At 48.1% G+C, this 72089-nt stretch overlaps 2 protein-coding genes across 2 annotated transcripts; both read right to left on the bottom strand.

Annotated features, from left to right (window-relative positions):
• Nucleotides 1-14975: 14975 nt before the first annotated feature.
• LOC119968019 (probable G-protein coupled receptor 139) lies at nucleotides 14976-15857 on the bottom strand. Its single transcript, XM_038801121.1, has one exon. The coding sequence runs from the start codon at nucleotides 15855-15857 to the stop codon at nucleotides 14976-14978; it is 882 nt and encodes a 293-aa protein (XP_038657049.1).
• Nucleotides 15858-45032: 29175 nt separating this feature from the next.
• On the bottom strand, nucleotides 45033-45914 carry LOC119968018 (probable G-protein coupled receptor 139). The gene has a single exon (XM_038801120.1). The coding sequence runs from the start codon at nucleotides 45912-45914 to the stop codon at nucleotides 45033-45035; it is 882 nt and encodes a 293-aa protein (XP_038657048.1).
• Nucleotides 45915-72089: the final 26175 nt, after the last annotated feature.

Raw genomic sequence — 72089 nt, 5'->3', positions numbered from 1 at the left:
CAGAACCCCGCGCAGGGTGAGGTGGAATTTACCCAACAGAGGGCCTCATTCCACACAACCTGATCTCAGATGGTCCCAGCACCTTTTCCCATTTCACCATCTCCTGATCAAGCCACGAAGATTCCAGTGAGTAGGCCCGCTAAGACATGTTCAAAATCTTCCCCACACCCACCCAGTATTTGCTAAGGTAAGATTTCCCCCAAAAGGGAAGGGTGTGACTACGAACTAAATTGTGCAATTGAAAATATTGAACTAGGTGTGACCTTGATAGTTGGAATATTGCCGAGAACTCCTCCCAACTGGCAAACCATCCATCTATAAACAGGCCTGTGAAGCATGTTAACGTCTTCCTAGGCCTTAAAAGTCGGATCCAAACACGATGGCGGAAACAAAGGAGCCGACAGTGACATGACACTGGGATTGTAATGTTGTCTGAGCTGTCTCCATATCTTCAAAGTGGAGATAAGCACTGGGTTTGAGGTATATCCCGTTATACAGAGTGACAGTGTTGCCGTTACTGGGGCAGAAAGGCTCGACCTTCTACATGAACTTGCCTCTAACCTCCCACACATGATGTCCGACTCTCTGTCCCACCCGAACACCTTCTCCGCCTTGGCCACCCAGTAATATATGAGGAAATTACGTAGTGTTACGCCACCCCACTGCAGGCCCCTCTGGAAGTACACCCTGTGAATTCTTTGCACTCTGCCAGCCCATATAAAGGCATTCACTAAGTTGTTCACTCCATCAAAGAGCGATTTAACAATAAAAATTGGGAACACAAATAGTAACCTCGGCAGAAGGTTCATTTTAAACTCTGCCCATCAGGGACAACAGAAGTCCACTCCATCTCTGTAAATCAAGTCTCACCTTATCACACAAACTTAGAAAGTTTAACTGATGAAACCTATGTTAATAATATGAAACCTGCATGCCCAGACACTGGAAACTACCTCTGCTCAGGCGGATGTGCAATGCCCCCAGATTAGCCGCCCTTCTGGGTGCCTAACAAGGAAGTACTCACTTTTCCCAGATTAATTTATCTCCCGAAAAGAAGCAAAAGTCTCAGCAGCCTCATCAACCCTTCTAGAGAGCAGACCGGATCCGTGACATAAGGAGCAAGTCATCATCATAAAGCTGATCAATCCCCCTCCATCCCTCAGAATCCCTCAGTGCCAGAGGTTCTATCGGCAGAGCCAAACGGAGCACTGACAATGGACATAACTGTCTTGTACCCCTGCTCAGAGGAAAGTGTCCCAATCTTGTTGCCTTGGTGTGAACGTTCACCACGAGATTTGTGTCTAGTAGTTACACACCTTTCTGCCCGAATCCAACCCCCCCCATCCCCCACCCTATGTCCCTGAATGAGGTGCTTCCACTCAACTCTGTCGAATGCTTTCTCTGCATTCATAGCTTTAATCACATACTGCTTGGGAGCCAAAGAAGGCAAGAGGACAGCATTCAGGACCCGGTGTATATTAGAGGAGAGCTGCCGAACCTTCACAAACCCCGGCAAGTCTCCTAAAGCTATATCTGGGACACATGGCTCCAACCGCAAAGGAAGTAACTTAGCCAGTATGTTGGCATCCACATTTAGCTGTGAAATGGGCCCGTAAAAACAAAGAAAAGTACAGCACAGGAACAGGCCCTTCGGCCCTCCAAGCCTGCGCTGACAATGCTGCCCGTCTAAACTAAAATCTTCTACACTTCCGGGGTCCGTATCCCTCTGTTCCCATCCTATTCATGTATTTGGCAAGATGCCCCTTAAACATCACTATCGTCCCTGCTTCCACCACCTCCTCCGGCAGTGGGTGCCAGGCACCCACTGCCCTCTGCATAAAAAATATGCCTCGTACATCTCTTCTAAACCTTGCCCCTCGCACTCTAAACCTGTGCCCCCCAAGTAATTGACCCCTCTACCCTGGGGAAAAGTATCCACTCTGTCTATACCCCTCATAATTTTGTAGACCTCTATCAGGTCGCCCCTCAACCTCCGTCATTCCAGTGAGAACAAACCAAGATTATTCAACCGCTCCTCACAGCTAATGCCCTCCATACCAGGCAAAATCCTGGTAAATCTCTTCTGCAAACTCTCTCCAGCCTCCACATCTTTCTGGTAGTGTGGCGACCAGAATTGAACACTGTACTCCAAGTGTAGCCTAACTGAGGTTATATACCGCTACAACATGACTTGTCAAATTTTACACTCAATGCCCCAGCCAATGAAGGCAAGAATGCCATATGCCTTCTTGACTACCTTCTCCACCCGTGTTGGCATCTGCATGTAGCTATGAAATTGGCCTGTAAGAACCACACTCCGTTGTGTCCTGATCGTTCTCTAAAATAAGGGAGAGGGAGGCGTGTATCAGCATATCTGACAGGTAACCTCGAGCTACAGCATCATTGGACATATCTACCGTTGCTGGTCCTAGCTGGAGATGTAATTACCTGTAAAATTCACCCGGATACCCATCAGTGCCCTGGGCTTTATTCTTCTGCATCAATCCAATCACCCTCATCACCTCATCTGGGGCTAGCGGGGCTGCCAGCTACTCCCAACCCTCCTCCTCTACTCGCGGGGAGCAACCTATCCAGAAACTCCATCAGATCTCACACTCTGTCCAGTGGCTCTGACCTGTCCAGATCCTGGCGAAGGCCTCAAAAGCCACATTGGCCTCTCGGTGTTGTCACTAAACCACCCTTCCTGTTCTCGACCTGCGTTAGGTCCCGGGAGACCGCCTGTTGCCTCAGCTGGGGCACCAACTGACGACACGCCTTCTCCCGGTGATCATACCCCACGCCCCTCGGGCCGGTGCTGCTGCTCGGCCCTTCCAGTGGATAGCAAGTCAAACTGCACCTGGAGCCACTTCCTGGAAGCAAACAGCTCCGGAGGAGGAGCCTCTTGATAGCGGCCGTCTGTTTCCAGGATCTCTCCCACTAATCGCTCCCTCACTGTCGTATGTAAGTATGCTTTATATAAGATCTCCTCTCCTCTAATCGCCGGCTTAAGCGCCTCCCACAGTGTAGAGGAAGAGACAGATCCATTGTTGGTAAACCTGATGTACTCCTCAATGGCCCCGGCCAAGCGATCGCAGAACCCCTTCTCAGCCAAAAGTGCCACATCTAGTATCAATGGGGCCTGTCTCCAGCTCCATGTCTACTAAATGTGGAGCGTGATCAGAGATCACTATCCCCAAATATCCTACTTCTTTCACTCCCAGGACCAGAGACTTACCAAACAAAACAGAGATTGTCTTGTGTACATGTGAGAAATACGAGACGTCCCAATCATGTGGACGTAGGAATCTCCCCTTGTCCCCTCCCTCCCACCTGCTTCATGAAAGTTTGAAGCACTGTTGCAATCGTCGATAGAGCCAGATATTTCTGGGTTGCAAAACACAGTGAAAGGCCCCTTCCAAGATCAGTCGATGTGGAACCAGTTACTAAGTTTCAGCTCACTCCTTCTCCTCTCCCAACTCAAACCCTAAGCACGCCAAACCTATTAGTCCTGGTTTTACATTGCCGCTCCCCAGTACCTCTCTCCTGTTTGCCTACATTATGCGTTGCTCGCAAATTAGTTCCCATCAGGACAATAAAAGCCACAAGAGCAAGGCCAAAATGCGAATTAACTGTGTCTGGAAAGGGAAACGATTCAGATCCATCAACTGTACAACATGTAATTATTCCTTCAACTCGGAAGAAAAAACACTTCAACAACCGATTATCAAGAACCATATATAGTGAAACCCAGCACCCCTTCAGCCCGCAGCGTTGACAAGAAACTGCAAATAAAGATATCCACACCACAACACCTCGCGTTTAATTGGACCTCAGTCCATCTTTGTTGATAAAGTCCTCAACCTCTTCAGGTGTCTCAAAAAGAAGTCTTTGTCTTGGCCCGGAGCCTCGCCAGGTAAACCGCTCTGAAACAAATGCCCTCCTTGTGGTATACCAAGTTTATGTTGCGTTATGGGCCAGCGTTTAGAAAACACCAAAGTACATGATGAAGTTCACCAGACACATAACTGTTTAATGATTTTGGCTAGGATAAGCACAAGAGCCTGTATTTCAGGTGTTGTGCAACAGAGTTCTTAGGCAATTTTAATCAAAAAAACACACTTTATTCTATGAACTTAGTTGACATTTGTATAAACGCCCACTGTAAGGCTATTTATCAACCAAAAACATGAAGACCCCAGACTGCTACAGTAATCGATGTATAATCCTTAATGAATTCCCCATTAACTGTTCCAATTCAATAACAATATCCTATAAACCAAAAAACGGGTTTTACCAAACAGCAGGTAACCTTAATCATCGGATTTCTTTCTTTGAGTAGCTCATTATAATTGAAAATAGAGAAACAGGCCAAAATACTTCTCTGTCTGAGTCCACAGCAGCCAAGTCTGATAAACTAAAGTAAAAACTCTCAGAGCAACATCCCAGCTCCACCCACAAAATGACATCACTGAAGCCATGTGATAAGACAAAAACCTTTCTTAAAGGATCCTCCCATGACACCTCCCCCCAAGAAAAAAAAACCCATCAACTTCAAAGATGTTTTCATTTTTCACCTTTTCACTTGCATTAATACAATTGACAATAACATATATGTGTTAAACAAAAACGAAACAGGCAACATTGATAATAGTACAGTTTATTTCAGTTATTTGCTTTCCTGCAGCTGGAATGCCTCTTGATTAACCGTCTCTGTGGACAAGAAGGTCTCCGAGCAAGCCATCCATTTCTCCACGCTTCAGCATCTTCCATTAAGGTCAGATACTTTCATTCAATGCGATCACAAAGCGTCTTGTAATTCTCCAACACAGGAGCAGTGTTTAGCATTGACTTCCCACGCCTTTTCACATGCCTGTTGAAACTCCGCTGTACACTGAAATTTGCTGCGCTTCTTCAGCAAGTCCATCAGTGGAGCAACCACGCTGCTAAAATTTGGCACAAATTTATGGTAAAATCCTCTCATGCCACGAAATCGCATTATTTCCCTTTGTGTCGAGGGTATTGTAAACTCCTCAATAACTTTTGTTTTCACACCCCGTGGGATCATTTGTCTCGATCCAATTGTGTGACCAAGGAATATGATTTGCAGATGCTGTCTGTGAGTCGCCATTGAAACCTTCTGCTGGATGTTTAATGACTCGTTCGCCCTCCAGACAGCAATGTGGAAAGTGTGGCGATCGCTGGAATCAACGTGGTCATTTGTGGTGGATAGGGCAAATAACTGGTCTTCGCTAACTTTCATATATCTTGAAAATGTTCCCCTTCAGTTAAAATGTACTCCTGCATTTGGAATGTCAATTGGGGCAGCGGGGAAAGAATTCATTAAGAACTAGGAGCCCATATGGCCCTCAATTGAGCAGGATCATGGCTAATCCTTCTGCACTTTCTCACACTACCTTCTGCTGTTCTGAAGATAACTGTCCTTTTTCTGGCTGGTCAAGGAGATGTGAGTAGCTGCAAGTATTTTTTTGCTGCTCAGGATTGTTCTGTTCTATCTGCAATGGCTTCCAGTCACCTCCCTGCTACATTTCCATCTGTCAAACTGAGCCTCCAAGTGACTTCCTGGAAGAGTTGTGGATCTGCACAATGTCATCAGAAACTGTGATAAAAAAATGCTCCAGAGGAGGAAGGGGGAATTTCACCCATCTGGCCAGGTGTGGTGAAAAGGAATCTATTTTTCCCCAAATCCAGTAGATTTGCGTATGTTGGACCTTCAAATATTCAATCCATTTCAGTTTGGAATTTAGCGAGTGAATTCATTGCCATTGCCTTGTCAGGCAGCACATTCCAGATCACAGCAACTCACCGCGTGGAGCCAAGTTTCCTCATGTCGCCTCTGGTCAGCTTAAATCTGTTTCCTCGTGTTACAGACCCTGTTGTCACTGGAAACAGTCCCTCCTTATTCACTCTGTCAACACTCTTCCTGATTTTGAACACCTCTCTTACATCTTCCCTTCACATTCGGTGCCTGGAGGACAATCCCAGCTTCTCTGCTCTCACCACATTAACCAAAGTCCCTCCCCCACTGTTACCAGTCTGGTTGGTCATTTTCCTCTTCTCTCCTGTCCAAAACCTGGCATTTCTCCGGCCGCTCATGGCCCAGATCTCCAAGCTGCGTGAATATTAGAGACCAGGTGGAGTGAAGTAAAGATTATTCACAATTCAGGAGGGTTAGAGAAACGTACCGAGCCCGCATGTGCCCTCGCAATCTTTTCTGAAATAGATGGTGTTCTGATTTTTAAAAATTCGCTGAGGGGAGCTTGTTTTTTTTCTCTGAGGTTCCTCAACTATCTGCTCACCAGCTGGGTAGGTCACCATTCTGACTAACTGTAATCTGACAATGTGTGTGTGGTAATTCAATAAACAAAGATTAATTACAAAAATTAAAGCAGTGTCAAATTGTTTCCTCAGAAAATGTCACTTTGTTCAACACCAGCCATGCGTCTCTGACACACACGCACTCACACACAAAAACACACTCACGCAAAGAGAGGCAGGTGATGGACTGGGCGGTGTTCACGACTCTCTGAAGTTTCTTGCGGTCCTGGGCCGAGCAGTTGCTATTCCAGGCTGTGATGCAGCCAAATAGGATGCTTTCTATGGTGCATCTGGTTCTTGTTGGTAAGGGTTCATGTGGACATGCCGAATTTCCTTAGTTTCCTGAGGAAGTATAGGCGCTGTTGTGCTTTATTGGTGGTTGCGTCGACGTGGATGGACCAGGACAGATTTTTGGAGATGTGCACCACTAGGAATTTGAAACTGCTAACCATCTCCACCTCTGCCCCGTTGATGCTGACAGGGGTGCGTACAGTACTTTGCTTTCTGAAGTCAATGACCAGCTCTTTAGTTTTGCTGGTATTGAGGGAGAGATTGTTGTCGCTTCACCACTCCACTAGATTCTCAATTTCCTTCCGTATTCTGACTCGTCATTATTCGAGATCCGGCCCACTATCGTATCGTCAGCAAACTTGTAGATGGAGTTGGAACAAAATTTTCCATGCAGTCGTGTGTGTAGTGTCATAATATACACCAGTATATCATGGTGCAAACACACACTGATTGACACACACAGGGACTAATCAACATGTACAAACACCGCAGCCAATCAGCAGTTAGAATACACACACTACAAAGGCAGAGGGCACCACGGATCCCGCTCATTCTCGGTGCTGCCTCTGAGTGTAACAATAACTCATCCAGCCCAGCACAGCCTTACAACACGTACTGAATCAACTGTTTCGGACAAGGCTTAGGTCTCCAGTTTAAGTTAGCATCATTTTGACCCACAGTCATTGTGTGTTAGTTAGTTAGAAGGAGCTAATAAAATTGAGTTGAACCTTCATCAGTGTTGGAAGTGTTTGTTCACCTCTCAAGTCTACACTAGCTAACACTTCATGGTACCAGAAGTTGTGGGATGCTCGCACTTCTGAGACCTACCTTTCAGTGATCTGCCTTCCACCAGTCTCGAGCCATCCGACAGAATGGACTCCATTCGCCGGCCGCTGCCTCCCGCATTGCAGGGAATCTGGGCTAGAACTGGAAACTTTTCAAACAGCGCTTCCAGCTGTACCTCTAAGTCAGGGATCTGGAAGTTGCCTCGGACGCACGGAAGATTGCTCTCTTCCTCTTCACAGGCGGTGACCACGCTCTGCACATTTACAACTCGCTCACCTTCGCTGAGGGGGGAGGACAAATCGAAGTTCAAGACCATAATTCTGAAGTTCGACAGCCACTCTGCGGTTGAGGTCAACGAGAGCCTCAAGATACATGTTTCAGCAGCAAATTCAGGGTAAGGACTAACCTTTCCAGTCCTTTATCACCCACCTCCACGTCCTTGCGCAGTCTTGTAGCTACGGGTCCACCTCCGACTCCATCCTCCATGACCAGATTGTTTTTGGTGTCCAATCTGAGCCCCTGCGCCAGCAGCTACTAAAAGTAAAGCAGCTCACTCTCTTCACGGCCATTGAGACCTGTGTGCTTCATGAACATGCCACCATGCGCTACTCCTGTATCCAGGCTGCTTAAACTGCGCGGCTAGCGACTTACGAGGTAGAACGGGTCCAAATTATTAAATCTTTTAATGCTCTGGATCTGAAATAGAGTAGAGGGGCTAAATACGCAGCCTTGCGGTGCCCCGGTAGTAAGGACTATTGTGGAGGAGGTGTTGTTGTTCATTCTTACTGATTGTGGTCTGTTGGTCAGAAAATCGAGGATCCAGTTGCAGAGTGGAGAGCCAAGTCCTAGGTTTTGGAGCTTTGAGATGCGCTTGGCTGGGATCATGGTGTTGTAACACATACAAACACACATGCACTCAAAGATACAAACACAGACATAAAAACACACTTCATTCACTTGAGGAAGGAGCAGTGCTCCGAAAGCAAGTGACTTGAAACAAACCTGTTGGACTTTAACCTGGTGTTGTAAGACTTCTTACAGGGAAAATTTACAGCACAGGAACAGGCCCTTGGGCCCTCCAAGCCTCGCCGACCATGCTGCCCTTCTAAAACCTTCTACACTTCCGGGCTCCGTATCCCTCTATTCCCATCCTATTCATGTATTTGTCAACACGACCCTAAAACATCACTATCATACCTGCTTTCAACACCTCCTCCGGCAGCGAGTTCCAGGCACCCACCACCCGCTGTGTAAAAAAACTTCCCTTTCACATCTCCTCTAAACTTTCCCCTTGCACCTTAAACCGATGTCCCCGAGTAATTCACTCTTCCATCCTGTGAAAAAGCTTTTGACTATCCACTCTGTCCATGCCCATCATAATTTTCTTTCAGGTCATCACTCAACCTCCATTGTTCCAGTCAGAACAGACCGAGTTTATCTAAGCTCTCCAAATAGCTAATGCTCTCCATACCATCCTGGTAAACCTTTTCTGTGCCCTCTCCAAAGTCTCCACATCCTGGTAGTGTGGCGATCATAATTGAACACTATATGCCGAGTGTGGCCTAACTAAGGTTCTTTACAGCTGCAACATGATTTGCCAATTTTTATACTCAATGCCCTGACCAATGAGGGTAAGTATGCCGCGTGCCTTCTTGACTACCTTCTCCACCCACGTTGCCACTTTTAGTGACCTGTGAACCTGGACATCCAGATCTCTCTGCCTATCAATGCTCTTAAGGGTTCTGCCATTTACTGTTTATTTTCCACCTGTATTAGACCTTCCAAAATGCATTACCTCACATTTGTCTGGAGGAAACTCCATCTGCCACCTCTCCGCCCAAGTCTCTAACCGATCGATAGCCTGCCGTATCCACTGACAGCCCCATTGCTATCCGCAATTCCACCAACCTTTGCATCATCCAAAAATTTACTATTCAGTCCAGTTACATTTTTCTCCAAATCGTTTATAGATATTGCAAACAGCAGCCCTCCATTCACAAACGTACCCTTCCACTGCCACCCTCAGTCTTCTATGATCGAGTCAGTTCGGTGTCCATCTTGCCAGCTCACCTCTGATCGCATTTGACTTCACCTTCTGTACCAGTCTGCCATGGGGTACCTTGTCAAAGGCTTTATTGAAGTCCATGTGGATAATATCCACTGCCCAATCAAAGACTTGCGAATCTTCTGTATTCTAGACACGGGGAGTTCTGTGGATTCTCACTGATTATATTGATGGGAGATTTCCCGCGGTTCTGTGAGCACAAAGGGAAAAAAGGACAGTTCAGGAAGGTACAATTAATATGAACATATTGAATGTTGAAGCATTCCATCCAGTAGATGTTCCTGCTCCTCCTATTTGTGATATCCCTGCAGACCCTCAGGAGAGCAATACACAGGATTTTACCGAGCTGGGAGTGGAAAGTGCAGCTTCCCAAGCAGCATTCTGCATTTTAATGGCTTCGTTAGTACAGTTTACATGTTTGTTTCTATTTGCCTGGAGCACAGGCGAACAGTGAGTGGATTTATCAAAGTCACGAGTGTTTTTAAATAAAGGTTAAATGTGTCAAATCTCTTTGGCTCCCCAGGCTAAATGAGCGACACAGCGGTCAGCACTGCTGCCTCTCAGCTCCAGGGGTACCACGTTCAATTCCGGCCTCGGGTGACTGTCTGCGTGGAGTCTGCAAGTTCTCCCTGTGTCTGCGTTTCCTCCGGGTGCTCCGGTTTCCTCCCACAGCCCAAAGATGTGCAGGTTAGGTGGATTAGGAAAGATCGGCGACCTGAACGGCGGAGAAGAGCAGGCAGCAACACAGGAGTAACGTTTTGAAGAAGGAACTGACCGCTATGAAGGAAGCGAACATGACGGAGTTCCAGGTGGTGATGAAGAAGATGGTGACGGAAGCGATAGCCACCCTTCAGCAGAAGATAGAGGACCTGGGACGGAAGGTGGTGGCCCAGGAGAACACGCTCCTGGACCAGAGGAAGGCATCAACGGACCACAGCGACAGGATGGTGGCTTTGGAGACCGAGATGAAGAAGATGGCTCCTTTGCCAGAGGAGTTTGAGTGGAGGGACCCGACTGGGCAATCTAATTGGGAGGGAAGGCTTTCCAAATCCCCCAGAGAGGGACAGGGCACACAGGTCGCTCCGACCTAACCCCAATACTGGGGAGCAACCAAGGGCGATAATTGCAAAGATGCGCCGATTCCAGGACTGGGGAAAAATGGGGACGGAGCGGAAAAAAAGATTGTAACATGGATGATGTTTTTGCGCGGTACTGCTGACTCGTTTTCCTGTTCGTCCCCTTTCTCAGTTTGCAGATGGGAAACAGGAAAGGGGAGCGAGAATAGGGGAAGCAGGCAAGTGGGAGGGATAGGGGGTGGAGAGGGGTAGGTAAAACAGGGCCAGGTCGAGACCAGCACTGCGAGGGGAGCCACCTGACTAGCGAGGAGGGTTTGCACGGGAAGGCAGGCAGTAAGGGAAGCCGCGGGCATCTCTCAGGGGAGAGGGAGCGCCTGACCAAAGGGGGGGTGGAGAGGACAGAAGGGAAAAGAACACTGTGGGGGGGGGGGGGGGGGTGGCAGAGTGATGGGGGCCGGGGGGGGTAAGGAAGGGGGGAACAAAGACGGGGGGATGCACAGAGCAGAAAGGGAACAAAAAGACAGATAAGGGTCGGCAACGGGACAGACACAGGACTCGACGGGCATGGAGCAGAGCGAGGAACCAAGATGGCGTTGCAAGCTGCCACCAGGGTGGGCCCCTGGGCAATGGGAGACCTCGGAGTGCACGGGCACACCCACGTGGCAGACACGTAACTAGAGGCCGTGTTGGGTACCCCCTGGGCAACGGGAGACCCCGGAATGCAGGGACACGTCCACCAGGTAAGTACGTTTGATCCTGCAGGATCCCCCCCCCCCCAACAGGGTTGTTATCTGGAAGGTAATGGGACTTAATGTCCCGGAGAAAAGATCCACAGTCTTCGCCCACCTGAGAAGCCTGAAGGCCGACATAATCTACCTACAGGAGGCACACATGAGGGAGAAGGACCGACTGCTGGTAAGGAAGGGCTGGGTGGGACAGATGTACCATTCGTGCTACGGGAGGTGGGCTAGGGGAGTAGCCGTACTGGTCTGCAAGAGGGCGATGTATATGGAGACCAAGATGGTTACGTACCCATTGGGATGGTACATCATGGTCAGCGGTATCCTGGCAGGAGACCGGTGGTACTGGTAAATGTGTACACTCCCAACTGCGACAACACAGAATTTATAAAAAAGACCATGGCGGAAATCCCCAACAACGACACACACCGACTGATTATGGGGGGGTGGGGGGGGGGCGGGGGGGGGGTGGGGGGGGGGGGGGGCGTCATTAACTATACAGGACCCACTGGCGAATCGATCAAACACCAGAACGGGGAGAAAGACAGGCATGGCTAGGAAGTTGGGAATATTCATGGAGCAGATGGGTTCGGTGGACTTATGGAGGTTCCAACACTCGTTCTTTTCGCAGGTACACAAGATATATACCCGCATCGACTCATTTGCAGTTGGAAACTCGGTGCTTCAAGTAATTAAAGGAGCGATATACTCCGCGATCGTCATCTCCGACCACGCTCCACATTACATGGATGTGCCCAGCGCCCCACATAGAGGCTGGACACGGACCTCCTGGCCGACAATGCCTTCTGCCAGAAAACATCGCGGGCCATGGGCAATTATGTTATTAACAACCAGAACGGGGAGGCCTCACCATCCACATTCTGGGAGGCACTAAGCGTCGTAATTAGAGGAGAGATAATAGCCTACCATGGCAAGCAGAGATAGGGAAGAGAGGGCGGCCAGGCAACAGCTGGTCGACTCCATCTTCGAGGTCGACAGAAAGTACTCCGAGGCCCCGACCATAGAGCTGCTGCAGGAGATGAAAAGGCGACAAATGGACTTTAACCTTCTATCCACCGGGAAAGCAGTGCACCAACTCCGTCTAACACGGGGGACCGTCAGGTGAATAGAGGAAGGAGCAGTGCTCCGAAAGCTCGTGTTTGAAACAAACCTGTTGGACTTTATCCTGGTTTTGTAAGACTTCTTACTGTGCTCACCCCAGTCCAACGCCGGCATCTCCACAAAAAGGATAAAGACAGGACGGAATGAGGATCATATAGACCCATTACATTGCTAAATGTAGACGTGACAATACTCGTCAAGACATTGGCCAAAAGGCTGGAAAGCTGCGTACCAGAGATGGGCGCAGAGGACCAAACGGGCTTTGTCAAGGGAAAGCAACTCACTGCGAACCTGAGGCGGCTGTAGAACGTAATAATGATGCCCCACCTACCTCTTCAGGGAGAGAACACCAGGGGCGATCGGTTCTCTGGATGCAGAGAAGGCCTTCGACAGAGTCGAATGGAAGTAACTCCTCGCGGTACTGGAACGGTTTAGGCTACTGGGTTTCACCACCTCGGTGAGACCCTTATACAACGTTCGAACCAACACCACAAGCTCTGAATACTTCCAGCTACAAAGAGGCACAAGGCAGGAATGTCCGTTGTCCCCGTTCTTGTTCGCGCTAGCAATCGAATCCCTGGCGATAGCCTTGTGGGATGCGGAAAGCTGGAAAGGCATCCAAAGGGGAGTCAGACAGCATAGGGTTTCACCCTAAGCGGATGACCTGCTCCTGTACGTCTCAAAGCCACAGGAGGGACTGAAAGCAGCCATGCAGATCCAGAAAGAGTTCGGAACCTTCTCAGGGTACAAACTCAACCTGGGCAAAAGTGAGGCATTCCCAGTGAGCTGAAATGGGGGAGGGACTGAGCTGTATGTGCTCCCCTTCAAAACAGCACAGAACAGATTCCGATAGCTGGATATCCAGGTAGCCAGAGATTGGAACCTGACCAGCCTGGTGGAGGAAATCATAAAGTACCTACAGAGGTGGTACCCACTCCCAATCTCCCTGGCGGGGAGAGTGCAGACCATCAAGACCAACGTGCTGCCGAGGTTCCTCTTCCTGTTTTGATCCACACCATGATTCATCCCCAAGGCTTGTTTCCAAACTTAGACAGTTTAATCTTGGCGCCTATGTGTGTATGTGGGGGGGGGGGGGGGTGATCCCGAGAGTTCCCAAACCGGCACTGCAAAGCGGAAAATAGCATGTGGCTTGGCATTACCAAACCTGCAGGGCCACCACTGGGCAGCAACAGCGGAACCACTGAGGGGATGGGTAAACGAACTCAACTCATAGTGGGTGTGGATGGAGGAAGCCTCCTGCAAGGGGATGATCCTCCGGGCTTTGGGCACTCCCATTACCCTAAAAACAGATCAAGCCCAGTGGTGGCGACCACACTGAAAACGTGGGCCCAATGAAGGTAGCACATCATGCTGACAAGGATGTCCACACGGCACCAATCTGCGGAAATCACATCCCCCTCCCCTCCGCCGGCCATGCTAGACACCTCCTTCAGGAAATGGAGATAGGACGGCGGCACATTGACAGTTTGGGACTATTATGTAGGGCACAGACTAGTGGCACTGGACGAACTGACGGAGGAGTGGGAATTGCTGACTGAACAGGAAATGAAACATCTACAAAGAAAGCACTTCCTCCGCAAAGGGCCAGTTGGATACCCCGGGGTCCCAGAGACGAGATTACGAGGGGACCTGATGAATACACACAGTAAAGAAAGGAGACTCTGTTGGAAAATGTATGGAAAGGTTCTGGACAGAGCCCAAACACCACTGGACTGTACCGGACGGAAATGGGAGGACGAACAGGGGACAGAAGCGGGGTGGGACTCTGAAGCGAAGGGACAACGCCAACCCCATCCTGCACAAGAATCAGCCTAATGCAGCGCAAAGTGGTGCGAACAGAGCACAGCTGACCAGAACCAGAATGAGCAGGTTCTTCCCGGAGGGGGAGGACAAATGTGAGCAGTGCATTGCAGTGGGGATGAGAAAAATGGCAGCCATGATTGAATGGCGGAGCGGACTCGCTGTGCCGAGTTGCCTAATTCAGCTCCTAAGTCTTTTGGTCTTATGGTCTGAAAATAAGTAGTCAGTGAGCTGAGGTAATGATTGGTGAATTCGACTCAAGATGAGGTAAGTCATAGATTTTGCTGATGGCGAGTTTACGGAGGGTAGAACGTGGGAGCGCGGACAGAATTCCATTGGCATCCTCGTGTCTGGAGAAAACAATGGAATGGACGAGGGTTTGTGAAGCTGCTGGGCTGACACAGGAAGGGTATCAGGTGACGTTACGGAGGTGAATAAAAGCTCAATGTCCACTTGCTGACCAATCAGAACTCTCCTCTCTTAAAATAACGTGGCATTCAACTTCACCTGGTAATCTTGTGAAATCTGACCACAGCGAACGGGATTCTTCAAAATTTCTCTTTTTTCACCAATATGCATTACTAAATGTGTAAAATGTATCTATAAATATATCGATGGGCCATCTCCCTGCCTGTGTTATTAGCTGTTTGAGGTTTTGAATCCTCCAGGCCCTTTCTTTTTCTTCCTCCGGTGGTCCCCTCCTGCTCTGTAGATTGGATCATTCAGCTGCTTTCAATATTATCGTTTATTAATCAAATTAATAATTGATGTTACTGGATATTTCACCGCGCTTTTCAACTGGTCTCTGAATTGGGACTGAGTCACCACATAAATAAATGTGTTTGTGCAGCAACTTAAATTCCGCAGCGTATTTCCAATTCTTCCGAAGGTATAATAAGAATCATCATCTAACCCATCTGCAGCACCAAAAAAACATAAAAGGTACACCGACCACAGAAGTATGAAGCTGCCGGATATACTGAAGAGTAGAACAATAGACTTCCTTCTGCTCTCCATCTCTGGGTCACTCTGATTCTCTCCCTTGCTCTGGCCCCTCAGTGCCTTACGGACTCGACTGGTCACTAAAATGTGTCTGACTGTCAGAGCGTTAAACAACAGAATTAACCCGAATGGTATAAGTGGGGATAAAGCCTTTTCAAACATTCTGAATCCAATCCATCTCGGGTCAGTAAAATAGCTTGGCTTATTGACACAGCGCATTGGTACATTGTCAATGATCTTCGCAGGTTCAAATCGAAAGTACATTGGAATGCTTTTTAAACAGAGCAAACTACCAGTTGTTGCTAGAACCACCTCCGCAGTTTTCTTGGTACAATATTTACATTTCAGCTTCTGCCAACAAATGGCAACAAATCGATCAAATGTGAAAGCGACGGTGAACCAGACAGAACAGTCTAGGGCTGCACGGTTAAGAACATATTGAACCTTGCACACAGAGGTGATCCACAGGAAAGTTAACTGGAAATAACTAACATTGATTCGCCTGGTAATAACCTCAGTTATAATGACCAGGAGATCCGCCGTTGCCATTGCCACCAGGTATTGAGTGGTGCAGGTGGAGAGGCCACTGTTTCCGCGGGACAGGATTACGATTGCCATTCCGTTAACTGAAGGATGAAGAAGACAGAATAGAATAGAAATTATTGACAGTAATTCTCCCTTTCTGAGCATAGGCTGCATGGAATTTAACATCAATATATTGTGGTAAGAGGCTATTCAAACTCAACCATTACCTTCCAAAACGCGGATTACCACTTTACCCCCGCCAAGCAAAAATTAACAACCAAATGATTCTCAGGAACAGCCTTGGGAAAGGAGATTAATCACAGCCATAAAGTGCTGTCATTACTTGGAGTAAGATTAAGATGATTCCCCACATTGAATACAATTCTAGAGTGACAGAATGTTTAAGAACCGCATATCTCTGCAGTTGAGTGTTGACTCCAGTTAACAACCCACACTTGGTGCAATTTTATATTGACAAATACTAATGCATGGTCGCTAGGGTCAGGTCTTCTGCTCCAGTTAGACAGTCACATTCTGCATAATGTACGTCAATGGTCAAACTTGGTAAGATGAAGTTTCCAGGTTTGAGGTTTGATTCAACAGGATACCACATTGTGCTGACTGAAATCACTTTAGAACACAGAGAGCCTTTGAGCTCGAAAATGTATGCAGTATATAATTGCAGAAATTATTCAGGAAACCATAGAGATATACCTTACTGTAACGGCGAGTGTATGACAATAATAATTTGATCAAATTGAACACGATCATTCACACGATAATACCACAAACAAGCTCATGCATAGATTTATTGTGCATTATGGGCTTTAATCACTTACCAGGAACACCAACTATGGCAAGAATCATATAGAATATTTTCATGATCCAATCAGTTGGTTGATGCATTTTATGTGTGAAGTGAATCCGTTCCTTGATCCAGCAGACAGTGCCTCTGAAGTAAGATGCGAGGTGGTACTTTCCCAAAACACTAACTTTATACATTTGTGTATCTCCAAGGAGATAGTGACGTTTCAATATTGTTCAAATCGTTTTTTTTTCAACTTTAGACTAATTACAACACCTGCGTTAATTCCCAGTTGTGAATAGGCGAGGCTCTAAGACTTAATTAAACAACAACCTACCTCATAAACTGCTCAAGTATGATTACATTAAATCATAAATTATAATTGGAAGCTGTGTTAAACAGGGGTAGAAATGTTCCTTGATCTCATATCGTTTCAGAGATGACATTCACTCTGACTGACCATTCACAAATTAAATAATTAATGTCAGAGTGTTCCTTCAGATACTCTGTACTCTGGAATATGGCTGTTCTATTTAGCTGGGGCAATTCGATTCAATAATTAATTGAACGAAAATATCACAGAATGTTTGTAAATCTGCAGTTGGCCATTTGGGGTGTCTGTACAGCGGGGGTTCCCTGCAAGATCAACTCAGCTAATCGCAATTCCCCGTCTCCTCGTCATTGTTCTGCAAACCGCCTCTCCTGTTACTTATTCAATTTGCTTCTGATGAGAATCTGGCTTCACCACAGTCTCCGACTGCACATTTCAGATACTAACCATGTGCCCTGTTAAACTGTGTGTCTCTCATTCAGCCGTTGATTCTATGGCCAATCACATTAACCCTGTGTCCTTTTGTTCTCGACACGTCTGCCTTTGTGAATATCTCTCTGTACCGTTAAACTCCGGTACTATTCTGAACACTCAAATTTCTCCTCAACTTTCTCTTCTCCAAGTTGCCCAATTCCAGTTTCTCCAATCCCTCCACGGTAACAGAAGATCAGCTCCACGGGAAATTTATTTCATCAACATTCTGCACTATTTCTAAAACCCACGCTTTATTCCTCAAGTCGTGTCCAGAATGAGACCGAATTTTCAATCTGCCTCAACTATGTTCAGATCAGAGCAACATAGTTTCCACATTCCAACTCTTTAAACATAGAAACATACATAGAAAATAGAAGCAGGAGGAGGCCATTCGGCCCTTCGAATCTGCTCCCCCTGTTCTTCGTGGAGTTGTAAGTTTGTAAGGGTGTGTCACAATGCATCCATGAATGCTGAGGGCCATTAGCAGCAGCAGAATTCTATTCAACTGCAATCTGCAACCTCATAGTGCGGCATATCCCCCACTCTACCATTACCTCCAATTCAGGGTATCAACCCTGACTCAATGAAGAGCGCAGGAGAGCATGCCAGGAACAACATCAGGCACACCGAAAAATGAGGTGTGAACCTGGTGAAGTTACAATGCAAGTCTAATTGTGTGCCACAGAGCATAAGCAGTAAGTAATAGACACAGCTAAACGATTCCACAACCAACGTATTAGATCTAAACTCTGCCGTCCTGCGACATCCAGCTGTGAATGGTCGTGGACTATTAAACAACTATTTCTAAAACACACGCTTTATTCCTCAAGTCGTGTCCAGAATGAGACAGAATTTTGCAGTTGAGGGCAGCACGGTAGCATTGTGGATAGCACAATGGCTTCACAGCTCCAGGGTCCCAGGTTCGATTCCGGCTTGGGTCACTGTCTGTGCGGAGTCTGCACATCCTCCCCGTGTGTGCGTGGGTTTCCTCCGGGTGCTCCGGTTTCCTTCCACAGTCCAAAGATATGCAGGTTAGGTGGATTGGCCATGATAAATTGCCCTGAGTGTCCAAAATTGCCCTTAGTGTTGGGTGGTGTTACTGGGTTATTGGGATAGGGGGAGGTGTTGACCTTGGGTAGGGTGCTCTTTCCAAGAGCCGGTGCAGACTCGATGGGCCGAATGGCCTCCTTCTGCACTGTAAATTCTGTAAAAACTGATCGGAGGAGGAGGCTCCACAAATATCCCCAACCTCAATGATGGAGGAACCCAGCACACATGTGCAAAATACAAGGCTGAGGCATTCGCAAGAATCTTCCAAAGTGGATGATCCATTTTGGGTTGGTTTACATCACTGGGCTAAATCGCTGGCTTTTACAGCAGACCAAGCAGGCCAGCAGCATGGTTCGATTCCCATACCAGCCGCCCCGACAGCCGCCGGAATGTGACGACTAGGGGCTTTTCACAGTAACTTCATTGAAGCCTACTCGTGGCAATAAGCGATTTTCATTTCATTTTACATTTCCGTCTCCTCCAGTAGTCCCCAGCATTACAGATGTCAGTCATCAGCCAATACGATTCACTCGTATTGTGTTTGTGTGAGAGAGGGGAATACCTGACAGAGTTTTTGTGTGTGTGCGAGAGGGGAATATCAGACAGGGTTTGTGTGTGAGAGTGGGGAATATCAGACAGGGTATGTGTGTGAGGGAGAAAATTATCAGATGGGGTTTGTGTGTGTGAGTGTGAGAGAGGGGAATATCAGACAGGGTTTGTGTGTGTGAGAGAGAGGGGAATATCAGACAGGGCTTGTGTATGAGAGAGAGGAATATTAGAAAGGGTTTCTGTGTGTGAGAGAGGAATATCAGGCAGATTTTGTGTCTGAGAGAGGGGAATATCAGACAGGGTTTGTGTGTGAGAGGGAAATATCAGACAGGGTATGTGTGTGAGAGAGGGCAATATCAGACAGGGTATGTGTGTGCGAGTGAGAGCAAAATGAGACAGGTTCTGTGTGTCTCAGGAAGGGGAGTTTCAGACGGGGTTCGTGTGTGTGTGAGGCGAATATCTGACAGGGTCTGTTTGTGTGAGAGAGAGGGGAATATCATTCAGTGTTTGGGTGTGTGTGAGAGAGAAATATCAGATTCGGTTTGTGTGTTTGAGAGAGGGGAATAACAGACAGAGCCTATGTGTGAGAGAGGGAAATATCAGACAGCGTTTGTGTCAGCAAGAGAGAGGGGGATATTAGACAGGGTTTGTGTGTGACAAAGAGAGGGGAATATCACAGGTTTGCGTGTGAGTTAGAGGAATATCAGACAGGGTTTGTGTGTGAGAGAGAGGGGAATACCAGGCAGTGGTTGTGTGTGTGTGAGAGAGAAGGGAATATCATACAGTGTCTGTGTGTGAGAGAGATAGGCATATCAGACAGGGTTTGTGTGTGAAAGAGAGAGGGGAATATCAGACAGGGTTTGTGCGTCTGTTAGAAAGAGGGGAATATCAGGCAGGGTTTGTGAGTGAGAGGGGAATATCAGACAGGGTTTGTGTGTGTGAGAGAGGGGAATATTAGACAGTGTTGGTGTGTGAGGGAGATGGGAATATCAGAAATGGTCTGTATGTGAGAGAGAGGAGAATATCAGACAGGGTCTGTGTGTGAGAGAGGAGAATATCAGACAGCGTTTGCGAGTGTGCGAGGAATATCAGACAGGGTTTGTGTGTGAGAGAGAGAGAGGAATATCAGACAGGGTTTGTGTGTGAGAGAGGAGAATATCAGACAGAGTTTGCGAGTGTGCGAGGAATTTGTGTGTTTGTGTGTGAGAGAGAGGAATATCAGACAGGGTTTGTGTGTGAGAGAGAGGGGATTATCAGGCAGGGTTTGTGTGAGTGAGAGAGGAATATCAGATAGTGTTTGTGTGTGAGAGAGAGAGGGGAACATCAGACAGGGTTTTTGTGATAGAGGGCGAATATCAGATAGGGTTTGTGTGTGTGCGAGAGAGGAGAATATCAGACACGGTTTGTGTGTGAGAGAGGGGAATATCAGACAGGGTTTGTGTGTCTGAGAGGGAGGGGAATATCAGACAGGGTTTGTGTGTGTGCGAGAGAGGGGAATATCAGACAGGGTTTGTGTGTGTGAGAGAGATGGGAATATAAGACAGGGTTTGTGTGTGTGCGAGAGAGGGGAATATCAGACAGGGTTTTTGTGTGAGAGAGGAGAATACCAGACAGGGTTTGTGTGTGTGTGAGAGGGGAATATCAGACAGGGTTTGTGTGTGAGAGTGGGGAATATCAGACAGGGTTTTTGTGTGAGAGAGGAGAATACCAGACAGGGTTTGTGTGTGTGTGAGAGGGGAATATCAGACAGGATTTGTGTGTGTGTGAGAGAGGGGAATATCAGACAGGGTTTGTGCGTGTGAGAGAGAGGGGAAAATCAGACAGGGTCTGTGTGTATGTGTGCGAGGTCGTAGTGCTAACCGCTGAGCCGCTGTGCCGCCCATTCACGTACGTATTCATTTGAGGCATCAAGCAAAAAATAAAATACATTTTCCTGACTTCGGAAATAACATATTTTTAGACTTGATGCTGGAGGTAAAATAATGTTCACGCTTCCGTGATGGTGAACGTGAAGCTGCAAAGTCATAACTTGACCCACTTTAATTTATTTTGTTACAGATAGGAGAGGGAGCAGTAATGAGCACTGAAAGCCTCTCACGACGTGTCGGGAAGAAGAAGGTGTTTTGGATTATTTTTAAAACAAGTATCGGCGGGGGATTGAGTGATGCAGGAACAGGAATATTAGTGTTTCTGTGAAATGTGGAGTTACTCATCCTTCAATCCTCGCATTCATCCTGTTCACGCGGCAGTGAACACTCCATAGTAATGTCCCACATCTCTGGCAAAATGGTGTCGGAAAATAGATGCCTGTCTGCATCAACGGCACCGAGGTGGAGGTGGATAACAGCTTCAAATTCATCGGTGTGTCCATCAGCAAATATATTTCCTAGGCCAACCACGTCGGAGCTACAACCAAGAAAGCACAATAGCGCTGATACTTCCTCAGGAACCTAAGGAAATTCGGCATGTCCGCATTGACTCTTACCAACTTTTATACGCGCACGATAAAAAGCATCCTATCAGGCTGCACCACAGCATGCTATGGCAACTGCTCGGCCCAAGACCGCAAGAAACTTCAGAACGTCGTGAACAACTCCTCGTCCATCACACAAACCCACATCCCATCCATTGACTCTATTTAGATCTCCCGCTGCCTTGGGAAAGCAGGCAGCACAGTCAAAGACCCCTCCCGCCCGGATTACTAACTTCAAACTTCTTCCATCGGAGAAGAGATACAAAAGTCTGAAAACTCAGACGAATAGTTTCAAAGCAGCTTCTTCCCAGCTGTTACCAGACAGCTAAACAACCCTCTTATGGACTGACCTGATTGACACTACACTCCTGTATGCTTCTCCCGATATCTGTGTCTATGTATTTACAAAGTGTCCGTTGTGTTTCCCTATTAAGTTGTGTTTATTTTTTCATATACTAAATCATCTGTTGAGCGACACGCAGAAAATCACTTTTCACTCTACATCGGTACATGCGACAAGAAACACATCCAATTCAATCCGGTATGTTTCTCATCCCTATTCTCCTGCCTTGTCCCCATCAGCCAGGATCCCCATAATATTCAAGAACCAATCTATCTCTGTCTTAAACACACTCAGTGATTTGGCCTCCACAGCCTTCTGCGGCAAAGGGTTCCACAGATTCACAACCCACTGGCAGAAGAAATTCCTCCTAATCCCTTCAGTATGAGGCTGTGCCCTTGGATTTTAGTTCATCCGATTAGTGGGAACAACCACTTCCGTTCACCCTATCGAGGCCTCTCAGTATTCTGTCAATTTCAATGATACCCGCCTGATCCTTTTAAACTCCATCAAGTACAGACCCAGAGTCCTCAGCCGCTCCTCATATGACATGAGACAGTGATGTATCTGATCACAACGATATGTTTTTCAGAGTCCCAAGGTTTAGCTGTGGTTTCAATTTTCATTCTGGCAGCTGAGTGGAGATCCAACTAACTCTCGTCCGAAAACATCCAGCAAATGCTCCCCTGACAGTGACTGTGAGGGCTGACTCTCTCTCCAACATACCTCTGTTCGCCTGAGACTGCAGAGGCCTGAATACAATGCACGAGTTGAAAGCAAAGATAGATGTAGAAACCACGATCTGAACGATGCCAGACCAGAGCCCAATAGAATCTCGGACACCGATCAGAAACTCTAATACTTAATTTTAATTTCGTGAGACTGTGAGGAATGGGTTAGCTCACTCCAGGAATGATTACACAAAGAAATGGGGATATTAAAACAAACTTTATTACTGACACAGATTTAAAATATACTTAACGTCACACTTGAAAATAACGTACAATCGCTCCTTAAACAATCCTGCTCAACTCAGTGAAAACAGTACCCTTAATTGCTATCTTTATTCCCACTAAAACAGCAAGGAAAAAAACATCTCAGCTCTCAATCCACCTTGAGTTGGATGATTCAGAACCCCGCGCAGGGTGAGGTGGAATTTCCCCAACAGAGGGCCTCATTCCACACAACCTGATCTCAGATGGTCCCAGCACCTTTTCCCATTTCACCATCACCTGATCAAGCCACGAAGATTCCAGTGAGATGGCCCGCTCAGACATGTTCAAAATCTTACCCACACCCACCCAGTATTTGCTAAGGTAAGATTTCCCCCAATAGGGAAGGATGTGACTACGAACTAAATTGTGAAATTGAAAATATTGAACTAGGTGTGACCTTGATAGTTGGAATATTGCCGAGAACTCCTCCCAACTGGCGAAACATCCATCTATAAACAGGCCTGTGAAGCATGTTAACGTCTTCCTAGGCCTTAAAAGTCGGATCCAAACACGATGGCGGAAACAAAGGAGCCGACAGTGACATGGCACTGGGGTTGTAATGTTGTCTGAGCTGTCTCCATTTACTTCAAGGTGGAGATAAGCACTGGGTTTGAGGTATATCCCGTTATACAGAGTGACAGTGTTGCCGTTACTGGGGCAGAAAGGCTCGACCTTCTCCATGAACTTGCCTCTAACCTCCCACACATGATGTCCGACTCTCTGTCGCACCCGAACACCTTCTCCGCCTTGGCCACCCAGTAATATATGAGGAAATTACGTAGTGTTAGGCCACCCCACTGCAGGCCCCTCTGGAAGTACACCCTGTGAATTCTTTGCACTCTGCCAGCCCATATAAAGGCATTCACTAAGTTGTTCACTCCATCAAAGAGCGATTTAACAATAAAAATTGGGAACACAAATAGTAACCTCGGCAGAAGGTTATTTTAAACTCTGCCCATCAGGGACAACAGAAGGCTACTCCATCTCTGTAAATCAAGTCTCACCTTATCACACAAACTTAGAAAGTTTAACTGATGAAACCTATGTTAATAATACGAAACCTGCATGCCCAGACACTGGAAACTACCTCTGCTCAGGCGGATGTGCAATGCCCCCAGATTAGCCGCCCTTCTGGGTGCCTAACAAGGAAGTACTCACTTTTCCCAGATTAATTTATCTCCCGAAAAGAAGCAAAAGTCTCAGCAGCCTCATCAACCCTTCTAGAGAGCAGACCGGATCCGTGACATAAGGAGCAGGACCATTATCGTAAAGCTGATCAGTCCCCCTCCATCCCTCAGAATCCCTCAGTGCCAGAGGTTCTATCGGCAGAGCCAAACGGAGCACTGACAATGGACATAACTGTCTTGTACCCCTGCTCAGAGGAAAGTGTCCCAATCTTGTTGCCTTGGTGTGAACGTTCACCACGAGATTCGTGTCCAGTAGTTACACACCTTTCTGCCCGAATCCAACCCCCCCCCCCCCCCCTCCATGTCCCTCAATGAGCTGCTTCCACTCCAGTCTGTCGAATGCTTTCTCTGCATTCATAGCTTTAATCACATACTGCTTGGGAGCCAAAGAAGGCAAGAGGACAGCATTCAGGATCCGGTGTATATTAGAGGAGAGCTGCCGACCCTTCACATATCCCGGCAAGTCTCCTAAAGCTATATCTGGGACACATGGCTCCAACCGCAAAGGAAGTAACTTAGCCAGTATCTTGGCATCCACATTTAGCTGTGAAATGGGCCTGTAAGAACAAAGAAAAATACAGCACAGGAACAGGACCTTCGGCCCTCCAAGCCTGCGCTGACAATGCTGCCCGTCGAAACTAAAATCTTCTACACTTCCGGGGCCCGTATCCCTCTATTCCCATACTATTCATGTATTTGGCAAGATGCCCCTTAAACGTCACTATCGTCCCTGCATCCACCACCTCCTCCGGCAGTGGGTTCCAGGCACCCACTGCCCTCTGCGTAAAAAAATCTGCCTCGTACATCTCCTCTAAACCTTGCCCCTCGCACCTTAAACCTGTGACCCCCAAGTAATTGACCCTCTACCCTGGGGAAAAGTATCTGACTATCCACTCTGTCTATACCCCTCATAATTTTGTAGACCTCTATCAGGTCGCCCCTCAACTTCCGTCGTTCCAGTGAGAACAAACAAAGATTATTCAACCGCTCCTCACAGCTAATGCCCTCCATACCAGGCAACATCCTTGTAAATCTCTTCTGCAAACTCTCTCCAGCCTCCACATCTTTCTGGTAGTGTGGCGACCAGAATTGAACACTGTACTCCAAGTGTGGCCTAACTGAGGTTATATACCGCTACAACATGACTTGCCAAATTTTACACTCAATGCCCCGGCCAATGAAGGCAAGAATGCCATATGCCTTCTTGACTACCTTCTCCACCCGTGTTGGCATCTGCATGTAGCTGTGAAATTGGCCTGTAAGAACCACACTCCGTTGTGTCCTGATCGTTCTCTAAAATAAGGGAGAGGGAGGCGTGTATCAGCATATCTGGCATGTAACCTCGAGCTACAGCATCATTGGACATATCTACCGTTGCTGGTCCTAGCTGGAGATGTAATTACCTGTAAAATTCACCCGGATACCCATCAGTGCCCTGGGCTTTATTCTTCTGCATCAATCCAATCACCCGCATCACCTCATCTGGGGCTAGCGGGGCTGCCAGCTACTCCCAACCCTCCTCCTCTAATCTCGGGGAGCAACAAATCCTGAAACTCCATCAGATCTCAGACTCTGTCCAGTGGCTCTGACCTGTCCAGATCCTGGCGAAGGCCTCAAAAGCCACATTGACCTCTCGGTGCTGTCACTAAACCACCCTTCCAGTTCTCGACCTGCGTTAGGTCCCGGGAGACCGCATGTTGCCTCAGCTGGGGCACCAACTGACGACACGCCATCTCCCGGTGATCATACCGCACGCCCCTCGGGCCGGTGCTGCTGCTCGGCCCTTCCAGTGGATAGCAAGTCAAACAGCACCTGGAGCCACTTCCTGGAAGCAAACAGCTCCGGAGGAGAAGCCTCCTGATAGCGGCCGTCTGTTTCCAGGATCTCTCCCACTAATCGCTCCCTCACTGCCCTATGTAAGTATGCTTTATATAAGATCTCCTCTCCTCTAATCGCCGGCTTAAACGCCTCCCACAGTGTAGAGGAAGAGACAGATCCATTGTTGGTAAACCTGATGTACTCCTCAATGGCCCCGGCCATGCGATCGCAGAACCCCTTCTCAGCCAATAGTGCCACATCTAGTATCAATGGGGCCTGTCTCCAGCTCCATGTCTACCAAATGTGGAGCGTGATCAGAGATCACTATTCCCAAATATCCTACTTCTCTCACTACCAGGACCAGAGACTTACCAAACAAAACAGAGATTGTCTTGTGTACATGTGAGAAATACGAGACTTCCCAATCATGTGGACGTAGGAATCTCCCCTTGTCCCCTCCCTCCCACCTACTTCATGAAAGTTTGAAGCACTGTTGCAATCGTCGATAGAGCCAGATATTTCTGGGTTGCAAAACACAGCGAAAGGCCCCTTCCAAGATCAGTCGATGTGGTTCCAGTTACTAAGTTTCTGGTCACTCCTTCCCCTCTCCCAACTCAAACCCTAAGCACGCCAAACCTATTAGTCCTGGTTTTACATTGCCGCTCCCCAGTACCTCTCTCCTGTTTGCCTACATTATGCGTTGCTCGCAAGTTAGTTCCCATCAGGACAATAAAAGCCACAAGATCAAGTCCAAAATGCGAATTAACTGTCTGGGGAGGGAAACGATTCAGATCCATCAACTGTACAACATGTAATTATTCCTTCAATTCGGAAGAAAAAACACTTCAACAACCGATTATCAAGAACCATATATAGTGAAACCCAGCACCCCTTCAGCCCGCAGCGTTGACAAGAAACTGCAAATAAAGATATCCACACCACTACACCTCGCATTTATTTGGACCTCAGTCCATCTTTGTTGATAAAGTCCTCAACCTCTTCAGGTGTCTCAAAAAGAAGTCTTTGTCTTGGCCCGGAGACTCGCCAGGTAAACCGCTCTGAAACAAATGCCCTCCTTGTGGTATACCAACTTTATGTTGCGTTATGGGCCAGCGTTTAGAAAACACCAAAGTACATGATGAAGTTCACCAGACACATAACTGTTTAATGATTTTGGCTAGGATAAGCACGAGAGCCTGTATTTCAGGTGTTGTGCAACAGAGTTCTTAGGCAATTTTAATCAAAAAAACACACTTTATTCTATGAACTGTTAACATTTGTATAAACGCCCACTGTAAGGCTATTTATCAACCAAAAACATGAAGACCCCAGACTGCTACAGTAATCGATGTATAACCCTTAATGAATTACCCATTAACTGTTCCAATTCAATAACAATATCCCATAAACCAAAAACCGGGTTTTACCAAACAGCATTGATAATAGTACAGTGCATTTCAGTTATTTGCTTTCCTGCAGCTGGAATGCCTCTTGATTAACCGTCTCTGTGGACAAGAAGGTCTCCGAGCAAGCCATCCATTCCTCCACGCTTCAGCATCTTCCTTTAAGGTCAGATACTTTCATTCAATCCGATCACAAAGCGCCTTGTAATTCTCCAACACAGGAGCAGTGTTTAGCATAGACGTCAGGCCTTCACATGCCTGTTGAAACTCCGCTGTACACTGAAATTTGCTGCGCTTCTTCAGCAAGTCCATCAGTGGAGCAACCACGCTGCTAAAATTTGGCACAAATTTATGGTAAAATCCTCTCACGCCACGAAATCGCATTATTTCCCTTTGTGTCGAGGGTATTGTAAACTCCTCAATAACTTTTGTTTTCACACCCCGTGGGATCATTTGTCTCGATCCAATTGTGTGAACAAGGAATATGATTTGCAGATGCTGTCTGTGAGTCGCCATTGAAACCTTCTGCTGGATGTTTAATGACTCGCTCGCCCTCCAGACAGCAATGTGGAAAGTGTGGCGATCGCTGGAATCAACGTGGTTATTTGTGGTGGATAGGGCAAATAACTGGTCTTCGGTAACTGTCATATATCTTGAAAATGTTCCCCTTCAGTTAAAATGTTCTCCAGCATTTGGAATGTCAATTGGGGCAGCGGGGAAAGAATACATTAAGAACTAGGAGCCCATATGGCCCTCAATTGAGCAGGATCATGGCTAATCCTTCTGCACTTTCTCACACTACCTTCTGATGTTCTGAAGATAACTGTCCATTTTATGGCTGGTCAAGGAGATGGCAGTAGCTGCAAGTATTTCTTTGCTGCTCAGGATTGTTCTGTTCTATCTGCAATGGCTTCCAGTCACCTCCCTGCTACATTTCCATCTGTCAAACTGAGCCTCCAAGTGACTTCCTGGAAGAGTAGTGGATCTGCACAATGTCATCAGAAACTGTGATCACAAAATGCTCCAGAGGAGGAAGGGGGAATTTCACCCATCTGGCCAGCTGTGGTGAAAAGGAATCTATTTTTTCCCAAATCCAGTAGATTTGCGGAAGTTGCACCTTCAAATATTCAATCCATTTCAGTTTGGAATTTAGCGAATGAATTCGCTGTCATTGCCTTGTCAGGCAGCACATTCCAGATCACAGCAACTCACCGCGTGGAGGCAAGTTTCCTCATGTCGCCTCTGGTCAGCTTAAATCTGTTTCCTCGTGTTACAGACCCTGATGTCACTGGAACCATCCCTCCTTATTCACTCTGTCAACACTCTTCCTGATTTTGAATACCTCTCTTACATCTTCCCTTCACATTCGGTGCCTGGAGGACAATCCCAGCTTCTCTGCTCTCACCACATTAACCAAAGTCCCTCCCCCACTGTTACCAGTCTGGTTGGTCATTTTCCTCTTCTCTCCTGTCCAAAACCTGGCATTTCTCCGGCCGCTCATGGCCCAGATCTCCAAGCTGCGTGAATATTAGAGACCAGGTGGAGTGAAGCAAAGATTATTCACAACTCAGGAGGGTTAGAGAAACGGACCGAGCCCGCATGTGCCCTCGGAATCTTTTCTGAAATAGACGGTGTTCTGATTTTTAACAATTCGCTGAGAGGAGACTCAGGTTCCACTGAGGTTCCTCAACTATCTGCTCACCAGCTGGGTAGGTCACCATTCTGACTAACTGTAATCTGACAATGTGTGTGTGGTAATTCAATAAGCAAAGATTAATTACAAAAATGAAAGCAGTGTCAAATTGTTTCCTCAGAAAATGTCACTTTGTTGAATACCAGCCATGCGTCTCTGACACACACGCACTCACACACAAAAACACACTCACGCAAAGAGAGGCAGGTGATGGATTGGGCGGTGTTCACGACTCTCTGAAGTTTCTTGCAGTCCTGGGCCGAGCAGTTGCTATTCCAGGCTGTGATGCAGCCAAATAGGATGCTTTCTATGGTGCATCTGTAAAAGTTGGTAAGGGTTCATGTGGACATGCCAAATTTCCTTAGTTTCCTGAGGAAGTATAGGCGCTGTTGTGCTTTCTTGGTGGTAGCGCGACGTGGGTGGACCAGGACAGATTTTTGGAGATGTGCACCACTAGGAATTTGAAACTGCTAACCATCTCCACCTCTGCCCCGTTGATGCTGACAGGGGTGTGGACAGTACTTTGCTTTCTGAAGTCAATGACCAGCTCTTTAGTTTTGCTGGTATTGAGGGAGAGATTGTTGTCGCTTCACCACTCCACGAGATTCTCAATTTCCTTCCGTATTCTGACTTGTCATTATTCGCGATCCAGCCCACTATCGTATCGTCAGCAAACTTGTCGATGGAGTTGGAACAAAATTTTGCCATGCAGTCGTGTGTGTAGTGTCATAATATACACCAGTATATCATGGTGCAAACACACACTGATGGACACACACAGGGACTAATCAACATGTACAAACACCGCAGCCAATCAGCAGTTAGAATACACACACTATAAAGGCAGAGGGCACCACGGATCCCGCTCATTCTAGGTGCTGCCTCTGAGTGTAACAAGAACTCATCCAGCCCAGCACAGCCTTACAACACGTACTGAATCAACTGTTTCGGACAAGGCTTAGGTCTCCAGTCTAAGTTAGCATCATTTAGACCCACAGTCATCGTGTGTTAGTTAGTTAGAAGGAGCTAATAAAATTGAGTTGAACCTTCATCAGTGTTGGAAGTGTTTGTTCATCTCTCAAGTCTACACTAGCTAACACTTCATGGTACCAGAGGTTCTGGGATGCTCGCACTTCTGAGACCTACCTTTCAGTGATCTGCCTTCCACCAATCTCGAGCCATCGTACAGAATGGACTCCATTCGTCCGCCGCCTCCTCTCCGCATTGCAGGGAATCTGGGCTAGAACTGGAAACTTTTCAAACAGCGCTTCCAGCTGTACCTCTAAGTCAGGGATATGGAAGTTGCCTCGGATTGCTCTCTTCCTCTTCACAGCCGGTGACCACGCTCTGCACATTTACAACTCGCTCACCTTCGCAGAGGGGGGAGGACAAATCGAAGTTCAAGGCCATAATTCTGAAGTTCGACAGCCACTCTGCGGTTGAGGTCAATGAGAGCCTCAAGAGATACATGTTTCAGCAGCGAATTCAGGGTAAGGACTAACCTTTCCAGACCTTTATCACCCACCTCCACGTCCTTGCGCAGTCTTGCAACTACGGGTCCACCTCCGACTCCATCCTCCATGACCAGATTGTTTTTGGTGTTCAATCTGAGCCCCTGCGCCAGCAGCTACTAAAAGTAAAGCAGCTCACTCTCTCCACGGCCATTGAGACCTGTGTGCTTCATGAACATGCCACCATGCGCTACTCCTGTATCCAGGCTGCTGAAACTGCGCGGCTCGCCCCTTACGAGGTAGAACGGGTCCAAATGATTAAATCTGTTCATGCTCTGGATCTGAAATAGAGTAGGGGGGCTAAATACGCAGCCTTGCAGTGCCCCGGTACTGAGAACTATTGTGGAGGAGGTGTTGTTGTTCATTCTTACTGATTGTGGTCTGTTGGTCAGAAAATCGAGGATCCAGTTGCAGAGTGGAGAGCCAAGTCCTAGGTTTTGGAGCTTTGAGATGCGCTTGGCTGGGATCATGGTGTTGAAACACATACAAACACACATGCACTCAAAGATACCAACACACACATACAAACACACTTCATTCACTTGAGGAAGGAGCAGTGCTCCGAAAGCAAGTGACTTGAAACCAACCTGTTGGACTTTAACCTGGTGTTGTAAGACTTCTTACAGGGAAAATTTACAGCACAGGAACAGGCGCTTTGGCCCTCCAAGCCTGCGCCGACCATGCTGCCCTTCTAAAACCTTCTACACTTCCGGGCTCCGTATCCCTCTATTCCCATCCTATTCATGTATTTGTCAAGACGACCCTAAAACATCACTATCGTACCTGCTTTCAACACCGCCTCCGGCAGCGAGTTCCTGGCACACACCACCCTCTGTGTAAAAAAACTTCCCTTTCCCATCTCCTCTAAACTTTCCCCTCGCACCTTAAACCGATATCCCCGAGTAATTCACTCTTCCATCCTGTGAAAAAGCTTTTGACTATCTACTCTGTCCATGCCCATCATAATTTTCTTTCAGGTCATCACTCAACCTCCATTGTTCCAGTCAGAACAGACCGAGTTTATCTAAGCTCTCCAAATAGCTAATGCTCTCCATACCATCCTGGTAAACCTATTCTGTGCCCTCTCCAAAGTCTTCACATCCTTGTAGTGTGGCGATCATAATTGAACACTATATTCTGAGTGTGGCCTAACTAAGGTTCTTTACAGCTGCAACATGATTTGCCAATTTTTATACTCAATGCCCTGACCAATGAGGGTAAGTATGCCGCGTGCTTTCTTGACTACCTTCTCCACCCACGTTGCCACTTTAAGTGACCTGTGAACCTGTACATCCAGATCTCTCTGCCTATCAATGCTCTTAAGGGTTCTGCCATTTACTGTTTATTTTCCACCTGTATTAGACCTTCCAAAATGCATTACCTCACATTTGTCTGGAGGAAACTCCATCTGCCACCTCTCCACCCAAGTCTCTAACCGATCTATAGCCTGCCGTATCCACTGTCAGCCCCATTGCTATCCGCAATCCCACCAACCTTTGCATCATCCAAAAATTTACTATTCAGTCCAGTTACATTTTTCTCCAAATCGTTTATAGATATTGCAAACAGCAGCCCTCCATTCACAAAAGTACCCTTCCACTGCCACCCTCAGTCTTCTATGATCGAGTCAGTTCGGTTTCCATCTTGCCAGCTCACCTCTGATCGCATTTGACTTCACCTTCTGTACCAGTCTGCCATGGGGTACCTTGTCAAAGGATTTATTGAAGTCCATGTGGATAATATCCACTGCCCAATCAAAGACTTGCGAATCTTCTGTATTTTAGACACGGGGAGCTCTGTGGATTCTCACTGATTATATTAATGGGAGATTTCCCGGGGTTCTGTGAGCACAAAGGGAAAAAAGGACAGTTCAGGAAGGTACAATTAATATGAACATATTGAATGTTGAAGCATTCCATCCAGTAGATGTCCCTGCTCCTCCTATTTGTGATATCCCTGCAGACCCTCAGGAGAGCAATACACAGGATTTTACCGAGCTGGGAGTGGAAAGTGCAGCTTCCCAAGCAGCATTCTGCATTTTAATGGCTTCGTTAGTACAGTTTACATGTTTGTTTCTATTTGCCTGGAGCACAGGCGAACAGTGAGTGGATTTATCAAAGTCACGAGTGATTTTAAATAAAGGTTAAATGTGTCAAATCTCTTTGGCTCCCCAGCCTAAATGAGCGACACAGCGGTCAGCACTGCTGCCTCACAGCTCCAGGGGTACCACGTTCAATTCCGGCCTCGGGTGACTGTCTGCGCGGAGTCTGCAAGTTCTCCCTGTGTCTGCGTTTCCTCCGGGTGCTCCGGTTTCCTCCCACAGCCCAAAGATGTGCAGGTTAGGTGGATTAGGAAAGATCGGCGACCTGAACGGCGGAGAAGAGCAGGCAGCAACACAGGAGTAACGTTTTGAAAATGGAACTGACCGCAATGAAGGAAGCGAACACAACGGAGTTCCAGGTGGTGATGAAGAAGATGGTGACGGAAGCGATAGCCACCCTTCAGCACATGATAGAGGGCCTGGGACGGAAGGTGGAGGCCCTGGAGAACACGCTCCTGGACCAGAGGAAGGCATCAACGGACCACAGCGACAGGATGGTGGCTTTGGAGACCGAGATGAAGAGGATGGTGGCGGCTCAGGGTAACCTAAAAGGGAAAGTCGAGGTTTGAGGTGAATAGGTGCAGGTGACAAAACGTCCGCATCGTGGAACTGCCAGAGGAGATAGAACATAGAACAGTACAGCACAGAACAGGCCCTTCGGCCCTCAATGTTGTGCCGAGCCATGATCACCCTACTCAAACCCACGTATCCACCCTATACCCGTAACCCAACAACCCCCCCCTCCTTAACATTACTTTTATTAGGACACTAAGGGCAATTTAGCATGGCCAATCCACCTAACCCGCACATCTTTGGACCGTGGGAGGAAACCAGAGCACCCGGAGGAAACCCACGCACACAGGGGGAGGACGTGCAGACTCCACACAGACAGTGACCCAGCCGGGAATCGAACCTGGGATCCTGGAGCTGTGAAGCATTTATGGTAACCACCATGCTACCCTGCTGCCCTCAGGGTTGAGGGGAGGGACCCGACTGGGCAATCTAGTTGGGAGGGAAGGCTTTCAAAATCCCCCAGAGATGGACAGGGCACACAGGTGGCTCCGACCTACCCCCAATACTGGGGAGCAACCAAGGGCGATAATTGCAAAGATGCTCCGATTCCAGGAATGGGGAAAAAATCCTGAGGTGGGCCCGACAGACAAAATCATGATCGTGGGAAGGGCACAGAGTCAGGGTCGGCCAGGACAGTGGGATGGACTTGGCAAAAAAATGGGGCCGAAATCAACAGAGTGAAATCGACGCTCTACAAAAAAGGGGTGCGATTCGGCATGCTAATCCTGGGCAAACTCTGGGTAATATACAAGAGGAAGGAACATTACTTCAGCACTCTGGCGGAGGCCGATGAGTTCGTTAAAATGAACAGCCTGGAGGGAGAGCAGATGTGGCAGCGGTGAAAGCGGCAGGGACAGAGGAAGTAAGGGAATGAGAGTGGAGGACGGAGCGGAAAGAAAGATTGTAACATGGACTATATTTTTGAGTGGGACTGCTGCCTCGTTTTCCTGTTTGTCCCCTTTCTCACTTTGCAGATGGGAAACAGGAAAGGGGAGCGAGAATAGGGGAAGCAGGCAAGTTGGAGGGATAGAGGGTGGAGAGGGGTAGGTAAAACAGGGCCAGGTCGAGACCAGCACTGGAGGGGAGCCACCTGACTAGCGAGGAGGGTTTGCACGGGAAGGCAGGCAGTAAGAGAAGCCGCGGCACACGTGTCAGGGGAGAGGGAGCGTCTGGCCAAAAGGGAGGGAGGAAGAGGGCAGAAGGGGGAGAGAACACTGGGGGGGGGGGGGACACCAGAGGGATGGGGACGGGGGGGGGGGGGGGGGGTAGGGGAAGGGGGGAACAAAAACATGGGATGCACAGAGCAGAAAGGGAATACAAAGACAGATAAGGCCCGGCAACGGGACAGACACAGACCTCGACGGGCATGGAGCAGAGCGAGGAACCAAGATGACTTTGCAAGCTGCCACCCGGGTGGGCCCCTGGGCAATGGGGGAGCCCGGAGTGCAAGGGCACCCACGTGGCATACACATCGGGCGAGATTCTCTGACCCCCCGCCCCCCGTCGGGTCGGAGAATATCCCAGGGCCGGCGTCAATCCCGCCCCCACCCTGTCCACCAGAATTCCCGGCCAGCGGGGCTTGCTGGCATTAATGGGGTGTCTCGGGTCCAGCGGGTGATCGACAGGATGCATGTCCCCCTACAAGCTCCTGCGAATGGCCAGCAGCTCTAAACAAACCGAATGGGGTACCACTCAATTAACGTGCAGCTGAGATGTGACCATAAGCTGTGTACCATTCTGTGCCTGATACCCGGGCAATGTGCACAATGCCTTCATCCTGGCACACTCGGTGATTCCTGACATGTTCTAGATGCCCTGGCTCTTGGGTGACGGGGATTACCCACTGCGGTCGTGGCTGATGACGCCTATCCGGAGGCCCCAGACTGACCTGGAGACCTACTACAACGATATCCATGCAGCGACCAAGAGCGTGATCGAGCAGTGCTTCCGCCTACTGAAGATGCAGTTCAGGTGCCTAGACCGCTCTGGAGGGGCTTTCCAGTATGATGCTGAGAGGGTGGCCCGCATCGTGTGGCCTGCTGCAAGCAGGACAAACTCCAGGCCTTGACCGACGAGGAGGATGTTTGGGAGGGCAGGACATGGGGCCCCCAAGCAAGCAGGAGAGGCTGCATGACGTGTGCACCAGAGCCAATGCACACAGGATGCTCTGATCACCTCCGGGTTCACCGACTGGGGAGAATGGAGAGGGGGCAACTGGCCAGGGGCATCCCACTCCCACACTACCCCCCCCCCCCACCACCACCTACATCCCTGGCCAGCCCCCGCCTGTAACCGTCTCTGAGATACATACCTGCTGCACTGTGGGGTGCGAGCCCTGGGTTGGCAGTGACAGTGGGTCTGGAGGATGATGACAGCCTGCTCTGCGATGAGCTGCATACTCTGCATCGTATGACAATGTCTAAATCCTGCCCACAGTAGCACCTTCCAACTGGGTGATCCCTGCATTCGAGCTGGCCTGTCCATCACGTGGTTCTCTCGAATCCTTGGCGTAGTAGGGGTGGGTGGGGCGTCTGGGCCACCCAAAGGGTCCGGCTAACCCCCCCCCCCTGTTGGAGACAGTTGTGATGGAAAATCACTGTCATCCTCTGACCCGGGGTCTCCTGAGTCTCGGGTCGAGGGCTAGTGTCCGAGCTGCTCTCAGTGTCACTGCTCGGCTCACGGGGGCCTGGCTTGGGCACAGGTTGTGAGTGGGGGATGCCAGAGGGACCCGACCCAGCTCCAGCAGGTCCTGAAAGACACAAGAAAAGACGCATGATTAGGCCGCGGCCAGGGAGGCCGTGTGGGTGGGGGGTGAGTGTAAGGGCAGCATGGGGTTGAGGGTGGTGGTGGTAGGGTATGGCACATGTGCCAGGGGGAACCACAATTAAGTGGGGTCTCACTTCCTCGCCCGCGGCCGAGCTCCACCTCGGCAAACCTCCCATTCCTCCAGGAGTGATAGTGAAATAAAGTGACAGAGAGATAATCAAGAGTGAGAGAGGAGGGGAAATAAGGAACGGGAGAATAAATAGGCCAGTGAAGTTTAATAGGGGAGGATTAGAGAAGAAAATATTTAGGAGAGATTTAACAAACCTGCTATTAATTATGTCCGACATGAATAAAAGAAATGAACAGAAACTGCTTTTGTTGCCAACAAAACAAATCAGATTTAGCATAATTGGCAAAAAGAACTCGGGGAGGAGCGGAGGAACATTTTCACACAGAACGGCTGCAGTGGGCACTGGAAGCAGTTCCAGTATTTGTAGAGGAATCATTATCGAGGCTATGCGATGGGTGGGACGATGCTTTGCAACTCTTTCAAAGCACACTGGGCTGAATGGCCCCTCCTGTGTTGTGAGATTCATGATTGCGCAATCAGCACATTTATCAATGTGAGCACCGAATGGGAATTTCCCATGTAAACAGGTAACGCTGTAATTACTGGCTGTGACCAACAGGCAGCATCATATCCTCAGTGTGCCCTAACCACTGCATCCTCAGCATTTACTGGCATTGAAAACACTTCTGGGGGTGAGCAAAAATGACACGATTAACACCAACATGTTCTGGGGAATTCTTTCCAGGTTTCTGGCTCGGAGCTGGGAGTTGGGATGAGTTCACACCAGGTGTGAAGAAACATCTTTACTAACTCAATCCAGCCTCCCCCAATAAGCTACTTTTTGACGCTGTCTCGAGACACTTGTATAATGCTTGAGGAGTCCTGCTGTGCACAATTCCAACACTTTCCCAACATTGAAACAGTAACCACACACTGAAGGACAGACACCGCCTCATCTAATAAGTCAGCAAAGAGCGAAACAATCTTCACTGCATCTCTTTATGTGAAGTGTAGCCGAAAGTTCAGCACTCCCTCAGTACTGACCCTCTGACAGCGCAGCTCTCCCTCAGTACTGACCCTCTTACAGTGCAGCACTCCCTCAGTACTGACCATCTGACAGTGCAGCACTCACTCAGTATTGACCCTCTGACAGTGCAGCACTCCCTCAGTACTGACTCTCTGACAGTGCAGCATTCCCTCAGTACTGACCCTCTGACAGTGCAGTACTCCCAGAGTACTGACCCTCTGACAGTGCAGCTCTCCCTCAGTACTGACCCTCTGACAGTGTAGCACTCCCTCATGTTTCCACATCCAGGGTGGGTGCAAGATCATGTCCAGCCCCGGAGACCCCGGACATAAGTGTGAAGTAAACAATAATTTGTGTATTTTCCCAAGATGTTTGATCCTTGACTGCTCCAATGAATTACTGGCATCAGATTTGTCTGTAAAACATTTAAAAACGATTTATTATAATAAGAGAAAAGATAAGCATGTCATGGAAATAAGGAACAGGAAACTACTAATCGAACTATTCCCCAAACTCTGAAGGTCCACAACTATTTGCACCTTTTGTTATGACCATTTTCAAATGTATGCAATGTTACTTTGACTGCATTGAAGGCCCGCAAGAGGGCAAAATGACGCACGTAGAGAACCTGAATATTATTCCACTGTGTGTGATGGCCAATTTGAAATATATGTATATTTTCAGATATTTTATAAATAAAGTATATTTTTGCCCGAAAGAACTACGATCTAGTGAGCATGTGAGAGCAACGCTCCCTCTCCATTGCAGGCAACAACTTGGTCACCAGGTGTGAGGATTTCTCATTGTTGCTGTAGGTGGTGCGGGTCTGGTTCATAACCCGATCCTGTGCCAGGGCAGTGTCAGAGGCATCTTCAAGTTCACCTGGAGATCCAAGATGGATCATGTCCCAAAGAACACATTGTACAAATCTCCAGATAAGGGAGGGAAAAGCTGAACTCAATGTCACCCTCATCCTCATGGCCACCTTTGTGTGTGGCTGGATCAAGCTGTGCAAACACCGAGGGTCACGATGAACAGTTATAGCTGTCTCTGGTGCTATGAATGTGTCTGGCCATGTTGCCGTGGAACGCTGCAAGTAGCTGGACTGGGCTGTATCACCTTCCTGGTGGAAAAGTTTGTTCAGTGCAACATCTTTGACCACAAGGCGATCAAGCAGTGGTCTGCACGTAATGACCTCAAGGCCCTAAGGGAAAAGGAGGTGGTGAACTATGTTGGATAATTCCGTGAGCAGATTGTCAAAGCCACCTGGCAGGATGCCCCATCACAAGAACTTTCAAACAAACCCCAAGACCCAGCTTGGCTTCTGATGAGAAGGGCGGCCTTGTTTCTGAAATCAGGAACAAAGCAGCATACAGATGATTTCTTGAAGTATGGGTTCATTAATTGTGGCACAGGAAATCAGGATGCAAAGCCCATGTGTGTTATACACAGGGAAGTACTGGCAAATGAAAGATTAAACCACTCAAAACTTCATCGGGATTTCAAGACTCAATATGGCGAGTTCGAGGACAAACCTCTTGATCTCTTTCAATGGATGGAGTGAGATCTTAAGACGTCAGCTGAAATCATTATTAGTATTATTGAATTGAATAACAAAGCAAGTGAGGTTGTGAGGACGGAGCAGGCTCAATTGTCACATTAAAGGTGAGCGAAAAGGTCGTCCGTCGTAGATTGCGAAGGTTAGGAGCTTCGTAAAAATGGGTCCCGGTCAAGAAAGTTTGAAGAACACTGGTTTACAGCTATTTCCTCTGGCTGGACTATCTCTGTGTATCTCACACATCTTCAGCAATCTCCCTCGATGTTTTGTATCTCCCCCACACACAGATATACTGACTCACCTACAGCATTCTCCCTCTGCCGGACTCTCTGTGTATCTCACACACACACTGTCATCCCCAGCAATCAGGCCCTGCTGGACTGTCTGTATCACAAACACACACACATATGTATACAGTCTCACATTTGGCAATCTCCCTCTGCTGGACTATCGCAATATCTCGTGGACACACAGTCTTCCCTTCAGCAATCGCCATATATTAATATTTTTCAATTTCTTGCTGACCCCATAAGACCTAAATACAATGGCCAGCACGGTGGTGAGCACTGATACCTCACAGCGCCAGAGGCCCGAGTTCAATTCCTGCCTTAGGTGACTGTATAAGTGGTGTTAGTACGTTCTCCCAGTGTCTGTGTGGGTTTCCTCCAGCTCCCACAGTGCAAAGATGTGCAGGTTAGGTGGATTGGCCATGCTGAATTGCCCCTTAGTACCCAAAATGTTGGCTGTGATTACTGGTATAGGGTGGAGGTGTGGGCTTAAGTTGAGGATTGGTACATACTCGATGGGCTGAATGGCCTCCGTCTGCCCTGCAGGAATTGTATAATTCTATTCTATAATTTGCTTTCTTTCATTCTCCTGAATACCTCTTGCAATGTCTGAATCAATTGTGAGAATTTGGGTACAACTTTTGGTCAGAATTGTTATGTTTTACTTTCACTCCCACAGTTCTGAAATAACAGGCAGTGTGAACCTGCTCTGGGCAAGAGCTAGCGGGGGTTGACAGACATTTCAAAGCGTCTTTCGGAATTTAGTCCCTGGGCAGCAATGCAAATTGAGATTTGAGAGTGACACGATGAACACATGCGATTATTGCAGAAGGAATACTGAAATGTTTATGTCTGTAATATTGGAGTCAAGCCAGTGAAGGTCATTGTTTAAGGAGTGTGGCAAAGCCAGATAGCCCGAGCGTAATTACGACCCTGGGTCACTGTCTGTGTGGAGTTTGCACCTTCCCCGTGTCTGCGTTGATTTTCTCCATGTGCTCCGGTTTCCTCCCACAGTCCAAAGACGGGCAGGTTAGGTGAATTGGCCATGATAAATTACCCCACCGCGTCCGTTGCTGTATTATGGGAACAGGGCCGGGGTGTGGGTCGAGGTGGGATCCTCTTTCCCAGTGTCGGTGCAGACTCGATGGGCCGAATGGCCTCCTTCTGCACTGTGGAGATTCTATGATTCTATTATATATATTGCGCGGTTCTTTCGAGATTCTCAAATCTTATTGATCTGTGGCCCATGTAAGTATTTGAAACTGTTCTTTCTCGTCGTCTCGTCAAACCTCGTTCATCAGTTTCCAATTTTCGACAATCCATTGTTTTCAAATACGATTTTCTGACCGATGTTTTCGCAATAGAATTCAATCCTTGCAACCCAGCCTGCTGTTTTCAAATGTTAGTTCATTGTATTATTGTTTTAAAGAGTTTAGAAACATTCAGTTCCATCGATACGCAGTGTCATGTGTTGTGTAGTGAAGTATTCTGTAGTATATTGTCATATGGTGAAGTAGTCTGTCGTGAAGTATGAAGTAAAGTATTCTGTAGGGAAGTATTTGGTAAAGTATTCTGTAGTAGAGCGTTATGTAGTAAAGTATTCCGCAGTGAAGTATATTGTATAGTATTCTGTATTATAGTCTTATGTAGTAAAGTATTCTGTAGTATAGTGTTATTGGTTAGCCCTGTTGCTTCACAGCACCGAGGTCTCAGGTTCGATTCCCACCTTGGATTGCAGAGGGGAATGAGACAGGGCTGTCCGTTCTCGCCGCTGGCTGTTTGCGCTGTTGATTGATCCCTTGGCCAAGGTCTTTAGCGGTTCTGCGCAGTGGCAGGGGATTGTGATGGGGAGCAGGGAGCATCGGGCGTCGTTGTACGCGGACGACCTGTTGTTGTCTGTGCCAGGCCCCTTGTAGAGTATGGGTAGAACCATGAGAATATTGTAGTGGTTTGGGGATTTCTCTGGATATAATTTAAGTTTCGGCGAGAGTGAGGGGTTTCCGGTGAACATGGCGGGGAGGGGGTTCAACTGGGAGATGTTGCCGTTCAAGGCAACAAGGGACAGGTTTAGGGATTTGGGGATTCAGGCGAGGAGGGAATGGGCTACAATGCACAGGTGGAATTTGACAACTTTGGAGGAGATGAGGGCAGATTTTAAGAGATGGGATATGTTGCACCTGACACTAGCTGGGAGGGTGCAGATGGTAAAGCTAAATATGCTGCCAAGGTTCCCGTTTGTTTTCCAGACCTTCTTGATCTGTCTTCCGGAAGTTGCAGACAGTAATCCGGGAGTTCATATGGGCGGGGAGGTGACACATGTAGAGATGGCCCTGTTACAGATGCAGAATATAAAGGGGGGCTGGCATTACCAAACTAATGTGGAGAATGTGAGGCAATGGGGAACGAGGTGGAGTGGTTCAAGATGGAGGAGGATTCCTGTTTGGGATACAGTCTGACGATTATGGTGTCAGCTCTGCTGCCGTTATCTCCGGGAACGTAGTAGGAGGTGCCCGGTTCTTCTGTTGACGGTCTGGTTGTGGAGTCAGTCGAGGAAACAGTTTAATTTGAAGTCATGTCGGTGTTGACAGCAGTGTGTTGGAAATACAGGCGAGATAGATGGAATGCACGGGAAATGGAGGGATGCAGGGCTGGTGAATGTGAGGGACATGTACTCAGGATAGATGTTTGCAGGTCTGGATAAGTTGTGGGAGAGGTTTGAGCTACGGAGGGGGAGCCCATATAGACATCTGCAGGTGTGGGACTTTGTGCGAATAGAGTGGAGGGCTTTTCCCAGACAGCCGGACTGCTCCTTGTTGGAGCAACTGCTGCTCCCAGACGAGTTGGGAGATGGTAGGATTTGGCATATATACAGTGGTTGGGGGAGCGGGTGGCGGGGGGGGGGGGGGGGAGGTGGGAGCGCAAGAGGTGACGACCAAGAACAAATAGGAGGAGGAGTTGGGCGAAAATTGTCTGGGGACTATGGTGCGAGGCGATGTGGAGGGTGAATTCTATCTCCTCCTGCCATGAGGATGAGTTTGATTCAGTTTAAGGTCGTGCAAAGCGGTGACTGATGATTGACAGAAGAGAGGGTCAGGTTGTGCACATCATACCCACATGTTCAGGGATTGCTGGACGTTAGAGAGATTCTGGGAAGTGGAGTTTGTGACACTATTTAAGATTGTGGGGGTGGAGATCAGGACGGAGCCAATGGTGACAATGTCTGCGGTGTCGAATGTACCGGAGCTTCTGGAGTGGAAGGGTACCTTGTCTGACTCTCTTCGGTTGGAGAAGATTAGGTTTAGGTTGAGGGGGTCAGAGGAGGGCTTCATGGCAATGTATGCGGAACTGTTTGTTGTTGGGGGGGGGGGGGGGAGGCGCGAGGGGGGGGGGGGGGGGGTAGGGCTGGAAGCGGGATGGGAGGTCAGGGCTTAAAAAGGGGAAAATTGTCCATACTGCGGACTGTGATTTGGTGGAGTGTGTACTGTATACGTTGCTGTTTTAAACATGTTTTGATTAAAGTGCATAAAAACAAAAGATCAGAGCTGAACTATTTTCCCAAAATGCCTGATGCCTTAGCTCCAGGCAGCAATGACATAATCTTTCCAAGCTGAAATGCAATGAACACCACAGCAAATCCCATTACTCCAAACAAAATTTAACGTCCAAACGTTTACATTTGTTTCGTCTCCCCCACCTTTCAAACCAGGATTATTTTGAAACAAGACTGCAGCAGTCACACACACACTAACCCAGACCTTTAATGCTTACTGCACCAAGTACCCGTAATACATCCAACATCCCTATATTCATCACAATACTAAATCTGGACGTGTTTAGTTAGAAAGGGAACATCATACCCTTTCTTTGAGGTCTCGGGACAATCAGCGACCCCGACCCTTAATTATTCATTTCCATCCCTTTGGAGATTACCAAAGAGTATTGGAAGAGGTGAGTTTAGAGCCGCATGATTTGTAGCCTTTGATCTGATCTTGTAGCTGCAGTATTTATATGGTTAGTCCAGTTCGGGTTCTTATAACCGCCATGATTTAGTGATGGTCACGCCATCGAAAGCCAAGGAGCGATGTTTGGATTCTCTCTAATTCAAGATGCTCATTGCTTGACACTTGTGAGGCACGAATGTTATTTGCAACTTGTCAGCCCAAATCTGGATATTGTCCAGGTCTTGCTGCATTTGCACGTGGACTGCGTCAGTGTCTGACAAGTCGCGAATGGTACTGGACATTGTGCAGTCATCAGTAAACATCCCCACTGTTGATATTATATTGGATGAAAGGTCATTGATGAAGGAGCTAAAGATGGTTGGGCCGAGGACACGGCCCTGAGGAGCTCCTCTGGTAAAGTCCTGGGACAGAGATGACGACCTCCAATAACAAGAACCATCTTACTTTCTCCTCGTTATGACTCGAGCAGTGTAGAGGTTTCCCTCTGAATCCCATTGACCCCAGGTTAGCTGGGTCTCCTTGAGACTATTCACGACGAAATGCAATCTTGGTGTCAAGGGCAGATGCACTCACCTCACCTCAGATATTCAGCTTTTTTGTCCGTGTTTTAACCAAGACTGGAATGAGATCAGCAGCAGAGTGACCTGGTGGAACCAAAACTGATCATCAGTGAGCACTTTATTGCCACTTAAGTGCTGCTTGATGGCAATGTTCAAGACCCCTTCAACGTCTTTGCTGATGATGGACAGTAGACTGAGAAGACGGTAATTGGCTGGTTGGGTTTCCCCTGTTTCGTGTACAGGACACACCTCTGCAATTTTCCACATTGCCAGGTAGATGTTAGTGTTGTAGCTCTACTGGAACAGCTTGGCTAGGGGCTGGGAATCTCTGGAGCCCAAATCTTGCGTACTATTCCGTGATATTGTCAGGATGCCTGGTGTTTGCGGTATCCAGTGCATTCAGCTGTTACTTGATTTCATGTGAGGTGCATCAAATGGTCTGAAAATTGGCATCTGTGATGCTGGGAATCTCTGGAAGAGATCGAGATGGATCATCCACTCTGCACTTCCGTCTGAAGATTCGTGCAAATGCTTCAACCTCCTCTTTTGCACAGATGTGCTGGGATCCTCCATCACTGAGGATGTGGATATTTGTGGTGCTTCCGCCACCAGTGAGTTGTTTACTTCTCCACCACCATTCACGGCTGGATGGGACAGGGCTGCAGAGCTTATATCTGATCCGTTCCTTGTGGGATTTCTTATCTCTGTCTGTCACATGCTGCTTATGTTGTTTCACATGCAAATTATCTGTTGTAGCTTCAGGTTGACACCTATTCCTTTTGGTATATCTGGAGCTGCTCTTAGCATGCCTTCTTATACTCTTCATTGATTCAGGTCTGATCCCCTCACTTGGTGGTAATTATAGATTTGGGTCTGTGCCAGGCCATGCGGCGAGACTGTGGCAGAGGACAGTTCTGCTGCTACCAAAGTGCCTCACGGATGCCCATTCCAGAGCTGGTGGATGCGTTCTGAATCTATCCCATAGAGCAGGAAGGTGGTGCTGTTCGCAGCAATGAATGCAGAAGAATCCTACAATCGGGGATGCTTCAACATCAAATGGATTATGACGCTATCGGGGAACAGAAAACTGGGAATACCAAGCGTCTGTCCACTGGATATGTGAAATCATGAACATTTTACACAGTTATGGAAACAGCGCCACAGCCGACGTCGACTGTATGCAATGCAATAACAATTATCGGTTGCCAGGCATCCTGGAGCTGAGTGATCGGATCAACAACAGGCGGAGGCCCCCTTATGGCCTGTCCTTGGGTTCTGTGGTTCTGTGCTACCAGCAGCATTCCTCAGAGACAGCTGCTGATAAGGGATGTCCCGCTGAATAAGCCATTCCCATGTATGTGCCTGGGAACTAACAACGTTTCACAAATGGTCAAGTCCGTTAGCCATGCACCCCATGATGCCTCACTGACTGCTATGTTTCACTTTGAAGCAGGTTTTAGGATTAAATGGGATTATTAGTGTGTATTATGGCATATGTGTTAGTATGTGTGTATAATTAGTTAGTGTGTGTGCATTGTTGCTGTGTGTTTGTGAGCAGTGTGTGTCGATAGTTTGTGAATGGATATCCCTCCTGCAGGGATGGATGGATGGACGATCAGATGACTTGCCTGTGTTGATGGCTCATTGAGGTTTTGAATCCTCCAGGCCCTTTCTTTTCCTTCCTCCGGTGGTCCCCTCCTGCTCTATAGATTGGATCATTGAGCTGCTTTCAATGTTATCGTTTATTAATCAAATTAATAATTGATGTAACTGGATATTTCACCGCGCTCTTTAACTGGTCTCTGAATTGGGACTGAGTCACCACATAAATAAATGTGTTTGTGCAGCAACTTAAATCCCGCAGCATATATGCAATTTTTTCAAAGTTATAGTAAGAATCATCATCTAACCCATCTGCAGCATCAAAGAAATATAAAAGGTACACCAACCACAGAAGTATAAAGCTGCCGGATATGCTGAAGAGTAAAACAATAAACTTCTTTCTGCTCTCCATCTCTGGGTCACTCTGATTCTCTCCCTTGCTCTGGCCCCTCAGTCCCTTACGGACTCGACTAGTCACTAAAATGTGTCTGACTGTCAGAACGTTAAGCAACATAATTAACCCGAATGGTATCAATGGGGTTAAAGCCTTTTCAAACATTCTGAATCCAATCCATCTCGGGTCAGTAAAATAGCTTCGCTTATTAGAACAGTCAATTGGTACATTGTCGATGATCTTCCTAGGTTTAAATCTGAAGTACATTGGAATGTTTTTTAAACAGAGCAAAATCCCGGTTGTTGCTAGAATCACGGCCGCAGTTTTCTTGGTGCAATATTTATATTTCAGCTTCTGCCAACAAATGGCAACAAATCGATCAAAAGTGAAAGCGACGGTGAACCAGACAGAACAATCTAAGGCTGCACGGATAAGAACATATTGAACACGACACACAGGAGTGATGTACAGGAAATTGAAATCGAAATAATAATAATTGATTCGCCGAGTGATAACCTCAGTAATAATGACCAGGAGATCCGCCCCCGACATTGCCACCAGGTATCGAGTGGTGCAGGTGGAGAGGCCGCAATTTCCACGGGACAGGATCACGATTGCCATTCCGTTAACTGAAGGATGAAGAAGGAAGAATAGAGTAGAAATTACTGACAGTAATTCTCCGTTTCTGAGCAGAGGCATCATGGAATTTAACATCAATAAATTGTGGATGACGATCGGCTCGGAGGCTACTCAATCTCAACCATTGCCTCAGCAACCATCCATTATGCAATTTCCAGTTACCCCAGTAACCAAACATTCAAAATCCACTCATTCGCAGAACCATCCTTGGGGAAGGAGTTTAATCAGCACCATAAAGTTTTGTCATCAACTCTACTTGGAATAAGAGTTAGATGATTCCCCACACTGAATACAATTGTACAATGACAGAATGTCCAGGAATTGCATGTCACTGCAGCCGGGTGTTGACTCCAGTTAATTACCCACACTCGGGGCAATTTTATATTGACAAATACCCAACATGGTCACCAGGGTCAGGTCTTCTACTTCAGTTCGTCACATACACTCGGTCTAACATATGTTAACGGATAACCTTGGTGAGACCAAGTTTCTTGGTTTAATGTTTGATTCAACAGGATACCACATTGTGCTAAATGCAACAACAATGTAATCACACAGAGAGTCGTCGAGCTAGAAAATGTGTATACGATATATAATTGCAGAGATGATCCAGGAAATGTAATGAATACACTTTACTTTCTGGACGAATGAATGAAAATAAACTTTGTACCTGATACCTTTCTGACAACGTCCCAGGCATCACTACCACTATTCCTGGATATGTCCTGTCTCACCAGCAGGACAGACCCAGGGGAGGTGGCAGCACAGTGGTATACATTCGGGAGGGTTTCCCTGGGATTCTTCAACATCGACTCTCTAACCCATGAAGTCTCACGGCTTCAGGTTAAAGATGGGCAAAGATACCTCCTGCTGATTACCACATTCCAGTCGCCATCAGCTGATGAATCAGTGCAGCTTCATGTTGAACACCACTTGGAGGAAGCACTGAGGGTGGTAAAGAAACAGGATATGCTCTGAGTGGGGGCCTTCCATTTCCAACATCAAGAGTGGCTGTATAGTAGCACCACAGACCGAGCTGGCCGGGTCCAAAAAAACATAGCTGTGGACTGGGATTGCAGCAGGTAGTGAGGGGTCAAACAAGAGGGAAAACATACCTGACCCCATCCTCACCAATCTGCATGCTGCAGATGTATCTGTCTACAGCAGTATTGGTAGAAATTACCACTGCACAGTCCTTGTGGAGACAAAGTCCCATCTTCACATTGAGGATACCCTGCATCATGATCCGTGGCATTACCACCGTGCTAAATGGGATAGACTTCAAACAGAGCATGCAACGCCAAGACACGGTATCCGTGAGGCGCTATGAAACATCAGCAAAATTGCATTCAGCCACAGTTTTCAAACCGATGGCCAGGCATATCTCGCACGCTACCATTACCAGCAAGACAGGGGATCAACCCTGGTTCAATGAAGAATGCAGGAGAGCATGCCAGAAGCAACATTAGACATTCCGAAAGAGGAAATGTCAACCTGATAAAGCTACAGCACGGGACCAATGGTGTGCCAAACAGTATAAGCAGCAAGTAATAGACAGCTCACTGATTCCCCAATAAAGCCATTGGATCTAAGCTCTCTAGTCCGGCCATATCCAGCTGTGGACGCAGAGGCTCCACAAACATGCGCATCCTCAATGATGTAGGAGACCAGCACACATATACAAATGACAATGTTGACGCATTTGCAACAATCTTCAGATAGAAGTGCCAAGTGGATGATCCATCTCGGTCATCTCCGGTGGTCCCCAGCATCACAGATGTCAGTCTTTAGGCAATACGATTCACTCCACGTGATATCAAGTAATGGCTGAAGGCACTGGATGCTGCAAAGGCTATGGGCCCTGACAATATCCCCTCAATAGTGCTGAAGACTTGTGCTCCAGGAATTGCCGCGCCCCTCGCCAAGCTGCTTCAATACAACTACAATACTGGCATCTAACGGCAAGGTGATACATTGTCCAGGTGTTTCTGTGCCAAGAAACAGGCAAATGCAACCCAGCCAATTTCAGCCCTTAAATATATTTTCCATCATCAACACATTGCTGGAAGGAGACATCAACAGTGCTTTCAAGCAGCACTTACTCAGCAATAATCTGCCCACGGATGCTTGGTTTGGGTTCCGCAGGGTCACTCAGCTCCTGACCTCATTACAGCCTTGGTTGAAACATGGAGAAAAGAGCTGAATGCCACAGGTGATAGAGACTGCCGTAGACATCAAGCAGCATTTTACCGACCATGACATCAAAGTGCCTAGATAAACAGGAGTGAATGTGTATCAGGGGGGAAACACTCCGCTGGTTGGTGTCATACCTGGCATAAAAGAAAATGTTTGTGGTGGTCGGAGTTTAATCCTCTCTGCTCCGGGACATCACTGCAGGAGATCCTCAGGGTAGTATTGTAGAAGCCATGTATTTCTAATACACCTAATATAGGCAAAAGATAGTTGTTTAGCGTCAATATCAAGCCCCAGTTTTAAATTAAGGATTAAAAACACATATTCTGCAATTTCATTTACAAGACAGCATGACACAGCAATAATAATTTTCCCGAACAGAACTTTTAAATACATAATTTAAAAAAGAAACACAGAAGTCTGATAAAACCAGCACTTTTCACTTCATTTCTCCAAGGACAATGGCTGAATCCAGGGGTGACGAGAGCCCAGTAACATGAAGGCGCTATCTGTTTGCCTGAGCAAATACAATTTTATCTGTGATTGTTTGAAAGTTCAATTGTCTACAAATTGCCTGTTGGTGAGCCATATGATAGCTGGACTTTAAAATGAATCAATAGAAGACAAATAAAACAATTCCTATTTGCACAGAACAAGTTTTAACTCAAATTTCTACTGAGTTCCACGAATCGCAAAGTGATGCTGGTAACCGAATGGTTAAATCCATCAAGTGTCCTCGGCCTAACAATCTTCAGATTCTTCATCAATGACCTTACTTACATCGTAAGGTTAGAAGTGGAAATGTTTACAGATGACTTCACAATGTTCATCACAATTCCAGACTGCTCAACCAAAGAAGCACTTCATGTCCAAACGCAGAAAGTACCGGACAATATCCAGGCTTGGGCTGACAAGTGACAAGCAACATTCGTGCCACACAAGTGCCAGGCAATGGCCATCTCCTCCAGGAGAGGATCTAACCACCACCTCCTGACACTGAATGGTATCACTACCGCTCATTCCGGCACAATAAACATCCCGGGGGTTACCATTGATCAGAAATTGACTGGACCAGCCATATTAATATTGTGGCTACCAGGGCTGATCAAAGAGTGGGAATCCGACGGCCAGCAAACTCACCTCCTGCCCCCACCCCCCCCACCCTCAAAGTTTGTCCACCATGGCACAAGTCAGGAGTGTGATGGTAGTCTCTCCACTTGCCTGGATGAGTGCAGCTCCAACAACACTCATGAAACTCAACACCTTCCAGGGCAAAGCAGCCTGCTTGATTTCTCCCCATTCCACAAATATACAAACCCTCCACCACCGACGAACAGTGGCCGCCGTGTGTACCATCTACAAGATTCACTGCAGTAACTCACTAAGGCTCCTTAGACAGCACCTTCCAAACACACGACCACTATCATCTAGAAGAACAAGAGCAGCAGATTCCTGGGAACCCCACGACCTGGAGGTTCCTCTCCAAGTCACTCACCATCCTGACTTGGAAATATACCGCCGTTCCTTCACTGTCGCTGGGGAGACGTCCTGGAACTCCCTCCCTAACAGCACGGTGAATGTACCGACACCTACCTCAAGGACTGCAGCGGTTCAAGAAGGCAACTCACCACCACCTTCTGAAGGGAAACCAGGGATGGGCAAAAAGTGCTGGTCTAACCAGCGACACCCACATCCTGTAAATGAATAAAATAAATAATATTCCGATTGAATGTGACATGATTATCCACCGAAAAATACCACAAGCAACCTGATGCATAGATTTACTCAGGATAATGGACTTTCAACACTTACCAGGAACACCAACTATGGCAAGGATCATATAGAATATTTTCCTGACCCATTGAATTGGTCGATGCATTTTCTGTGTGAAGTGAATCCGTTCCTTGATCCAGCAGACAATGTTTCTGAAGTAAGATGTGAGGTGATACTTTCCCAAAACACTAACTTTATACATTCGAGATTCTCCAGAGAGGTAGTGACGATGCAATATTATTCAAATTGATGTTTTTCTTAAACTTTAAACAATCAAATTACAATCCTTGGGTTAATTCCCAGTTGGGAATTTGCGAGGTTCTAAGACTGAATTAAACAACAACCTACCTCATAAACTGCTCAAGTATGATTACATTACATATTAAATTATAATTGGAAGCTGTGTTAAACAGCGGTAGAAGTGTTCCTTAGTCTCATATTGTTTCAGAGATGACATTCACTCTGACTGACCATTCACAAATTAAATCATTAATGTCAGAGTGTTCCTTCAGAAACTCTGTACTCTGGAATGTAACTGTGCAATTTAGCTGGGGCAATTCGATTCAATAATTAATTGAATGAAAATCGCACAGAATGTTTATCAATCTGCAGTTGGTCATTTGGGGTCAAATAGCTGCAAGATCAGCTCAACGAATCTCAATGCTTCGTCTCCTCGTCATTGTTCTGCAAATCGCCTCTCCTGTTACTTATTCAATTTGCTTCTGATTTGAATCTGGCTTCGCCACACTCACGGACTGCACATTTCAGATACTAACCATGTGCCCTGTTAAACTGTATTTCGCTCATTCAGCTGTTGATTCTATGGCCAATCACATTAACCCTGTGTCCTTTGGTTCTTGACACGCCTGCCTTTGTGAATATCTCTGTCCCGTTAAACCCCACCACTATTCTGAACAAATCTATCAAATCTCATCTCAACTTTCTCTTTTCGACGGAGAACAATTCCAGTTACTTTAATCCCTACACGTGACTGAGGGTCAGCTGTCCAGGAAATTTCTCTGAATCAATATCGACTCTGTTATAAAACCCTCGCATCGTCCCTCAATATCGAGTCCAGAATTAGCCAAAATGTTCAATCTGTCTCTATCTCTCCTCGGCTCAGAGCAACATAGGTTCCAGATGCCACCTCGTTATACGGAGAAACACACAAAGAAAATACAAAAAGCGTGAGGCCATTCGGCCCTTCGTGCCTGCTACGCCATTCATTGTGGTCATGAATGATCATCAAGTTCAATATTCTGATCCTGCCTTCCCTCCATACCCCTTGATTCCTTAAGCCACGAGCATACCTAATTCCTTCTTGGAATTATATAACGTCTTGGCCTCAACTACTTTCTGTGGTAGTGAGGTTCCACAGATTCACCAGTCTCTGGGTGAAGACAACGCTCGTTAGCTCAGACCTAAAATGTTTACCCCTCATCCTCAAAATGTGACACCTAGTGCTGGACAACCCTGTTTAGCACAGGGCTAAATCGCTGGCTTTGGAAGAGACCAAGCAGGCCAGCAGCATGGTTCAATTCCAGTAAAAGCCTCCCCGAACAGGCGCCGGAATGTGGCGACTAGGGGCTTTTCACAGTAACTTCATTGAGTCTTACTCGTGACAATAAGCGGTTTTCATTTTCCATCGGCAACATTCTATCTGAATCCCCACCTGTATTTTCGATACATTCATGATTGCATTTGTGTCAATTTCCCCTTAGACACTGAGCATGAAAATGGAACAGTGAGTTCCATTTACTTGGCTCCACTTCTTGCACCCAGTCCATCTTTGAATCTTCCCTTCACTTCTTTGTCTCCAATTCAGTGGATCGACTGTGCAGACATATTTACTGGAATTCCCACATCCAACTTTTTTGCAAAAAATATTTTTGTTGAAGGCATTTTTCTTATTTACAAAAAGACAAAAGACAAACCTGGGCAATAGTTCAGCAAACTTACAACTCACTCTCACAGTCTATCCACTCCTCCACCACCACACTCCAATCCTCACCCCTCCGTCTGACCAAACCCACCTCATTCTTTTGCTTTCCCCCCGAAACAAAACAAAACACTCATTCTCCCCTTTCCCCCACACCCCGCCCCCAGACCCCGCCTCTGCTGACACATGCATTCATTTTAAAGAAGTGAATAAACTGCTTCCACCTCAGGGTCAACTCCTCTTCCACTCCATGTGTGGCGATCTGAACTCTTTCCAGGTGCAAAGATTCTGCCAGCTCCATTACCCAATCCGTCGCCTTTGGCGGCTCCCAGTCCCCGCAACTCAACAAAATCTGTCTCCGGGCTATCGGGGAGGCAAAGGCCTAGACACCGGACACTCTCCCCATCTGAACTGCCACATCTTCTGACACTCCGATTATCGTCAGCTCCGGGCTCGGAGCCACCCCGATGTTCAGAATTTCGGACATTACATCTGGTAACCCTATCCAAAACCCTCACAAACTCGAATACATCCAAAACATTTGCAACAGATTCACCACTCCTCTACCCTCAACATACCGCACGCACCCATCTTCCACCCGCGAAAGAATCGGGTCAGCCTCTAGACCGTCATGTGTGCTCTGTCCACCACCTTAAATGGGATGAGGCTTAACCTCGCACTCAACGAGGAGGCATTCACCCTCCACAGGGATTCCTTCCACACCCCACCCCCAACTCCATCCCAACTGTTCCTCCCACTGGCATCTGACATCCTCCCTATCCATCAGCTCCCCACATATATCCAGCATCACCCCTCCCCAGTGTCATCTCCGGACAGCGTCTTGTCTTGCAACACCGGAGGTAACAGCTGCAGAAAGGACGGCACCTCTTTTATAACAATGTCCATCACCTGCAGGTACCTGAACCTGGTTCCCTTCGGCAAGTGAGAAATCTCCTCCAGGCCGGCAAACCTTCCTCCCATAAACAAATACCTGAAGTACTCTGTCCCCACCTGCCACCACCTCCGGAAACTCGTGTGCAGCCCCGCTGTCGCCCACAGAGGCATGTCTTCCCATTCCCTACACTGGTTCCAAACCCTCAACAGCGAAACCACCTCCGAAATCATGGAGTGTCGGAGCGACAGGAATGACAGGGGTGCCGGCAACAGTGCCCTCAAACTGGTCTCCCCCTGGGATCTTTCTTGCCCACAAAAACCTCAACAGTGACCTCAAACTGATCTCCCTCTGGGACCTTTCCTTCCCACACCAACCTCAACAGTGCCCTCAAACTGGTCTCCCCCGGGGCCTTTCCTGCCCACACCAACCTCAAACTCACCCCATTCACCATTCTAGGAACAAAATGGGGAGGTTGTGAAGGGTGAACACAAACTTGGACAGCATCGTCATTTTCACCGTCTGTATTCACCCTGCCAAAGTCAAGGGCAACACATTCCACCTCGTGAAGACCGCCTCCATCCCTCCACCAATTGTGCCAGGTTTGCCTCATGCAGCTGGGCCGAAGTCACCAGCACCTGTAACCCGAAAGAACAGAAACTCACCCTTAGGACGCGGAACAGCAACTCCTCCAGCCTCATCTCCCCAACCCGGCATTTTTCCGGAATTCGTCACTTTTCCCCATTTTCAATTTATATCCCGGGAAACGGTCAAATTCCCCCAGGATTCCCAGAATCCTCTCAAAACGCCCCACCCTGTCAGATATGTGCACAATAGCACTGTTCCTTCCCAGCTCCAGGGTCCCAGGTCCTATTCCCCGCTGGGTCACTGTCTGTGCGGAGTCTGCACGTTCTCCCCGTGTCTGCGTGGGTTTCCTCCGTGTGCTCCGGTTTCCTCCCACAGTCCAAAGATGTGCAGGATAGGTGGATTGTAGAGGATAAATTGCTCTTTGACTGCAAAAGGCATGGGGTTTCTGGGTTCTGAGGATCGGTGGAGGCATGGGGTTAATTAGTGTGGCCTTTGCAAAGACCGGTACAGAGTCGATGGGCCGAACAGCCTCCTTCTGCACTGTAAATTCGATGAATTGTTAAAAAATATAATTTTATTGGAATTTTTTGAAAAATGTATATCAACAGAACAATAATAACAATAACAATAATAAACATCCCCCGGCACCCGTAACAACGCATATAACAACCCCTCCCCCCCAAACCTAATAAACAACAAAATAAATTATCAATAAGCAAATTAACTGAAACACTATCCCTCTATTCCCCCCTCCCCCCGGGTTGCTGCTGCTGTTGACCTAGTTCCTTATCGTTGAGCCAGAAAGTCGAGGAAAGGCTGCCACCTCCTAAAGAACTCTTGTACCGACCCCCTCAGGGCGAATTTGACCCTCTCCTGCTTAATGAATCCCGCCATGTCATTGATCCAGGTCTCCATGCTCGGATGTCTCGCATATTTCCACTGCAGCAAGCTCCTCCGCCGGGCTACTAGGAACGCAAAGACCAAAACATCGGCCTCTTTCGCCTCCACCCCAACCCCAAAAATCGCGAGTCCCCAGCCTGGCTTGACCATGGATCATACCACCCTCGACACCGTCCTCGCCACCGCCTTCCAGAACTCCTCCAGTACCGGACATGCCGAGAACATATGGGCATGGTTCGCTGGACTCACCTGACTCACCTGTCTTCGCCCCCAAAAAACTTCCTCATCCAAGACCCGGACATGTGGGTCCGGTGCAGCACCTTGAACTGGATGAGGCTAAGCCGCGCACATGAAGAGGAGGAGTTCACCCTCTCCAGGGCGTCCGCCCATGTCCCCTGCTCTATCTGTTCCCGCAGATCCCCCTCCCACCTAGTCTTCAGCTCCTCTACCGACACCTCCTCCACCTCCTGCATCACCTGGTAGATGTCAGACGTCTTCCCATCCCCGACCCACACCCCCGAAAGCAACCCATTCCTTACACCCTGTGGGTGCAGCGAGGGGAACCCCTCCACGTGCCGCCTAGCAAATGCCTTGACCTGAAGGTACCTGAACATATTCCCCGGGGGGGGAGATCAAACTTCTCCTCCAGTTCACCCAGGCTCGCAAACTTCCCGTCAATGAACATGCCTCCCAACTTCCTAATGCCCGCCCTGTGCAACCACAGGAAGCCGCCATCCATGTTACCTAGGACAAACCGGTGGTTCCCGTCGCAGCGGGGCCTCTACCGAGCCCCCCACATCCCCCCTGTGTCACCTCCACTAACCCCAAATCTTGAGGGTAGCCGCCACCACCGGGCTCGTAGTGTACCTCGTTGGACGGAGTGGCAACGGCGCCATTACCAGTGCCTTCAGGCTCGTGCCTCCACGGACGCCTTCTCCATCCATTTCCATGCTGCCCTCTCCCCATCCATTACCCACTTACGTACCATCGAGACGTTAGCCGCCCAATAGTACCCAGAGAGGTTGGGCAGCGCCAACCCCCCTCTATCCCTGCTCCGCTCCAAAAAGACCCTCCTTACCCTCGGAGTCCCGTGGCACCCAAACAAATCCCAGAATGCTGCTGTTCACCCTCCAAATAAAGGCCCTCGGAATGAAAATGGGGAAGCACTGAAACAAAAACAAAAACCTCGGGAGCAGCGTCATTTTAACGGACTGTCCTCTACCCGCCAATGACAACGGCAGCATGTCCCACCTTTTAAATTCCTCCACCATCTGCTCCACCAACCTAGTAAAATTAAGCTTGTGCAGAGTCCCCCAGCTCCTAGCCACCTGAACCCCCAGGTACCTAAAACTCCTCACTGCCCTCTTTAGCGGGAGCCTACCAATCCCCTCCTCCTGATCTCGCTGGTATACAACAAACAGCTCACTCTTGTCCAGGTTCAATTTATAGCTCGAGAAACTCCCAAACTCAGCAAGAATCTCCATCACCTCCGGCATTCCCCCCACCTGGTCTGCTACATACAGCAGCAAGTCGTATGCATACAGCGACACTCGGTGCTCCTCCCCACCTCGCACCAAACCCCTCCACCTCCCCGACTACCTGAGAGCCATGGCAAGAGGCTCAATTGCCAACGCAAAAAGCAAGGGGGACAGAGGGCAGCACTGCCTCGTCCCACGGTGGAGCATGACGTACTCGGACCTTCTCCCATTTGTCACTACACTGGCCAACGGGGCCTCGTACAGCAACCTCACCCATTTAGGAAACCCCACCCCAAACCCGAACCTCTCCAACACCTCCCACAAATACCCCCACTCAACCCTGTCAAAGGCCTTCTCCGCATCCAATGCCACCACAATCTCCGCCTCTCCTTCTGCTGCCGGCATCATTATCTCATTTAGCAGCCTTCGCACGTTAGTGTTCAAATGCCTCCCCTTTACAAATCCCGTCTGATCCTCATGTACCACCCCCGGCACTCATTTCTCTATTCTAGTGGCCAAGATCTTCGCCAGCAACTTGGCGTCCACATTCAGCAGTGAAATTGCCCTGTATGATCCGCACTGCAAGGGGTCCTTATCACGCTTCAGGATCAGGGAAATAAGGGGGCAAAAAACCACCCCCCTTGTGCCTCGTTAAAGGTACTAATCAACAGGGGGCCCAACAGGTCCGCGTATTTCTTATAAAATTCAACCGGGAACCCATCCGTTCCCGGCACCTTCCCCGACTGCATGTGGCCAATCCCTCTGACCAGCTCCTCCTACTCGATCGGTGTCCCCAGTCCATCCACCTGCTCCTCCTGCACCCTTGGGAATCGCAGCCTATCCAAAAAGCTCTCCATTCACCCTCCCACGACCGGTGGCTCCGACTGGTACAGTTCTCTGCAGAAGGTCCTAAAAACCTCATTGACCTCTGCCCCCTGCCACACCACATTCCCACCCCTATCCTTCACTCCACCAATCTCCCTAGCCGCGTCCCGCTTACGAAGCTGATGTGCCAGCATCCTGCTCGCCTTCTCTCCATACTCGTAGACTGCTCCCTCCGCCTTCCTCCACTGTGTCTCCGCCTTTCTGGTGGGCAATAAATCAAACCTGGCCTGCAGGCTACGCCGCTCCCCCAGCAATCCCTCCTCCGGGGCCTCCCCGTACCTCCTATCTACACTCAACAGCTACCCCACCAGTCTCTCCCTCTCCCTCCTCTCCCCCTCTCCCTATGGGCTCGGATGGAGATCAGCCCCCCCTAGTCACTGCCTTCAGAGCCTCCCACACAATCCCCACCTGGACCTCCCCAGTATCATTGACCTCGAGGTACCTCTCGATACATCCCCGGACCCTCCTACATACCTCCTCATGAGCCAACAACCCCACATCCAGATGCCAAAGCGGGCGCTGATCCCGCACCACCCCATCTCCAGATCCACCCAATGCGGAGCATGGTCCGAAATCGCAATAGCCGAATACTCGGCCTGCTCCACCCTCGGGACCAGTCCCCTACTCAGAACAAAGAAATCAATGCAGGAATAAACCCTGTGCACATGGGAGAAAAAAAGAGTACTCCCGAGCCCTCGGCCTCCCAAACCTCCAGGGATCTACCCCTCCCATCTGGTCCATAAACCCCCTCAACACCTTGGCCGCCGCCGGCCTCCTGCCTGTCCTTGAACTAGAACGATCCAGTAGGGGATCCTGCACCGTATTGGTCCCCCTCATGATCAAGCCCCCCACCTCCAGGCCAGGAATGTGGCCCAACATACGCCGCATGAAACCAGCATCATCCCAATTTGTGGCGTACACATTCACCAACACCCCCCCTCTCCCCCTGCAGCTTACCGCTCACCATCACATATCTGCCGCCACTATCAGCCACCAACTCAGACGTCTCAAACACCACCCTCTTCCCCACCAGGATCGCCACCCCCCGATTCTTCGGGTCGAGCCTTGAATGGAAAACCTGCCCCACACACCTCTTCCTCAGACGGACCTGGCCCGCCACCTTCAGGTGGGTCTCCTGGAGCATGGCCCTTCAGATGCGAAAACACCCAGGCCCGCTTATCCGGCCTATTCAACCCCCCCTCACGTTCCACGTAATCAGCCGGATCAGGGCGCACCACGCCCCCCTCCCCTGTTGACTAGCCATAGCCCATCGACTGCTCGTCCCTAGCCAGCACCCATTCGGCCCGTTCCCCACGGCGATAAAACCTCACCCCGACCCCCCCGGCCCATTCCAACTCCTACCTGGCCAATCCAACAGCAACCCGGTATCCCCCCCCCCCTCCCAGGCTAGGACCTCTCCTAGCCGCGACGTTCCTTCCATAGTACTCCCGTGAGCCAGCTGACTTCTGCTGACCCCGGCAGCTCCCGCCCTAACTCCGACCTGTCTCGATATTAGGTCACCCCTCCAGCCCTGCATCAGCTCCTTGGCACTGCTTCAGTGCGGGAAAACGGATCTGATAGCCACTCCCTTGCTACCAGCTCCACCACCCTGGCCCCGCAGCACGGGAAACCAGAGGAAACCCGTGCTTTCACTCTGCCCCACACCAACCCCCCCCACCAACGCAGCTCCCAAACAGCAGTCGCAACCCATCCACCAACACCGTACAAACAAAAACACAGATCAACCACAAACCCCAATACCCCCCATAAAACACAAAACCATAACCAACATCATCCGAAAGCGAGAGAAAAAACAGAAACAAACAGAATAACCAGCAACAGCATAAACAGTGATACAGAAATAGAAAAACTCCCACAGCCCCCAATCTCTAGTTCGAGTCCAACTTTTTACCCTCCACAAAGGCCCACGCCTCCTCCGGGGAGTCAAAATAGTAATGCTGGTCCTTGTAGATGACACACAGGCGCGCAGGAGGCAGCATGCCGAACTTCACCTGCTTTCTATGGAGCATCGCCTTCGTCCGGTTGAACCCGGCCCTCCGCTTAGCCACCTCCGCACTCCAGTCCTGGTAGATACGCACTACTGCATTCTCCCACTTTCTATTCCTCACTTTCTTGGCCCATCGCAGAATACACTCCTGGTCACTCACTGAACCGATGGAAACGCACCAGCACCGCCCGCGGGGGTTCATTCGCCTTAGGCCACCTGGCCAGTACACTGGAGCCACCTCCAGCTCCAGGGGCAGATGGAAGGATTCTGCCCCCACCAGCGAGTTCAGCATTACGGCCACATAGACCGGCAGGTCCGACCCCTCCAGCTCCTCCGCGATGCCCAGGATCCGCAATTTCTTCCACCGTGATCGAAACTCCATCTCCTCAAACTGATCTTGCCGCTTTTTGTGTAGCGCCTCGTGTATCTCCACCCCCACGAGGGCCGAAACCTCATCCTCGCGCTCAGAGGCCTGCTGCTGCAACTCAAGTATCGCTGCATCCTGGGGTGTCTGGGTCTCCAGCAGCTTACTCGTCACCACCTTCAGGGATTCCAACAACTCCCCTTTCAGCTCCGTGAAATAGCGCAGAAGGGCCGCCTACTGCTCCTCTGCCCACTGCCTCAACTGCTCAGGTTTTGTTCCAGACCCCTTTATCCACCGGGAATCGTCGAATCAGCGCCCTTTGGTGCCCTTAAAAGAGCCCACAAGTCCTATTAAAGCGGGAGCTGCCGCACAGCCGCAACCGGAAGATAAATTCTATGATTATGCAACAGCAGGTCATCTGCACACAAAGAGACCCTGTATTTTCCTCCTTTCCCGCTCAATCCCCCTTCATCCATCTAATGCCCTGTCCGCCATTGCCAACTGCTCTATAGCCAGAACAGAAAGCAGCAGTGCCTCATCCCCCGGTGTAGGCCAATGCACTCCCAACTAATCCTATTCGTCCCCACACTAGCCTTTGTTGTCTGATAACAGCCTGACCCAATCCACAAAACCCCTCCCGAAACTAAATTAACCCAACACCTCCAACAGATATTCCCATTTAACCTGGTCCCCGCCTTCCCCGCTACATTACCACCACTTCCCATTCCTGCCCCTCCGAGGGCATCAGTATAATTTCGAACAGCCTGTGTCCATTCGCCGACAGCTGCTGCCGCCTCACGGGCCCCGTCTGGTCCTCTCCTACCACGCCCAGCACCTAATTCTCTCTCCGTGACACCAACACCTTTGCGAACAGCTTTGCGTCCACATTTAACAGTGAAATCTGACAGTTTGACCCTCACTGCTCCGGGTCTTTGTCCATTTCTAACATCAGTGATATGGATGACCTTGACAACGTGGGGTCCTCCTCTCTATTGGCTGTTTAAACATCCCAACAAGCAGAGGCCCCAGCTCCGACCCAAACTTCTGATAAAACACGGTTGGAAACCCACCAACACCGGGTGCCTTACCCGACTACGTTGAACCCACACAATCCAGCACTTCCCTCAGCCAAGCAGGGCCCACAATCACTGCACCTTCTCCTGCTCCACTCGCGGGAGTTCCAGCCCGTCCAATAATCACCTCATAGCCTGCTCCCCGCTCGGAGGCACCGGTTCATGTGTGTGTGTGTGAGAGAGAAATATCAGATAGGGTTTGTGTGTGTGAGAGAGGGGAATATCATGCAGGGTTTGTGTGTTAGAGAGAGAAGGGAATATCAGACAGGGTCTGTGTGTGGCAGAGGGGAATATTAGACAGGGGTTGTGTGTCTGAGAGAGAGGGGAATATCAGACAGGGTTTGTGTGTGAGAGAGGGGAATATCAGACAGGTTTTTTGTGTGAGCGAGAGAGGGGAATATCAGACAGGGTTTAGTGTGTGAAAGAGAGTACTATCAGATAGGTTTGTGTGTGAGAGAGAGGGGAATATCAGACAGAGTTTCTGTGTGTGAGAGCGAGGGTAATATCTGACAGTGTTTGTGTGTGTGTGAGAGAGGGCAGTATCAGACAGCGTTTAGTGTGTGAGAGAGTGGGGAGTATCAGACAGGTTTGTGTGTGAGAGAGGGAAATATTAGACAGTGTTTGTGTGTGTGAGAGTGGGAATATCAGACAGGGTTTGTGTGTGAGAGAGGGGAATGTCAGACAGAGTTTGTGTGTAACAGAGGGGAATATCAGACAGTGTTTGTGTATGAGAGAGATGAGAATATCAGACAGGTTTTGTGTGTGTGTGAGAGAGGGGAATATCAGACAGGGGTTGTGTGTGAGAGAGAGGGGAATGTCAGACAGGTTTGTGTGAGAGAGGTAAATATTAGACAGGGTTTGTGTGTGTGAGAGTGGGAATATCAGACAGTGTTTGTGTGTGAGAGAGGGGAATATCAGATAGGGATTGTGTGCGACATAGAATGGAATATCAGACAGGGTTTGTGTGTGACAGAGGGGAATATCAGACAGTGTTTGTGTATGAGAGAGATGGGAATGTAAGACAGGTTTTGTGTGTGTGTGAGAGAGGGTAATATCAGACAGCGTTTGTGTGTGAGAGAGATGGGAATATAAGACAGGGTTTGTGTGTGTGTGAGAGGGGAATATCAGACAGGGGTTGTTTCCGTGTGTGTTAGGTCGTAATGCTAACGGCCGTGCCGCTGTGCCAGCCATACATGTATCTATTCCTATGAGGCATCAAGCAAAAAATAAAATACATATTCGTGACTTGGGAAATAACATTTTTCAGTCTTGATGCTGGAGGTAAAATAATGTTCACGCTTCCGTGATGGTGAACGTGAAGCTGCAATGTCATAAATTGACCCACTTTAATTTATTTTGTAACAGGTAGGAGAGGGAGCGGTAATGGACACTGAATGCCTCTCACCACGTGTCGGGAAGTAGAAGGTGTTTTGGATTATTTTTAAAACAAGTATCGGCGGGGGATTGAGTGATGCAGGAACAGGAATGCCAGTGTTTCTGTGAAATTTGATGTTACTCATCCTTCAATCCTCTCATTCATCCTGTTCACGCGGCACCTAATCCAGGAGTGAACACTCCATAGTAATGTCCCACAGCTCTGGCAAAATGGTGTCGGAAAATAGATGCCTGTCTGCATCAACGGCACCGAGGTGGAGGTGGGTAACAGCTCCAAATTCATAGGTGTGTCCATCACCAAAAATCTGTCCTGGGACAACCACGTCGAAGCTCCGACCAAGAAAGCACAATAGCGCCGATACTTCCTCAGGAACCTAAGGAAATTCGGCATGTCCACATTGACTCTTACCAAGCATTATAGGTGCACCATAAAAAGCATCCTATCTGATGCATTACAGCCTGCGATGGCAACTGCTCGGCCCAAGACCGCAAGAAACTTCAGAAAGTCATGAACAACTCCTCGTCCATCACACAAACCCACATCCCATCCATTGACTCTATTTAGATGTCCCGCTGCCTTGGGAAAGCAGGCAGTACAGTCAAACACCCCTCCCACCCGGCTTACTCACTTCCAATCTCTTCCATCGGACAAGAGATACAAAAGTCTGAAAACTCAGACGAATATTTTCAAAGCCGCGTCTTCCCCGCTGTTACTAGACAGCTAAACGACCCTCTTATGGACTGACCTGATTGACACTACACTCCTGTATAATTCTTCCGATATCTGTGTCTATCTATTTACAAAGTATCCCTTGTGTTTCCCTATTAAGTTGTGTTTTTTTCATGTACTAAATCATCTGTTGAAAATCAATTTTCACTCTACATCGGAACATGCGACAATAAACACATTCAATTCAATCCAGTATGTTTCTCATGCATATTCTCCTGCCTTGTCCCCATCAGCCAGGATCCTCTTAATATTCAAGAACCAATCGATCTCTGTCTTAAAGACACAGTGATTTTGCATCCACAGCCTTCAGCGGCAAACAGTTCCCTAGATTCACCACCCTCTGGCTGAAGAAATTCCCCCTCATCCCTTCAGTATGAGGCTGTGCCCTTGGGTTTTAGTCCATCCTATAAGAGGGAACATGCTGTTCCGTTCACCCTATCGAGGCTTCTCAGTATTCTGTCAATTTCAATGATACCCGCCTGATCCTTCTAATTTCCATCAAGTACAGACCCAGAGTCCTCAGCCGCTCCTGATATGCCAACAGGCAGTGATGTATCTGATCACAACGATATGTTTTTCAGAAGCCCAAGGTTTAGGTGTGGTTTCAATTTTCATTCTGGCAGCTGAGAGGAGATCCAACTAACTATGGTCCAAAAATAACCAGCACATGCTCCCCTGACAGTGACAGTGAGGGCTGACGCTCTCTCCAACGTACCTCTGTTCCCCTGAGACTGCAGAGGCCTGAATACAATGCACGAGTTGAAAGCAAAGTTAGATGTGGAAACCACGATCTGAACGATGCCAGACCGGAGCCCAATAGAAACTCAGACACCGATCAAAAACTCCAATACGCAATTTTAATTTCGTAAGACTGTGAGGAATGGGTTACCTCACTCCAGGAATGATTACACAAAGAAATGGGGATATTAAAACAAACTTTATTACTGACACAGATTTAAAATATACTTAGCATCACACTTGAAAATAACGTACAATCACTCCTTAAACAATCCTGCTCAACACAGTGAATTCAATACCCTTAATTGCTTTCTTTATTCTCACTAAAACAGCAAGGAAAAAAACATCTCAGCTCTCATTTCCACCATGAGTTGGATGAGTCTGAACCCCGCGCAGGGTGAGGTGGAATTTACCCAACAGAGGGCCTCATTCCACACAACCTCATCTCAGATGGTCCCAGCACCTCCTCCCATTTCTCCATCACCTGATCAAGCCACGAAGATTCCAGTGTGATGGCCCGTTCAGACATGTTCAATATACCCCCCCCCCCCCCCCCCCCCCCCCCCCGAGTATTTGCTAACGTAAGATTGCCCCGAATAGGGCAAGCTGTGACTGCGGACTAAATTGTGCAATTGAAAATATTGAACTGTTGAAAAAAGTGTGACCTTGATAGTTGGAATATTGCCGAGAACTCCTCCCAACTGGCGAACCATCCATCTATGAACAGGTCTCTGAAGCACGTTAACTCCTTCCCAGGCCTTAAATGTTGGATCCAAACCCGGTGGCGAAACAATTGGTTACCATTGAAAGGATCCAATAGTGACATGGCACTGGTCTTGTAATGTTGTCTGAGCTGTCTCCATATCTTCAAGGTGGAGATAAACACTGGGTTTGTGGTATATCCCGTTATACAGAGTGGCAATGGTGTCGTTACTGGGCAGAAAGGCTCGACCTTCTCCATGACCTTGCCTCCAACCTCCCCCACATGATGTCCGAGTATGTGTCGTACCCGAACACCTTCTCCGCCTTGTCCGCCCAGTAATATATGAGGAAATTACATACTGTTAGGCCATCCGACTGTTGGCCCCTCTGGAAGTACACCTTGTGAATTCTCGGCACCCTGCCCGCCATATAAAGGCATTCACTTACTTGTTCACTCCATCAAAGAGCGATTTAGCAAGAAAAATTGGGAACACAAAAATAAACATCGGCAGAAGGTTCATTTTAAACTCTGCTCACCAGGGAAAACAGGCTACTACATCTCTGTAAATCAAGTCTCACTTTGTCAAACAAACTTAGAAAGTTTAACTTATGAAACCTATGTTAATAATATGAAACCTGCATGCCCAGATACTAGAAACTACCTCTGCTCAGGCGGAAGTGCAATGCCCCCAGATCAGCAGCCCTTCTGGTGGACTAACCAGGAAGTACTGACTTTTCCCAGATTAATTTACCGCCCGAAAAGAAGCAAAAGGCTCAGCAGCCTCATCAACCCGTCTATAGAGCAGACCGGATCCATGACATAAGGAGCAGGTCATCATCATAAAGCTGATCAATCCCCCTCCATCCCTCAGAATCCCTCAGTGCCAGAGGTTCTATCGGCAGATCGAAATGGACCGCTGACAATGGACATCCCTGTCTTGTACCCCTGCTCAGAGGAAAATATCACAACATTGTTGCCTTGAAGCGAACGCGCGCCCCGAGATTCGTGTCTAGCAGTTACACACATTTCTGCCCGAATCCAAGTCCCTCAATGAGGTGCTTCCACTGCACTCTGTCGAATGCTTTCTCTGCATTCATAGCTTTAATCACATACTGCCAAAGAAGGCACGAGGGCAGCATTCAGAACCCGGTGTATAATAGAGAAGAGCTGCCGACCCTTCACAAATCCCGTCTCGTCCCCCACCGCTATATCTGGGACACTTGGCTCCAACCGCAAAGGAAGTAACTTAGCCAGTTTGTTGGCATCCATATTTAGCTGTGAAATGGTCCTGTGAGAACAAAGAAAAGTACAGCACAGGAACAGGCCTTCGGCCCTCCAAGCCTGCACTGACCATGCTGCCCATCTAAACTAAGATGTGGAGATGCCGGCGTTGGACTGGGGTGAGCACAGTAAGAAGTCTTACAACACCAGGTTAAAGTCCAACAGGTTTGTTTCAAACACGAGCTTTCGGAGCACGGCCCCTTCTTCAGGTGAATGGAAAGCCTTTCCATTCACCTGAAGAAGGGGCCGTGCTCCGAAAGCTCGTGTTTGAAACAAACCTGTTGGACTTTAACCTGGTGTTGTAAGACTTCTTACTGTCATCTAAACTAAAATATTCTACACTTCCGGGGTCCGTATCCCTCTATTCCCATCCTATTCATGTATTTGGCAAGATGCCCCTTAAACGTCACTATCGTCCTTGCTTCCACCACCTCCTCCGGCAGTGGGTTCCAGGCACCCACTGTTCTCTCTGTAAAAAATCTGCCTCGTACATCTCCTCTAAACCTTGCCCCTCGTACCTTAAACATGTGCCCCTGAGTAATTCACCCCTCTACTGTGGGGAAAAGTATCTGAATATCCACTCTGTCTATACCCCTCATAATTTTGTAGACCTCTATCAGGTCGCCCCTCAACCTCCGTCATTCCAGTGAGAACAAACCGAGATGATTGAATCTCTCCTCACAGCTAATGCCCTCCATACCAGGCAACATCCTGGTAAATCTCATCTGCAAACACACTCCAGCCTCCACATCCTTCTGGTAGCTTGGCGACCAGAATTGAACACTATACTCCAAGTGTGACCTAACTGAGTTTCTATACCGCTACAACATGACTTGCCAATTCCTACACTCAATGCCCCGGCCAATGCAGGCAAGAATACCATATGCCTTCTTGACTACCTTCTCCACCCGTGTTGGCATCCACATTTAGCTGTGAAATGGGCCTGTAGAAACCACACTCTGTTGTGTCCTTATCTTTCCATAAAATAAGGGAGAGGGAGGCTTGTATCAGCATATCTGGCAGGTAACCTCGAGCTACAGCATCATTGGACATATCTACCGTTGCTGGTCCTAGCTCGAAATATAATTACCTGTAAAATTCACCCGGATACCCATCAGTGCACGGGGCTTTATTCTTCTGCATCAATCCAATCACTCTCATCTCATCTGGTACTAGCGGGGTCGCCAGCTACTCCCAACCCTCCTCCTCTCGGGGAGCAACCTATCCAGACACTCCATCAGATCTCACACTCAGTCCAGTGGCGCTGACCATTACAGATCCTGGCGAAGGTCTGAAAAGCCACATTGGCCACTCGGTGTTGTCACTAATCCACCCTTCCAGTACTCGGACTTCATTAGGTCCAGAGAGACCGCCTGTTGCCTCAGCTGGGGAACCAACTGATGACCTGCCTTCTCCCGGTGATCATACCCCACGCCCCTCGCGCCGGCGCTGCTGCTCGACCCTTCCAGTGGATAGCAAGTCAAACTGCACCTGAAGCCACTTCCTGGTAGCAAACAGCTCCGGAGGATGAGCCTCCTAGTAGCGGCGGTCTGTTTCCTGGATCTCTCACACTAAACGCTCCCTCACTGCCCGATGTAACTATGCTTTATATAAGATCGCCTCTACTCAAATCACCGGCTTAAGCGCCTCCCACAGTGTAGAGGAAGAGACAGATCCATTGTTGTTAAACCTGATGTACTCCTCAATGGCCGCGGCCATGCGATTGCAGAACCCCTTCTCAACCAATAGTGCCACATCTAGTATCAATGGGGCCTGCTTGATAGGGCATGTCCCCAGCTCCCTGTCTACCAAATGTGGAGCGTGATCAGAGATCACTATCGCCAAATATTCTACTTTTAAGACAACCCAGGAACAGAGACTTACCAAACAAAAGAGAGATTTCTTGAGTAGACCGCATGTACATGTGAGAAATACGAGATTTCCCAATCATGTGGATGTAGGAATCTCCCCTTGTCCCCTCCCTCCCACCTGCTTCATGAAAGTTTGTAGCACGGTTGCAATCGTCGATAGACCCAGATATTTCTGGGTTTCAAAACACAGTTAAAAGCCCCTTCCAAGATCAGTCGATGTGGTTCCAGTTACAAATTTCTGCTCACTCCTTCCCCTCTCCCAACTCAAACCCGAACCACGCCAAACCTATTAGTCCTGGTTTTACACTGCCGCTCCCCCCTACCACTCTCCTGTTTGCCTGCATTATGCGTTGCTCGCAAGGTAGTTCCCATCAGGACAATAAATGCCACAAGATCAAGGCCAAAATGCGAATTAACTTTCTGGGGAGGGAAACGATTCAGATCCATCAACTGTACAACATGTAATTATTCCTTCAACTCGGAAGAAAAAACACTTCAACAACCGATTATCAAGAACCATATATAGTGAAACCCAGCACCCCTTCAGCCCGCAGCGTTGACAAGAAACTGCAAATAAAGATATCCACACGACTACACCTCGCGTTTAATTGGACCTCAGTCCATCTTTGTTGATAACGTCCTCAACCTCTTCAGGTGTCTCAAAAAGAAGTCCTTGTCTTGGCCCGGAGCCTCGCCAGGTAAACCGCTCTGAAACAAATGCCCTCCTTGTGGTATACCAACTTTATGTTGCGTTATGGGCCAGCGTTTAGAAAACACCAAAGTACATGATGAAGTTCACCAGACACATAACTGTTTAATGATTTTGGCTAGGATAAGCACAAGAGCCTGTATTTCAGGTGTTGTGCAACAGAGTTCTTAGGCAATTTTAATCAAAAAAACACACTTTATTCTATGAATTTAGTTAACATTTGTATAAACGCCCACTGTAAGGCTATTTATCAACCAAAAACATGAAGACCCCAGACTGCTACAGTAATCGATGTATAACCCTTAATGAATTCCCCATTAACTGTTCCAATTCAATAACAATATCCCATAAACCAAAAAACGGGTTTTACCAAACAGCATTGATAATAGTACAGTGGATTTCAGTTATTTGCTTTCCTGCAGCTGGAATGCCTCTTGATTAACCGTCTCTGTGGACAAGAAGGTCTCCGAGCAAGCCATCCATTTCTCCACGCTTCAGCATCTTCCTTTAAGGTCAGATACTTTCATTCGATCCGATCACAAAGCGTCTTGTAATTCTCCAACACAGGAGCAGTGTTTAGCATAGACTTCCCACGCCTTTTCACATGCCTGTTGAAACTCCGCTGTACACTGAAATTTGCTGCGCTTCTTCAACAAGTCCATCAGTGGAGCAACCGCGCTGCGAAAATTTGGCACAAATTTATGGTAAAATCCTCTCATGCAACGAAATCGCATTATTTCCCTTTGTGTCGAGGGTATTGTAAACTCCTCAATAACTTTTGTTTTCACACCCCGTGGGATCATTTGTCTCGATCCAATTGTGTGACCAAGGAATATGATTTGCAGATGCTGTCTGTGAGTCGCCATTGAAACCTTCTGCTGGATGTTTAATGACTCGCTCGCCCTCCAGACATCAATGTGGAAAGTGTGGCGATCGCTGGAATCAACGTGGTCATTTGTGGTGGATAGGGCAAATAACTGGTCTTCGGTAACTGTCATATATCTTGAAAATGTTCCCCTTCAGTTAAAATGTTCTTCTGCATTGGAAATGTCAATTGGGGCAGCGGGGAACGAATACATTAAGAACTAGGAGCCCATATGGCCCTCAATTGAGCAGGATCATGGCTAATCCTTCTGCACTTTCTCACACTACCTTCTGATGTTCTGAAGATAACTGTCCATCTTATGGCTGGTCAAGGAGATGGCAGTAGCTGCAAGTATTTCTTTGCTGCTCAGGATTGTTCTGTGCTATCTGCAATGGCTTCCAGTCACCTCCCTGCTACATTTCCATCTGTCAAACTGAGCCTCCAAGTGACTTCCTGGAAGAGTAGTGGATCTGCACAATGTCATCAGAAACTGTGATCACAGAATGCTCCAGAGGAGGAAGGGGGAATTTCACCCATCTGGCCAGCTGTGGTGAAAAGGAATCTATTTTTTCCCAAATCCAGTAGATTTGCGGAAGTTGCACCTTCAAATATCCAATCCATTTCAGTTTGGAATTTAGCGAGTGAATTCATTGCCATTGCCTTGTCAGGCAGCACATTCAGATCACAGCAACTCACCGTGTGGAGCCAAGTTTCCTCATTTCGCCTCTGGTCAGCTTAAATCTGTTTCCTCGTGTTACAGACCCTGTTGTCACTGGAAACAGTCCCTCCTTATTCACTCTATCAACACTCTTCCTGATTTTGAACACCTCTCTTACATTTTCCCTTCACATTCGGTGCCTGGAGGACAATCCCAGCTTCTCTGCTCTCACCACATTAACCAAAGTCCCTCCCCCACTATTACCAGTCTGGTTGGTCATTTTCCTCTTCTCTCCTGTCCAAACCATGGCATTTCTCCGGCCGCTCATGGCCCAGATCTCCAAGCTGCGTGAATATTAGAGACCAGGTGGAGTGAAGTAAAGATTATTCACAACTCAGGAGGGTTAGAGAAACGGACCGAGCCCGCATGTGCCCTCGCAATCTTTTCTGAAATAGATGGTGTTCTGATTTTTAAAAATTCGCTGAGAGGAGACTGTGAGGTTCCACTGAGGTTCCTCAACTATCTGCTCACCAGCTGGGTAGGTCACCATTCTGACTAACTGTAATCTGTCAATGTGTGTGTGGTAATTCAATAAACAAAGATTAATTACAAAAATTAAAGCAGTGTCAAATTGTTTCCTCAGAAAATGTCACTTTATTCATCACCAGCCATGCGTCTCTGACACACACGCACTCACACACAAAAACACACTCGTGTAAAGAGAGGCAGGTGATGAACTGGGCGGTGTTCACGACTCTCTGAAGTTTCTTGCGGTCCTGGGCCGAGCAGTTGCTATTCCAGGCTGTGATGCAGCCAAATAGGATGCTTTCTATGGTGCATCTGTAAACGTTGGTAAGGGTTCATGTGGACATGCCGAATTTCCTTAGTTTCCTGAGGTAGTAGAGCCGCTGTTGTGCTTTCTTGGTGGTAGCGTCGACGTGGGTGGACCAGGACAGATTTTTGGAGATGTGCACCCCTAGGAATTTGAAACTGCTAACCATCTCCACCTCGGCCCCTTTGATGCGGACAGGGGTGTGTACAGTACTTTGCTTTCTGAAGTCAATGACCAGCTCTTTAGTTTTGCTGGCATTGAGAGAGAGATTGTTGTCGCTGCACTATTCCACTAGATTCTCAATTCCATTCGTATTCTGACTCCTCATTATTCGCGATCCAGCCCACTATCGTATCGTCAGCAAACTTGTAGATGGAGTTGGAACAAAATTTTGCCATGCAGTCGTGTGTGTAGTGTCATAATACACACCAGTAAATCATGGTGCAGACACACACTGATGGACACACACAATGATTAATCAACATGTACAAACACCGCAGCCAATCACCAGTTAGAATACACACACTATAAAGGCAGAGGGCACCATGGGTCCCGATCATTCTGGGTGCTGCCTCTGAGTGTAACAAGAACTCATCCAGCCCAGCAGCCTTACAACACGTACTGAATCAACTGTTTCGGACAAGTCTTAGGTCTCCAGTTTAAGTTAGCATCATTTAGACCCACAGTCATCGTGTGTTAGTTAGTTAGAAGTAGCTAATAAAATTGAGTTGAACCTTCATCAGTGTTGGAACTGTCCGTTCATCTCTCAAGTCTACACTAGCTAACACTTCATGGTACCAGAAGTTGTGGGATGCTCGCACTTCTGAGACCTACCTTTCAGTGATCTGCCTTCCACCAGTCTTGCGCCATCCTACAGAATAGACTCCATTCGCCCGCCGCCGCCTCTGCGCATTGCAGGGAATCTGGGCTCGAACTGGAAACTTTTCAAACAGAGCTTCCAGCTGTACCTCTAAGCCAGGGATCTGGAAGCTGCCGCAGACGCACGGAAGATTGCTCTCTTCCTCTTCACAGCCGGTGACAACGCTCTGCACATCTACAACTCGCTCACCTTTGCTGAGGGGGGAGGACAAATCGAAGTTCAAGACCATAATTCTGAAGTTCGACAGCCAATGTGCGGTCGAGGTCAACGAGAGCCTCTAGAGATACATGTTTCAGCAGCGAATTCAGTGTAAGGACTAACATTTCCAGTCCTTTATCACCCAGCTCCACGTCCTTGCGCAGTCCTGCAACTACGGGTCCACCTCCGACTCCATCCTCCATGACCAGATTGTTTTTGGTGTTCAATCTGAGCCCCTGCGCCAGCAGCTACTAAAAGTAAAGCAGCTCACTCTCTCCACGGCCATTGAGACCTGTGTGCTTCATGAACATGCCACCATGCGCTACTCCTGTATCCAGGCTGCTGAAACTGCGCGGCTCGCCCCTTACGAGGTAGAACGGGTCCAAATGATTAAATCTTTTCAGGCTCTGGATCTGAAATAGAGTATGGGGGCTAAATACGCATCCTTGCGGTGCCCCGGTAGTGAGGACTATTGTGGAGGAGGTGTTGTTGTTAATTCGTACTGATTGTGGTCTGTTGGTCAGAAAATCGAGGATCCAGTTGCAGAGTGGAGAGCCAAGTCCTAGGTTTTGGAGCTTTGAAATGCGCTTGGCTGGGATCATGGTGTTGAAACACATACAAACACACATGCACTCAAAGATACAAACACACACATACAAATACACTTCATTCACATGAGGAAGGAGCAGTGCTCCGAAAGCAAGTGACTTGAAACCAACCTGTTGGGACTTTAACCTGGTGTTGTAAGACTTCTTACAGGGAAAATTTACAGCACAGGAACAGGACCTTGGGCCCTCCAAGCCTGCGCCGACCATGCTGCCCTTCTAAAACCTTCTACACTTCCGGGCTCCATATCCCTCTATTCCCATACTATTCATGTATTTGTCAAGACGGCCCTAAAACATCACTATCATACCTGCTTTCAACACCTCCTCCGGCAGCGAGTTCCTGGCACCCACCACCCTCTGTGTAAAAAAACTTCCCTTTCACATCTCCTCTAAACTTTGCCCCTCGCACCTTAAACCGATGTCCCCGAGTAATTCACTCTTCCATCCTGTGAAAAAGCTTTTGACTATCTACTCTGTCCATGCCCATCATAATTTTCTTTCAGGTCATCACTCAACCTCCATTGTTCCAGTCAGAACAGACCGAGTTTATCTAAGCTCTCCAAATAGCTAATGCTCTCCATACCATCCTGGTAAAC

This window comes from Scyliorhinus canicula, chromosome 6 (genome assembly GCF_902713615.1).
Source record: "Scyliorhinus canicula chromosome 6, sScyCan1.1, whole genome shotgun sequence".
NCBI lineage: Eukaryota > Metazoa > Chordata > Chondrichthyes > Carcharhiniformes > Scyliorhinidae > Scyliorhinus > Scyliorhinus canicula.
Note: the sequence above shows the minus strand (reverse complement) of the source record. Positions and strands in the feature narration are given on the sequence as shown.

What these genes read in the sequence shown, in the direction of transcription:
- LOC119968019 (XM_038801121.1), bottom strand. Translation starts at nt 15,857, where the DNA reads ATGGCAATCGTAATCCTGTCCCGCGGAAACAGTGGCCTCTCCACCTGC.
- LOC119968018 (XM_038801120.1), bottom strand. Translation starts at nt 45,914, where the DNA reads ATGGCAATCGTGATCCTGTCCCGTGGAAATTGCGGCCTCTCCACCTGC.